The sequence below is a fragment of the Fulvia fulva genome, chromosome 6 (genome assembly GCF_020509005.1).
Source record: "Fulvia fulva chromosome 6, complete sequence".
Lineage (NCBI taxonomy): Eukaryota > Fungi > Ascomycota > Dothideomycetes > Mycosphaerellales > Mycosphaerellaceae > Fulvia > Fulvia fulva.
In genome coordinates, this window is record NC_063017.1 from 1,449,467 (window position 1) to 1,512,152 (window position 62,686).

Consider the following 62,686-nt stretch of genomic DNA (forward strand, 5'->3'; position numbering starts at 1 on the left):
CGCTATACTACTAGTCGTATAGCTAGTAGTAAGCCTCGCTATCCTTAGGGTCGTACTATATTAGGTACTACTTAGCCTATAGTAGTCTCTTATACCGAGTCGCGCGTTTTTTATCGTACGCCGTAATCTCTTATTACGGTTGTTATTAATAATCTACGCTCTTATAGATCCTGTTATAACTCTTCTACGGATATAAAGCCTAGCTAAGTATAACGGTTTATAGTCGTATTAATATAAAGTAGCTAGGTACGTAGGAAAAAAGAGCGCGAGGTACGCCGAGGCTATATATAAGCCGAGGTGCTACGATAGTGCGCGCGGTCACGTGACCTACGTACTAGCGAGACATTCACTAGGCCTAGGGCCGTAACACTTTAATATTAGAGTATAGTCTTATATAAAATCTCGAAAATAGGCTACTCGATTAAGAAATAAAAATCAAGTACGTATCTATATAACCGCGATGTTATAGTCTCCCTATAAAGTATATAGAAGGTAGGGACAGAAGAGCCTTAGAGTACTTAGAAGTCGTTAAGAAGTAAAAGTCTAGCTTAGTATATAAGCGCTAAGAATCATATGCCCCGTAACATTTACTACGGGACCTAGCCCTCTAAGAAGCTAAGCTAGAAGAATGTACTACTCTACTAAACCTTAATAGATTTACTTCGGCTCGTAACTATATGACTTACGGTACTCCCGCGAGTACCCGCGACTACGCTAGACTCTAGAAGAAGCACGTAGAAGACTCGGAACGTAGGGCAGGTTAGAATAAGGTTTTAAGTAAAGCTACTAAGCGCGGCTTCGTACGGGTTAGCCCTATTAATGCGGGGACACGTACTCGCGAGGGTCGCGTATAAATATCTAGCCTTCCCTAGGCCTCTCTTACTTTCTTCGTCTTTCGTTTTATATAGCAATTATACTATACCCTTTTGTATCTACACTTCGTACCTATATTCTCGCTTTTACCCTTATATCTTATAGGCTAGGCTCTCGCCCTAATATCACGAAAGACTAACAAACCGTTAACCACTCGAGTCATCCTTATAGGTGACCACGCCACCGATAGAGGTGTCAACCTCGATAACTAAGACACTCTATTCCACTTTAGTAAGTAGACTAATATCCCCTTCTCGAACGCCGCTACCTTCGGTACCTAGGTAAACGCTAACCCTAATACCGCCTACGCTCTTATTAACCGTACCGTCTCCTCTTTCGGCGAGACCGCCTAGTAGGTCGAGTAAGCAAACAACTAAGTAATATACCTTTAAGGTATTATAAATACCTTCTAGAACCTCGTACCGTACGCCGACGGTAACCGCCGCTAGTACTTCTCTAAGAAGGTTAACGACCTAGACGAGTTCGACGGTAATAAGAGTAAGTTCGAGGCATTTAAGACATAGCTCACTATTAAGCTATTAGCTAATACCGACTACTTTCCGTAAGAGAAGGACAAGGTTACGTACGTCTTCTCCCTCCTTCGGGGAGACGCCGCGGCTTAGGTATAATACTTTATCGATAACGCTACGTAGACTATCGGCTACCCGGACGTCCTTGCCTTAATATAGGACCTCTATACTACCTTTAGTGATCTAGACCGTAGAGCTACCGCCTAGAACGCTATCTATAACCTCCTCTAGAAGAACAAGAGCTTCGCCGAGTACCTCGCGGCCTTTAACCGCGATATCGGGTTTACCGGCTATAACGAAGAGACTAAGAAGAGTACTCTCCGCCGTAGCTTATTAGTAGAGCTTCTTCGAGCCCTCGAGGATAAGGACGTCGGTACTAAAAGCTTCTATAAGCTCGTCGAGACCTACTAGCGCCTCGACTCTAATATAAAATATACCGCCTCTCTCCTCGCTTCCCGTTCTTAAGGTCGTTAGCCTCGTAGTCCCGGAAGCTACTTCGCTACTCTACTAGGCGCCGCCGCTCCTACGGCTCTCCCTCCCGTCTCTATAGGTAATACTATAGATCTTAGCGCTAGTACCGCCGTCCCTCGAGTCTAGGGCCTCGTTAACGGTAAGCTTACTCCCGAAGAGAAGCTTCGCCGTTACTAGGCCGGACTCTATACCTACTACGGCGGTCTAGGCTATATCGTAGCTAACTATCCGTAGCTCGCTACCCGTAACGCCCGTAACCCGGTTCGCGGCGCTATCGGCGCTATCGAGCCTACTCCTACTGCTCCCGCTAAGTAGGAAAAAGCCTAGGTCTTCCTTATCGACGCGGTAAAGACTAAGAATAACGTTTACCGAAAGTAAAGAGAGGAAAGAAGTTAAGGATTAATATAGTATAGCTAGACCTATACGACGAGACGGGTAAGGACTACGCTTATAAACCGTTCGTTACGAATATAAATATCGGCTTAAAGAAACTCTCTTCTTCTAATCTCACTCTTATAGACACTAGCGTACTAGGCGAGTCTTTTATAGACTATAAACTCGCGACCTCTCTTAACCTCGAACCCTAGGAACTAAAGTACCCTCGTACCCTTGAACTCTTTAACGGCACGGAGACTACTACTAGTAAGATTACTTATGTTGTATACACGTTAATTACCCTCGGAGGCAAGCGTATGTCGATCACTAGCTTCCTTACGTCCCTACCGTATTAGAAGTTTATCCTCGGCCTCCCCTAGTTTAGACGATACCGACCTATTATCGACTAGACTTCCCTTACTATTAGCTTCCCTCTAGAAGTTGCTCCGGCACCTCCGCCTTCTCCGCCGCCTTAGCGCGGTCCTAAGTATACTAAGATCTTCTAGGTAAACGCCGCTACCTTTACTACTACTACTAAGTAGCCTAAAGCTTAAGTCTTCGCTCTCTCCGCGATATCGACATCGCCCTCGAGAAGCTCGATAAGAAGCGTATACCTACCGACCCTACTACGAAGGTCCCTCCTTAGGCACACTATATCCTCTACGTATTCGATACTAAAGCCGTAGACGAGCTACCTCCTTATCGCCCTTACGACTATAAGATTAAGCTAGAAGAAGGTGTAGAGATACCGTTCGGACCGCTATATTCTATGTCCCGAGAAGAGCTTATCGTCCTTAAGAGATACCTCGAAGAGAACCTAAAGAAGGGGTTTATTCGAGCGAGCCGTTCTAGCGCTAGTAGTCCTGTTATGTTCGTTAAGAAGCCCGGCGGTAGTCTACGCTTCTACGTAGACTACCGAGGCTTAAACGCTATTATAAAGAAGAACCGCTACCTAATACCGTTGATTTCGGAGACGCTCGAGCGCCTCTCTAAGGCTAAGTACTTTACTAAGCTCGATGTCATCGCTACGTTTAATAAGTTACGAATAGTAGAAGGACACGAGTATCTTATAGCCTTCCGTACTCGCTACGGGCTATTCGAGTCGCTCGTTATACCCTTCGGCGTTTATAACGGGCCTAGTACCTTCTAGAACTTTATTAACGACATCCTTTAGGAGTTCCTCGATCAGTTCTATACTACCTATATCGACGACATCCTAGTCTATAGCGAGACTAAGGAGGAGTACCGCGAGCACGTCTATAAGGTCCTTTAGAAGCTCGTAGACGCCGGCTTATAGCTCGACATCGATAAGTACGAGTTTGAGAAGACCGAAGTCAAGTTCCTTAGTTTAATTATTACCGTAGACGGCATCAAGATAGACTAAGAGAAGATCGACGCTATCGTCGAATAGGATGCTCCTACGAACGTTAAAGAGGTCTAGGGTTTCCTAGGCTTTACCAACTTCTACCGCCGCTTTATCTACGCATTTTCGGGCGTAGTACGCCCTTTAACGAAGCTTACGCGTAAGGGTAAGAAGTTCGCCTAGACCGACGAATGCTAGGAGGCTTTTGACTTGCTTAAAGCGAAGTTTATTAAGAACCCGCTTCTATAGCACTTCGATTTCGAACTAGAGACCCGTATAGAGACCGACGTATCCGACGGCGTAGTAGGCGGTGTCCTACTATAACGCCGCTCGCCTGAATCCCCCTAGTTACCTATCGCCTTCCTCTCTAAGAACATGACCGCTACGGAGTATAACTACGAGATCTACGACAAGGAGCTTCTCGCTATCGTTAAAGCTTTCGAAGAGTAGCGCCCCGAGCTCGAAGGCTCTACTATACCCGTCTAAGTAAGCTCCGACTATAAGAACCTCGTCTACTTTATAAAGAGCAAGCTGCTTAATCGTCGCTAGGCCCGCTAGAGCGAGTTCCTCTCCCGGTTCAACTTCGTGATCTCGTATACGCCCGGTAAGGCTAACTCGATAGCCGACGCCCTTACCCGCCGCCCTAGTAACTCTCTAGTTGATCGAAGAGGGGGCCGGCAAATCGTAGGGTAACAAGTCATTAAAGAGCACAACCTCTCTTCCGAGCTTCGAGAGTACCTATCGAACGGCTAGCCTACGCTCGCCGCTTCCTTTACTACTCTCGTACTCGCTCCTACCTACCTTGACGAGAGTGACGATGAATCCGAGCCTAAAGAATACGCCTCGGACGCTAAGGACTTCAACGACGATAAAGAGGGCTTAGTAACGACCGACGGCTTATCCGAATTAGACTTTAAGGGGTTTAATAATAAGGAGCAGCCCGAAGGCATTATAGCACGAGTACGAATAGCGTACGATGCCGATATAGACGCCTAAGAGTTAGTTTAGGCCCTTAAATCTAGCGCGAGGACATTCCCGGGCTTCTCGCTATCCGAGTACGAGCTCTAGGAAGGTGTCGTCTACTTCCGTAAGAAGCTTTACGTACCGTAGCCCGAAGGCTCTAATATCCGAGCTGAGATTCTTTAAATCATCTACGACTCCGCCTCTAGGGGTCACCTAGGCGTAGCTAAGACCTACAAGCTCCTCGCTAGGTATTACTAGTAGCCGTATTCCTAGAAGGACGTCCGCCGCTACGTACTAAACTACGCTACTTACCGAAGAGCTAAAGCTAACCGCTACCGTCCCTACGGTCTCTTATACCCTCTCCCGGCTCCTAATCGTCCGTAGAAGCACATTACTATAGACTTTATTACCGATCTTCCTTACGGTAAGACCTTTAGCGGCGTAAAAGTAAAGGCCCTTCTAGTGATCGTAGACCGTTACTCTAAGGACCGGTATATAATCCCGTACTAGAGTATGACCGTAAAGGAGACTACTCGCTTGTTCTACGAATTCGTCTAGCGCTTTTAAGGCCTCCCGGATAGTATTACCTCTAACAGAGGCACCTAGTTCATCTCGTACTTCTAGAAGCGTCTATGTACTATCCTAGGCATTAAGTATAACCTCTCGACTAGTTTTTAGCTATAGACCGACGGCTAGACCGAAATTACAAACGCTATCCTCGAGTAGGTCCTTCGTTACTTCGTCGACTACTACTAGAAGGATTGGCCTTAGTATATCCCTACGGTAGAGTTCGCTACTCGTAACTAGGACTCGGAGACTACTAGCTACTCTCCCTTCTATACTACGAGAGGTTACTACTATCGTATAGGTATAGAACTAGAAGAGCCTCTCCCGCCTACTAAAGACGTAAACGAGTAAGTAGTAGACGAGTTCGCTACTATACTCTTATAGATCTATAAAGAAGTCTACGACGAGATAGTATACGTATAAGTAATCTACGAGGATTAAGCTAATCGTTATCGCTAGCTAGCTCCCGACTACTAAGTCGGCGATATAGTCTACCTTAACTCTAAGAATATTAAGACGGACCGCCCCTCTAAAGTGCTAAGCTAGAAGAACCTAGGTCCTTTTAAGATTACCGAGCGTATTAGTTTATACGCCTACCGTCTAGCTCTTCCTACGAACATAAAGATCTATAACGTCTTCTATCCCGTACGCCTTCGGCCGTCGGCTAAGGAACTATTCCCGAACTAAAACTAAGACATACTAGGTCCTCTCGATAAAGTAGAAGTCGACGAGCCGGTTGACCTACCTTCTAACGACTATACCGTCCGTAAGATCCGGGGAATCCGCGTAGAGCCTAACGATATTAAAGGGCTACCGCCGATTAAGTATAAAGTCGAATAGTGTTAAATAGGTACGAGTAGATAGTAGCGGAGTGGAGTAAGAGATCAATCTTCAACTGACTAATAGCACGAGTATATAGCAATATATTAGGAACCAATATATTGATTGTGTTAGATGTCTATCTAAGCTAAAGGGGAGAGAAGGTATCTCCCTATAAGCTGAGTCATCGTAGATGCCTTAGGCTACTAGATCACTTCCTGATTATAGACTCCCTTTAAGATACTACATCTTAACAAATAGTAAGGTTGCCCTAAGTAGGATACCTTATAGGAACCTATCTAATATATTATCTTTAATCGTTAAGCAATCGAAGAATACTACGCCCGCGTAGACGGCCTAGAGGTTAATATCGGTAGGCTTTTCGAATCTAAGCTCTTCGACGGGGCTTACTAATAGTATATCGACTATGACATTAGGCCTAGGCCTAGTACTAAAGCTAAACATCCTCGATATATAGAACTACTACGGCTTCGTAGGAACTTAGCTTTGTTCGGGGAGCTACTATTATAGTCTCCCTATAGAGTATATAGAAGGGAGGGACAGAAGAGCCTTAGAGTGCTTAGAAGTCGTTAAGAAGTAAAAGTCTAGCTTAGTATATAAGCGCTAAGAATCATATGCCCCGTAACATTTACTACGGGACCTAGCCCTCTAAGAAGTTAAGCTAGAAGAATATACTACTCTACTAAACCTTAATAGATTTACTTCGGCTCGTAACTATATAACTTACGGCACTCCCGCGAGTACCCGCGACTACGCTAGACCCTAGAAGAAGCACGTAGAAGACTCGGAACGTAGGGTAGGTTAGAATAAGGTTTTGAGCAAAGCTACTAAGCGCGGCTTCGTACGGGTTAGCCCTGTTAATACGGGGATACGTACTCGCGAGGGTCGCGTATAAGTATCTAGCCTTCCCTAGGCCTCTCTTACTTTCTTCGTCTTTCGTTTTGTATAGTAATTATACTATACCCTTTGTATCTATACTTCGTACCTATATTCTCGCTTTTACTCTTATATCTTATAGGCTAGGCTCTCGCCCTAATACGCGATATAAATTATATTCTATATAACTATTAACGTGCTTTAGTACCGAGCGGGCTATACTACCGAGCGGGCTACTTTTACTAAGAACTATACTACTTCTACTTTAATTACGACGGTATCTTAATATGACGAAATCCTATAGAATTGTTACTAGGAGGACAATTCCTCTTTAAATTCTTCGCTATCTAGTAAGTCTACTTAATAGGTACGTACGTTATACCCCGACTTGCTATATCGCTTATAGCGTCGTAGCCTTAGTACTAGCCGAACACTATCTAGCGACTCTCTACTTACTTCCTACCTTCTAGTATCCTCTAGAGATATTAATTACGACGCCTTATCGAAGGTTAGGGACCCTCTAGACTAAATATACTTGCGCTTTCGTGCTTTCCGCTATATAAGGGCCTCGTTAGACTTACGTAGCTTACTAATCTCGCTTTATATAAGAGCTATCTAATACGCCATCTCTCTACTCCCTCTCTATTACCCTATTAAACGACCTTCCTCTTTCTACTACGCCTTTCTAAACCCGTAACGACGCTCTAAGACGTAATAATACCTATTATAAATCCTAGCTCGTCGAAGTTATAGGTGTCCTAGTTAAGGATGCTATACTTCTCCTTTATATTACGTATAAGTAAGAACTACTTCTCGATAACGTCTAGATCTTCTATTAGGGCTCGCTAACAATCGTATCTACGTATTATACGAACCTTTAACTTACGATACCGCCTAATGAACCTGTCTGTCTAATTAAGACTAGCGGGCTTAAGACTCTTCTCTTATAGTAATAAATCGGCTATTGCTCGTATACTAGCCTTTAATAGCGGGAAACCTCTAAGATCTAGCTCGAGTATATACTTAAGTATCACCCTCTCTTCTAGCTCTATAAGCTTCTTCGAATTAGGCTCGTAGTTACCCTAAGGAGGTCGTCTATTTAATCGATACCCTAGTATAGTTCGAGACGCGTCGTATACCTTTATAGTAAGTCGATTCGTGATTATCGCGTCGCGTTTCGTAGCCTAGATAGCTAAGGTCAGTTTGGCCTTATTTAAAGACAATATACGCTATAATAGTAGTTATATAGCTATATCTATAGAAGTGGTACAGTTCTTAGTAAAAGTGGCCCGCTCGGTAGTATAGCCTGCTCGGTAGTAAAGTACGTTATATATCCTTCTTATATAGATCCCGAAGCTTTTATACTCTTTCGATTTATATATATTACGTTTCGTAGGTTATTTCTTTTTAGTATAGGTATTCGTCGTAATTTATATACTTCGGCGTCGTAGAATTGCTTTTTAGGTATATCGACTTTTATAAGATCCTTAAAATCCAGAAATTAGAATAAAGAGATTCTCGGGATTTAGCGCTTTAGATTCTACTATATATCGATATCGTACGAGGTCGGGTCGTCGATACGTAAAGCCGCGATGTTATGATCGCGGTCAAGTCTTGATTAAGCTTACCAAAAGACGGCCCGTTTGACCTTAGACTCCCTACGCGAATTAAGCTAACCGCCGTCTAATTAGACAGTACCGCCCCACAATCAATTCTCGCAGCGTGTCTGAGAAACTGAGGCAATACCTACCAGCGGTTTCCTCGTCGTGACTGACGGGTTCAACATTCTGTAGCGACTGCACAACGTCCGTCCCACGAAGCACCTTCCCCGACTCATCGATCGCGACCGCCCATACCTTACCAACCGTACGATATCCTCCATCATTGATCCGAAGGACAGTCTCAAAGCTCGTCCTTTCGACCTCACCCAGCACAACATCTTCCTCGCCATCATCCGCCAACTCAAGGAAACGCCAACTCTTGGTCTCCGTGTCGCCGTTCCAGCTTATATAAATGCTCGTCCCGCTCGAGTCATAAAAGGAGGCGATGGCAGGCTCCTCGTTCGGAAGACCTGTCCATCTATAACGATATGCGCGGTAGTTCTGGACTCCTTCGCCGAGCGCGCCAGAGTCCATGTATGCGTGGAAGATGGCTGTGCCGTCGGGGAGGAACTCGGTCACTGCGCCTTCGGATCCCCAGTTGACGAGGACGTTCGTGTTAGGCAATACTTGTGTCGAGCCCTGCGATTTCGACAATAGGCCGTCTGGAGGATAGTATCCGTGCACTAGCTCTGCTGTCCAGCTGGTGGTGTTCAGCTTTAAGATCTTCCCACTACTGGTCTTGGCCGTGCGGACTTCTTTCCCTTTACCGGATTCCGTACCGTGCGCAGAGTTGTCGTACAGGCTGATGATCTCGACATCACCATCTTGTTCCAAGAAGCGAGCATGATGCTGGAAGCAGAACTTCACGCCTTCGCCAAGCTGGAAGTCGCTACGCTTGCCATCAAGACGCCAGATGATGCTGCCGTCTGTGCCGTTGATCTTGTGGATGCTGTAAGCATCTCGTGCTGAGATGAGATAGTTGCCTGCACTATCCTTGTCAACGCTGTTGATGTGAAAGTAGTCCCATGCATCAGAGCTGTTGTAGCCTGGTCCTGCCTGGCCGATACCAGAGTCGATTGGTAGGACGCTTTCTTCTGGCGAGACATGGTCAAGGCTTGACCACTCGAACAGAACCTCTCCCGTGTCGAGGTTCAGCTCCTGGAAAATGGCGTTCACGATCCACCGCTGGCTGGGCCGCTTGGCGTATTTGGACAGATCCCTTGGACCCGGCTGGTAGATCTGGATCAGCCCGGTCTTTCCCCCGATCTCTTGGAACTCATGCTTGTCCATGAGTTTGTGTTTGCCAGCACGAAGCTCCCGTACAGTCTCATAGTGCTCATCGAGAAAGGTAGTGTGACCATGGCCGTGTCCATAGTTGGGGTTGTGATCACCCTCGAAACACGCGAGTACATCTCGGCCATTCCAACTGACTTTCTGAAAGTTTGTTGCCCATATGCTGTAGTAGCTATAGCCAGACCAGATCAGGTCTCCGTTATCACGGGAGATGTATGGTCCTGCTTGGCGAGGTCTGTATTGAGCTGTCGATGTATCTTCCTGGCCCGCGAAAGGAGCGACAAAGAGATAGCCTTGTTCCGTACGGCCTTGTGCTGGGATTGTTATGTTCAGTCGAGGGAGTGCGAGATCTGGACGTGAGCGGAATTGCCAGTCTGCTGCTGCAGTGCTGATCAATGCCGCCAACGATGTGAATTGGTCAAATCTCATGTTGCACACAGATAAAAGCAAAGGACTGACGAAATACAGATAGTTTCAGGCACACTAATTGAAGCCATTGACTTCATACGAACAGTTTCAATGCCGCAACCAGGATGGTAGCATGGCGTGCAGCCAACGACGATGGCGTGCTAGCTCCACACGAGGGGAGCTGCACATCTCACGGTCCAATGGCTCATCTTCAATGCCTGCACCCATATCAATACACCATCACGCAGCAGATACTACATGCGGCGATCCTGCGCTAGCACTACAGCGGAAGTCTGGTGGTGCACCGTGCTTGCCATAATTTTCGACCTCACGCACGTGGCGTGATAGGTACAAGTATTTCCAACACCTAGACTTGACATCGCTGCTGAGACATGAGTACAGTTCACGACGATTCACCATGGCAGAGGAAGATGTCGAACACACTGAGCGGGAAGCGGAACCTACGGAACACTCGCCTTTGCTGAAAGCACCTGAAGAAGCCACTTGGAAACCTCCTCGAGCCTTCTTCTGGATTGAATTGGCTATCTTCACCAACGTCTTCCTCTACGGCTTCGACGGCACGATCACAGCTTCAACATACGCCATCATATCCAGCGACTTCAACGCCGCCAACTCCGCTTCCTGGCTCACAACATCCTACCTCGTAACATCAACCGCTTTGCAACCACTTTACGGCCGCTTCTCTGACATATTCGGAAGACGCATATCCTTCTTCGTATCGACCACGACCTTCGCGCTGGGCTGTCTGGGATGCGGCTTCGCGCAGGATGTTGTCAGTGTGAACTTGAAGAGAGCATTGACGGGTTTTGGAGGAGGCGGTCTGATGACGATGGCAACGATTATCAATTCTGATATGATTCCGTTCCGAACACGGGGCATCTACCAAGCGCTGCAGAACACGGTCTTCGGCGCGGGCGCTATCGCTGGCGCTTCGTTTGGTGGGGCTATTGCGGACAGTGTTGGCTGGCGGTGGTGTTTTCTGCTACAGGTGCCTATATCTGTAATCGCGTTTGGGGTGGGATGGATTGTGGTGCGGAACCCTGAGAGGAGTTATGGGGGTGGCACGATGAAGGAGGTGTGGGAGAAGGTGGACTTTGCTGGGGCGCTGGTCTTGGTGACTGCGTTGTCGATTCAGCTGGTTGGGCTTAGCATTGGTGGTAATGAGTTGCCTTGGAGCCATCCGGTGGTTCTCGCATCGCTGGGGTGCAGCGTTGTGCTGATCGTGCTGTTCTTCTGGATCGAGGCGAGGACGACTGCGATGCCGGTCATTCCGTTGAGGATGTTTAAGAGGAGGTTGTCGCTGTTGATACAGCTTACGAATTTGTGTGCGGGTACTGCTGCGTATTCTGTAAGTCTTCCTTTTGCCCATGTCACATATGTTGCTAACTCATGATCACAGTACCTGTTCATGCTCCCCCTTTTCTTCCAGGTCGTCCTGCTCGACTCTGCCGCTAAAGCGGGCGCCCGCCTGGCGATTCCCTCCCTTGCCACTCCCCTCGGCGGTATCATTGCAGGCTTCGTCATGTCTCGCTACGGCAGACTCATCTGGCTTGTGCGGACCGGAGCTCTGCTCATGGCGTTCGGTAACGCTCTGGTCACTTCGCTCGGCTTCTCGGACGTGTTTTGGAAGTACTATGTTTTCATCTTCTCAGCCAGCCTAGGCCAGGGCATCATGTATCCTGTCACGCTCTTTACGAACCTCGCCACCTTCGAGCATTCGGACCATGCCGTGTCGGCAAGTACAGTGTACCTAGTCAGGTCTGTGGGGAGTGTATGGGGCGTTGCGATCTCGAGTGCGATCGTGCAGACTACGCTTAAGTGGAGGTTGCCTGAAGCGATGGGAAATGTCGACAACAAAGCTGAGGTAAGTTTGCTAGCATGTCGTACTGCAGACTGTGCTAATGAGGCGCGTAGCTCATCGATGGGATCCGACATTCTGTCACTGCGCTTCGACACTTGCCGGAGTCGATTCAGCTACCGGTGCGGCATGTCTATTACAATGGCATACGCTCCGCCTTTGCGGTATCGACTGGTATCATGGTACTGGGGATCCTCTTTGCGCTGCTGGCGAGGCCTAGTGGTCTGCGTAGCACGAAGTGAATGGTCATTACAACTACTTGCCGAGAATGTCGCTTGTTACCAATACTCGCTCCAGTCGGGAATGAAGCACGGGCAACAGAATCTGGCAATCCGTGAACATTCACCTCCCAGGTATTTATGTTTGAGGAGCGCTTCTGGAATCTGCTTTACCTACAAACATCATTGATCATCACCTCGATCTCACACTACCTCAACCAGACCATGTCACTGACGTGGCTTCTCTCGCATCTACGTAGTCTGATGATGCGAGTGGCTGGCACGCCTTCAGCTGGAAGCGCCATGTCGGAGCCGTGCGAGTTTACCATGGCCGCTACGGAGCCTGTGCCTACTACGATGTCGACCGAGGAGCTTGCGCGCGGTCTTCTCGAGCGGCTAGCCGCAGGTGGCAAGCTATCCCATACCACTTCCACGAGTCTGACCACCGCTCTCGCATCTGCGATCTCCTACAGACCCGAGTCCAACACAACAGCAGCCCACGACGTCTTCCACATCCCCGAGCTCCTCGAATCAATCCTCATCAACAACAATCTCACCACCATCACGACCTGCCAGCGCGTCTCACGGCAATTCCAAGCGACCATTGCCAGCTCCGCCAAGCTTCAGTACAAACTCTGGCTTCATCTCAAACCATCCAAGACAAGATGACAGATCCCTAAATGCAGATGTGGAGGGAAGAAAAAGAGCAAGACCTTCAAACCCGAGCTCAACCCCCTCCTCTCAGACCCAACCTTCTGCACCCGCCACGCCATCAACGCCTTCACCTACGAGCTCCGCGAAGACAAAGACTTCCGCCTCCTCATCGACATCACCTTCGGCACCCTCGCCCAGCTCCGCGCCCTGAAACCAGGAGGATGGCAGAAGCTCCTCCTCGTGCAGCCAGCTTCGAAGAGGCTGGATAGGTGGAATTTGAGCTTCACATATGGGGAGGGGAAGTTTACGAGGTCGGTGGGCAGGGGGACGTGGTGGGATGCGGTGACTTTGGGGGAGATGGTGGAGGTGTTGTTGGAGAGGTGGGAGGAGTTGGAGGGCGATCCGTGGATGAGTGTGAGTGAGTGGGATCCGGAGAGGAGGGATGTGGGGAAGGGGAGGGAGCATGGGGGGAGGAAGGTGGTGGCGAAGAGTGAGGAGCAGGGTGGTGCGGAGGGTGTGGATTGAGGGGGTAGTATTGGGTATGCGAGTCGCATGCTGTACCATGCGCTTCGCTCTTGAGTATAACCCCAACTCAGTGAACAGAGTCAAAGCCAGGGCAACGATTGGCGTCAACAAACAATGAATCCGTTGTTGGGCGCCTTCGCCGGACAATGAGAACTAAGCAAGGTAAGAGCAGGACCGTGCCTTACCTTTGCTAACATGGATCATGTAATGCTTTTCTTCGTTGCTTATTTATTTAGCGTAGATCCAAGTCTGCCTGTTGCGCCTTGTGATCTATCCCCTATGCTATGCACACATAATGCTCATAGCATTCCATGCTGCTGGGTATTTCCGACTGTCACAGCAACAGCTCACTTGAACTGCTCATGCACATTCCTCCTCGCTTGCGCCACATCAGAGGCATGCACACTACTCCTCCTGTTCGCCTCTGTAGCGTGCTTCTTCTTGATGCCTACAAGCTCTCCCATCTCCGTCCAGAAGCCGACAGGTGGGTCCAGGAAGGTCTCCTCGTATGCGTCAATAATTGGCTTCTCCCAGACGAGATCAGCCTCGGCGCTCGAGACCCACTTCGTCTTCTTGAAGAACTTCCAGAAGATGAAGAGAGGTGGGATGAAGAGCTGCATGGTGTAGTTGGAGAAGAAGCTGCTGACGTCCCAGGGGAGGTAGCAGGTGTAGCCATAGATGCATGTGACGATGGACATCCAGACCAAAGCGAACCAGGCGCAGTAGGGCTGGAACCAGCCGGTGTAGGGTAGTTTGCTGCGGTCGAGGCCTTGGGCTTTGGCGGCGTAGTAGAATTTCAGGTAGGTTATGCTCATGACGATGTAGTTGATGAGACCTGCACAATGTTAGTATCAGACAGTATTGGTGGGGTCGAAGTGCGTACCTCCGCCAGTAACGAGACTGGCAAACCATGTGATGGCGACCGACGAGCCGCTCGACACAGCTGTGAAGGCGAGCATGGGGAAGATCATGACTACACAGAAGCAGTAGATCGGCACACCCTTGCGCGTGCAGTGTCGGAGGAACTTCGGTGCTCTGCCTTCGAGTGACAGACTGTACAAGTTACGGACTGCACAGTAGGTGTAGGTGTTACCAGCAGAAAAGATGGATGTCAAGATGAGTCTACATGAGGTCAGCGTAAGTTTCACGGGTGATCTCGTCTCAACTTACGCATTGACAATATCCGGGAAGACTGAGATGCCCAAGTTGACCATGGCAATCACATATGGCGAGGACGCAGCAGAGCCGCTGCCATCTCCATTCTCCACGACTCCCTGCAAGATCGGATCGCGAGAGCTTGCCACGATACCGACTGCCAGGGCACCGCCGATGAAGAAGATACCGAATCGCAGATACACCATCTTGAAGGCCGCCTTGATGTAGATGCGAGGTCGCATAGCTTCGGCCGCCACGATCGAAATGTACTCTGGTCCGACAACAGTGAAGACTGCTGAGGTGAGTGCACCAAGAAATCCCTCGAATCGTCCAAGATCGCCAGTCGTAATGTATTCCCGGAAAGCGCCACCATTCGTCCAGTTCCGGAAGCCGTATGCATCGCCTTGGGGATTGCCGCCGACCATGGTAACGAATGTGAAGAAGAACAGCGAGAAGATCAGAATGACTTTTCCACCCGAAAGCCAGAACTCGGCTTCACCAAACGCGCCGACAGCGAGAATGTTGATCGCACTGCATGGATTGTCAGTATTGCAGAACGGAGTATGGACTAGCAGAGCACAACTTACGCGTAGCATATTATGATACCAATGATCATCCCAGCAATGGGACCAGACTCGGCGACGGTTGGCGACCAGAATGTAGCCACAAGGCAGAATGCAGAAATTTCGAAGGGGATCAGCAAGGCCTCGTAAAAGCTGTCGAAGTCAGATTAGCAACTTGCATCTATAGTGGCACACTGATACTCACAAGAAGTTCCAGCCGACCATGAAGCCGAGCGCATCGTCTACCCATTCACCCGCATGTCGAATGAAGCCACCAGAGACAGGGTATGCAGTAGTCATTTCGGCGACACTGTTGTTGACCATGGCGAGTACGCATGACTGGATCGTAAAGGCGAGGAGCAAGTTTGCAGCACCTCCATGGTACAGTCCCGTTCCGATGCTCACGAACAGAGCAGTTCCGATCGAACCTCCGATAGCGATGAGCTGAATCTGTCGGTTTCGTAGATGTCGCTGCAACTGATCTGCATTGTCTGCTGAAAGTCCCTCGGCGAAGTCCGTTGGCCCTCCAGACTGCGAAGGCGACACGTCGCCAGCCGTCTTCTCTTTGTCGCTGCTGAACATGCCCATGATGGTCGGTACTCGAGACGCAACCAGAGTGGTGTGAAAGAAGGACGGAAGAAGGTAAGAGGGTTTAGAAAGGCCCACGCGACATCTGGTCGATCTCAACCGGGGTGCCTCTCATTCGCGAGCTGTGCCACGAGGGTGCACGGTTCGTCAATTCCACAGGCCGTTCACTGCACGGCATGACGTCGAGCCACTCATAGCGGACCAACAGCTGGTGCAAAATCCTTTCAATGCCGATCGCTAGGCGGGGAGTGCGCGCGATGTGGTTGACGAAGTCGAGTGGCTGTAAAAGCGAGAACGTGACTGCTCCCAGATCCTCTTTTATGGAGCCGAAGTTGAAGCAGGAGCGTTCATGGGTCATGGACGTTGGAGATGAAGATGCCCAGACGCCTTAGTGCTATGTCGGGACGACTATGTTGGGTACATGTTCTCTAGCCATGTCCGTAACGCCGCTACAAAAGCAAGCACGCGCAATGCACAGAACTGCACCCATCTATGATCTCGCCGAGTCCGTGACCCAAGAGTCTCCACTGGGCGTATCTCTTGGCAGAGGCCGTGGTAACGTTCAGATGCCACGGGCCACGGCCCAAAGCAGAGTCGGAAGCAGCTATCAATGTGTCATGTTTTCGGCCTTTGCAATTGTGCTTACCTTTGCAATTGCTGTAACAGTCCGGTCGACGACGATGTAGGTACTAACGTACTTCAATCTCGAAACTCTGCAACGTTAGAACTAATGCTGCTGTTTCTCGGTCGTATGCCCCAAGATGTATCAGCTTTGCCACGCCAGCACAAGACCATGTTGCTCTCTCCCCGCACCAATGCTGGAGGTGCTTGATTAGTTGTCAAATGTGCTGAGAGATGCTTCATCTGAACGTGAGGCCGTGATAGGATAGGCATTGCTGTCAACACCAGGAAAGGTGTTACTAACTTACGGTGCGCAATGCGGCAGGCCTCCGTGCGGAAGTTGGTCATGCCGTGCCGTTAAGTGCATGTGGGATGCCATGCAAGACAGGAGGTACTCAGTGACCATGTGATGCGAAGCATGTCGAGGTGAAAGGTGCATGTGAGGTGCTGAAGGGACATGCTCATCAATGCTTGTGAAGAAGGCACTGTTTCAAGATCTTAGTTCTACTGTAGGTAAGCGGGCACCCCCGAGATCTCCGCACAGTGCATTGAGGAGACATTGAAGATAGCATTCCATAGCCATACAATTCAATTGCATACACACACGATGGCCCCTCCATCTTGCACACGCTCGTTTGTAGGCGCAGTCAAACGACTCAAGGTACACATCATGACCATGTTGCGCTCCAATGCACCCGACTAAGAAGCCCTCAGCTCTCACCAGCGACACCAGCCGCACAACATCAGATCCGCCACATACAGAACTCATCGCGAAACGCAGCATCAACCATACAGTCATCTAGCACCGACGGCGATGCCTCGAATATCCGTCTCCCCAAAGCCGTCCAGGCAACCTACCTGGCGCCTCTCAAGCGCGCTCCATCCCAAAATCCCACCAAAGTCGCAGACCTTCAACTTCGATCCTACAGCGTGCGCAATCTCGAAGTCTTCGCCGACTTTGCCATGCGCGCAGCCTACTTTCTGAATCTCCCAGCGGCAGGCCCGACACCACTGCGCAAGATCACAGAGCGATGGACAGTACCACGAAGCAATTTCGTGCACAAAAAGTCCCAGGAGAACTTTGAGCGGATCACAATGCGGCGGTGGATACAAGTGTTCGATGGCCATCCTGACACCGTCGCCGTTTGGTTGGCGTTCTTGAGGAAACATCAGTATTATGGTGTTGGGATGAAGGCGGAGGTGTATGAGCACGGGAGTTTGACAACAGGTGCGAGGTTGGAATCTGAGGCAGAGAAGGTCAGGGTATTGATAGGTAAGGGCGAGACGTTTGCTTCGTTCAGAGGAGGCTTGACGGGCCGTGCAAAGCGTGCGGAACAGAGGCTGTGGGATAGTCCTTTCAAGAGGAGCTGGGGTGCTGATGCTGCGATGGGAGGAACGCCGAGTACAGGGACGAGTAAGGATAGGTTATGGGTTCCGCGGCAAGATCGGCAGACCTGATGAGTATTGCAAACGACGTTGAAGGGATGGTTACCAGCGAACTGATAGCCATCGAGTGATTACTGAACAGGACCGATGCGATCAGTTTCAGAATGAATATTCGTAATCGCGCCCATCAGACAGTATTGCCTCGACATTACCACGAAGCCGGTCCTTCCACGGCTGCTAAGTCACGTTCTGGGAATGCTATGCGAGCGGTACGCGTCTACAAGATAGCAACACCCATCTGCACTTCTGGACGCACGAACCTGTTGTGTCGATTCTTTCCGCGGCTCTCTGCGGCTTCGTCCACGAAGCCGGCATGAGGTTTAGACATGCTTATCAGCTTAGCTGGAGCTTGGACCGGGTGGCGTCACGGTCGTGGGCACCGTGCTGAGTGTTGCGCTGCGCCTGCGAAGAGAGCTTCTGACCCTTGGCCGATGCGCCGAGCACTATCTCTGCCTATCAGCACTATCGACATGGCGAGCTCGCCATCGCATCGTGTGCTACACCTGGGACGTTGAAGATGCCATCGACACCAAGGCGCAATCCAGGCTGCATCGGCGTCCAAGAGTAAGAGTGCAACAAAAAAGCCTTCCCTGATGTGCTGACCAGCAGCACAATACCATGACCGACGCAACCGCGAAGGAGATCGCCTCCATTGTAGCCTCCCCCAGCTCGCCAGAAGCAGAAAACCAACCAACCCTCACCCGCAACGGCAACATCCTGAACGATGGCCTCCAACGAGGCCTCAAGCACCGCCACCTGGTCATGATCAGCTTCGGCGGCGTAGTAGGCGCAAGCATCTAGTACGGTGTCGGCACATCCATCAACTACAGCGGGCCCGTTGGCGGCCTGATCTGCTCCTCATCATCGACGTCGACGTCTTCTTCGTAACGCAATGCCTAGGCGAGATGACCACTCTCTTCCCCGTCAAAGGCGCCTTTCTGGAGCTGGCTGGCCCCTTCGTGGCCGCTTCGTGGACGAGTCGTTGGCGTTTGGCTTGGGGTGGAATTGTCGTCGATGAACTCTGCCCTCTACGTTGCGTCCAGGTCCCTGATATCCCTCGCATCAACAGGGACGAGCCCCGAAGTTCTTTGCCAAGACCACCTCGAACGGCACACCGGTCAATGCTCTGGTCCTATCGAACGTGCTTGCGTTGGTATCGATGCTCAACTACAAAGCTGGTCCAGGCAAGGTCTTCACGTACCTTTTCAATATCAGTGGATCCGCTACGTTCATTGCCTGGGCGGTAATTGGAGTCGTTCACCTGCGGTAAGGCAATGCGTGGAAGGCTCAAGGCAATGCGGTCGAGGCCATACCCTTCAGGGCCATACTCTATCCCTTCGGCACATATTCTGTGACCTTCATGAACAAATTCTTGGTCTTCATTGCTGGCTATGGCGATTTCGTCAGTGGTTTCCAACCGGTGAAGTCCGTGGTCGACTATGTGGTCATTGCTGTGTTCGTGGCGCTGTTCGTGTTCTGGAAGGTGTTCAAGAAGACCGCAGTTGTGCCGCTTGAGCAAGTGGATCTGGTCACAGGGAGCCGTTACGCCCTGTTGCTGACGAGTTGGGCATGCTACCTAACGAGCTCACGATGAAGATCGTTTAGAAAACCATTGAGCACTACAGCAGCATAGCCATGCATGTGAACGTGACAAGCCATTGGCCATACTGTAACCGTACATGTACAGTAGGCGCCACGCATCCTTCCGACGCCGGATGGTTCAGCATGCCGTGATGCGAAAACGATCAATAACAGCAGGCAACTACATCAACGATCGGTCAAGACATAGAGCCGATGCAAGGATGAAACGATGGACCAAAATATGATGCTCTACCTCAACAGCATCCGAGATCTTTGCCGGCAAGTCGACGCAACAAGCATGGCAACATTTCGATCTGCACGAGATGATGAAGACGAAGTCTTGGGACGAGTAATCCACAACGCTTTCAGACTGCACTGGTACGTTGCGCTGTTCCCGTCCATGAAATCTTACTGACAAAGTAGGGGCACCAACTGGGAGCTGAACGTTTCCGAACCGTTACCAGAAATACCGGCGACACAATCTACATCAGAGTGTCTGTCACCCGCATCTGCGACACGTATGTGCGCTTCGATCGTGCTCTCTTCCCTCTGATACGTAAGATCGGCGGCAAGACAGAAGTAGCACTAGCACCAGGAACCGACACTCCAGTCGCAGTATGCTGCTTCCTGCCGCCAAAACTCAGACCGGGGGCATACTTTCTGTTCATGTCTGGATGGCTCTCTGTGCTTCTTGCACAAAGTGTAACGACAACATATCGGTTCCAGCGCGGATACCTGAAAGGCGAGAAGATGTGGCAGAGGCTTGGCGAGCCAGTCGATGATGGGACGTATGTGTTGATCTTGGGGACGGATCCGAGGCATGCTGGGCATGGGTATGCTGGGAAGCTGCTTCAACATGTGCTTGAGCAACATGAGAAGGCGCATCCCGGGGTGCCGGTGTATCTTGAGACTGCCACAGATCATGCGCAGAGGGTTTATGAGCGGCTTGGGTTTCAGGAGATGTGGCGAGAGCAGGAGAAGGTACGTACTAAAAGGTGTCATGCATCGAGCTGTTGTGCAGAATACAGTGGAGTCCTCGAGGCATGCATTTCATGATGCGCGCTCCACCGCTGTGTGCACCGAGATCACAGACACTGCCCAATGATTGTCGAGTACTGCTAACATCCCTTCGTTGGTAGCTTCCTGGTGTCGACGAGCAGGGCTGTAAGTTGGGTTCAGACGTGAAGACGACGGAGGAGCCATACTTTGCGCTGCGGGGTATGAAACTCGGGGCAAGTGAATAAAGTTGCGGCGTCTGTCTTTCAGCCGGATTCGGAATTCGGCGTAGAAATAAATTGAGCTTGTGCTCTTTAGCACGCGACTTCTTCCGTCAAGCCTCTCTTCTTTCTACACGGACTTACAAAAGCTACAACAGCCGATCTCTCTACAAAGACTTCGAGAGTGACCCTGTTCACACAGTCTCCCGCAATACTCGACTTAAGCAGTCCCCGTAAGTAGCGCAAGTATGAGTCTGCTAGAGCACCGACTGACCACCGTATCAGCAGCAGAAAATGGACCAATCACCACTGAACAAGCTCCCAGCAGAGTTGCGCAACCGGATCTACGAGCTGGTGCTGCCACGGCCGGGACCATGTCAAATCAGGAAGACAATCTACAGGAAGTCAATTTACGGAGAGCAGGAAGCAGAGCAGCCAGCGATGACACGCACATGCAGACAGATTCGCCACGAGAGCCTGACGATGTTCTACGCAAGCAGAGACTTCTGCGTCAACATCATTGAGCCGCAAGATTCAACTTGTTACTACACTAACCTCGTAGAGCGTGACTTCCAGCAGAAGATCAGTATCTTCAAGACATGGCTCGAGTGCACACGAACTCATCATAGCGCGATTCAACTCCTGAGTCTTCGCATCGAGATGAATGAGCGCGCATTCAGACAGGTACAAAAAGGCTACAGGAGCGCAACCAACGAGCTTGGACATCTGCTATTGCAATACGGTTTTCAACATCCACGGCTTCGCATCACCATCATCACCGATGCTGAAGACAGTAGCCCGCAAGAGAGGCGCGCGCACCGCCAGGAACTGTTGCAGCACGACTACAAATCACTGCTCGAAGTTCACGAGAAGGCGGTGATCTTCGTCTCACGAGGATATCACCAATGATAATATGCAGGTCCATGCCCATCACTTTCACGGAGCGCGAATACATGGCGGCAGGCGGCCACAGTCACAGACGATCACAGTTCTTTTCGAGATGGTACACGGTTCCGTCGCGTGTAAAGCTTGCCCCAAAAGTTGGATGATCGTGGGGTGATTGGACGAGCAGAACAGGAAACAGAAGTCCAACATGCAGATCGTGGGATAGCGCTGCTACGTCAGTAGCGAACATGACGCGAAGGACTCCACGTCGGTCGCTTACCACACAGGCAGAGGTAAAAAGCTTGGTATAAACAGCCTTCCTTCCTAGTATCTTATCTGATCATCTGTACTGAACATTCACTTACACACAACCTACCGAGTCATCGCCATCAACCCAGTAAGGACAGATACTTTCACCAACGACGAAACAAAGATGCAGTTCTCCATTATCGCCATGCTTGCCATCATTGGCTTTGCTGTCGCCAACCCAGTCGACGTAAGCACCTCTGCTTCGACTACATCACACATGACCGAGCTAATGACCTGACAGATCGTCGCTCGTGATGGTGATGTCCTGATCAAGCGCCAATGCCCACAGAACTGCGCAGCCCAAGGTCTCTGCTGCCGAGTCGGACCAAACAACTTCAACTCTTGCGCCGGCTGCTAGAAGATGAGCGATTGATGGTCGATATAATGGGAAATCCTCAATCAGATACACCCCAAACGGACGCCTCAAGCATCATAGTAGATCTTTTCATACAATCCTCGATGACAGATAGCCGTTGTCGTACCACTCTTAGCTACAGTGCCCCCAGTTGATAAGTGGTGCTGGAGGAAGAAGTATTATCACAAGCGAGGGACTCTTTCTTCGCTACATTATCCACCTGACTACAAATCCAATTCTTACATGGCCCTGCAAATACAATCCACCGATACAAATATAGACCACAAATCCAGCTAGGCTAGCCACACTACAAGAGCGGCCGCAGAAATGCACACCATCAAATTGTGTCTCGGTGTTAGCCCAGCACCACTGCTATACAATGCTCCACTACTAGAAGTCGATGTTGTTACTGTTGTCGGTCTGATCGCAAGTCTCGATGACTCTGATGCCGCTGAAGTCAAGTCTGTCCCAGTCATGGAAGAGCCGACTTCGTACGTCGAAAGAGTACTGGACTGGCCTCCGGGAGCAGGTACCTCTGTCCGAGTGTCTGATGGTAAAGGGGGCAGCGTGGCCTCGATGGACTGACTGGCTGTGAGGGCCGATGTTGACGACTGCCCCGCGTCGAACGATGAAGATGAGGGGATGGAAGATGGTAAGGGACTGGCTCCCATCGAGTCTGTCGTCGCTCGGCTTGAGCTCGGCGGTGCGATCTGAGCTGGTGAACTTGTTGGGCTCTCTATCGGCACTGCGCTGGACAGTGTAGTCGTGCCATCGGCAGGAGATATCGTGCCATCGCTTGGCAACCCTGGCCTGCTGAGCGCAGAGGTGATACTGCCGACGGCATTCGGAGTCGTGGTCATTGATGAGATTGATCCAGTCTCGGTTCCTATAAAAGCGGTAACGGGAAGCGTTGTCGAGCTATCTGGAGATGGCGGCGGTATGCCACTACTTGGAATATTCTCTGGGAGCATGGGCGCAGGTGATGAGTTGTCCATGATATTCGAGCTTGTGGATGCTGATGAAACTGCCGGGTCGAGAATGTCCATGGTGGACGATGCAGAGATCGAAGCTGAAGGGACATCCATCTGCTCAGTCATCGATGGATTAGACGAGCCACCACTATTGCCTGGGGTGCTGGTGCTGGCCACGATATTTGTAGCACTCGAAGCCTGTGAACTTGTAGGCGATAGTGGCAGGCGGAGTGACGGCGAAGATTGGCCAGAAGACGGCGTGAGAACCACACTTTCTCCAGACGGGGGCGTCACTGGTCCTCCTAATGGCGGACAAGCCGTAACCGTTGCACCTGGAAACGAAGACGACGCGGAGGTGCTAGGTCCGATCGCAGTAGAGATTGTAGCTAATGAAGTCGGTGTTTGCGTACTCGCCTCAAGAGGTGGATCCGCAGCAGGCGCTGTCGCTGTAAGAGATGACGCAGTCGAGACCGGTATGCTCAAGCCTGAGGATGAAGACAGATCGGCTGGACTAGTGCTGATTGTCGCGGGAATTGTAGCTGACGATGCAGAAGTTTGCGTGATCGGTTCAGGTGGCTGGTTTACAGCAGTCGTTGTCAGGGTTACCTGGGACGTTGAAGTCCTCGTTGTGGTGTCATCTAAGCTTGTGCCACCCCTCGTTGTTGAGGGCTGTGAAACTGGCAGAGGAGGAGGAATCTCAGCAGTCGCTGTTGTGGTGGCTGAAGATATTGAAGGACTATCGCTGAAGCCACAGCTTCTGCTGCTAGACGTTGTCCGTGGCGGCAACACTATCTGAGTCGAACGGGTGGAGATTGTAGCTGTCAAGGTGATCGAAGACGCCGGAGGCCCAATTGAGGAGCTGGCCCTTCGAGTATTGGGTGTGGGACCCAACACAGGTTCCGGCCGAGTCGGAGCCAGCGAGGTGGTCTCTGTACTGAGAGTCTCAGTCGTGATCGTCAGTGCAGGTATCGCAGGATCAGTGCCGCCGACGCCGAGATTGGTAGAAGTGGCGGATGCTGAGTTGGTAATGAATGTTGGCATCACAGATCCAGTGGTGGTAGTGCACACGGTAGCGAAAATCAAGGACTGCGTTGTATTCCGCCATATTATCGCCCCTGACGGAGAAGTCCTGTTCCAGCTAGGCATTAGCGTACTCGTAAGAGTATAGCATGTGCTTGTGCTGGTCCCGCGCGGCGGCCGTGGAGCCGGCTTGACAATTGCCGTAGGCCTCAATGGCGAGCACTTCGCGACGCCCTTGAGGGCTGTATACGATCCATTGCTTCCGATGCGATCGAGATAGCTCACCAGCGCTGTCGGTAGAGGACCCGGCAACTTTGACATATTCGTTACGGTGAACATGGCCCCAGCAGGCTGCCAAGGATATATCAATGACGCAGGCTCGACCGCACTGGGCAGCGAAAGAGCCGCAGTACTGTAAGCACCACTACAATTCGCGATTCTTCCGCTGGCGTTGCGCAGCTGTGCTCGTTCGAAGCTGGCGTACTGAATGTAGGTCGTGGGAAATGACCTATCCCATTAGAATTAGCAATCGCGCGAGGAACTGGAGTGGGGGGCTGCGTACATGGTCACGCCAAGAGTAGACCAAGTCTTCTCGCGGTCGTCTGTGAACGTTCTCAACGTACTCGCTGCGGACTGGAAGCTTGATAGCTGAGTTGGACTTCGCGTAATGGTCGTGGCCTCACGCGAGCCATTCGGGTGGATGATCACCTGTGGCGCGATTGTAACGGTGAGCGTCGCCACGAACGTGTATGGAAATCTGTGCAGCGTTGCCGTGGCAGCGCCGAACAAGCAGCTTGCACAGTTCAGAGAGCCGGTCTTCGTGGTATTGGCAGAGATCGGGCCGCTTGGTGTAGGTACCGGCAATACCGTGAAGTTTGTCGGTACAATGGGCGAGATTGAGGCGGGTCTCGAGGACGTAGGATAAAAGGTAGTGTTCGATGACGGGTTCGACGTTTGCCTTATTGATGTACCGTATGACGGTGGCTCGTTCGTGGCCGTCTGATTCGCGAAGCCAGAAGAAGCATTCGATGTATGCGGATACTGCATTTTGTACGGAACATGATGCCACGTCAGGGAATTGTGTCCGCTCGTCTGCGCGGCCCCGTAAGCTGTGGGTGGCTGTCCATATGATGGAGGTGTCCTGCTACTGGAGGCTAGCCAAGCGGCTCCTATACAATTGCAAACATCAGTAACCAGACGCTTTGGGGGTTCTATAGCGGGTTGGCTCACCAAAAAGCGCGTAGCCTCTCATCGTGCTTATTCCCTCTAATACGAGCGGCAGTTCGTCGTCTCGACGCATCCTTCAGACGGGGCCCATGGTAGTCTTATGTTCAGACAGAGGCTGAATCGCGTGGAAATGACATCGAAAGCCACCATAATAACAACACTTCCGATCGCTCACAGGCTGAGCCGGGATTCACGCTCCCATGCACGTTGCTTGGCGACCCTACCAACCAATCTCCATGATAGGTCACAGCCTGCACTGGCAGAAGGCAAGGTGACTGGCGGTATGTCGTCGCATCATTGCATCTTGACCGGTTCCTTCGTAGCACCAAATATCACTGTCGACCAGAACAGGACGCGGATCTGCACCAAGGCGCCGCCTCCGTAGTACAATCAAGGAGCTGGACTGAAAGAGTTCAAATACGCCTGATGGTCGAGAACACGGCATTTAGGACTCTTTGTGTCGTGTTGTTCCACCATGCAGCCGCTCCGGCATTGCCTTGGGTGTTGTAAATAGGTGGTCTCGAGGACGAATATACATTTCGCATTCTCGATGGACATGGCTCTCAGCACTCGCTCCATGGAGATCCCTGCGCCTTTTATCGTGGCACCGACCGGGCGATGGGAGGGCAATGATGGCAATTGGTCTACCTTCGCCTTCACTGTTGGCTCGCCGGCACAACACTTTCGAGGGCTTCCATCGTTGATCGGCTTGGAGATATGGGTGCCAATGACACCGGACGCCTGTGTCAACGTGATGGCAGATCAGATCGAGTGTATGTTCTCTCGCGGCGCTGTAGACGGAGGCTTCATGTCGAATACGTCCTCGACGTGGTCACAGATCGACATCTTCCAACTGCCCGACCAAGCATATCTGTACGGCCAGGACAACAACGCGCTGTTCGGCACAGACGATGTCACACTCGCTGGTGTCGATGGCAGTACCTTGAGCTGTACTGCACAGACAGTGGCTGGATTCGCAACGACCGACTTCTGGATGGGCACGTTCGGTCTAGGAGTGAACCATACTGCGTTCGGAGGTTCCGTGCATCCCAGTTTCCTGGCCTTGCTGCGAGATCAGAGCTCGATACCCAGCTTATCGTTTGGCTATACCGCCGGGGCCTCGTATGAAGCTTCGCATGGCAGTCTTGTCCTCGGTGGCTACGACGAAGCATGTTTCGAAGCTACGAATCTCAGCGTACCCATTGTGCGGGATAGCGGTAGCCTGAGGTTGATGGTGCAAAAATGCAGGACAGAGGAAAGAGGAAAGAGCAGCGCCCTTGCGCTTCGTTAGCAGCCGGCAGCCACCCGCTAGATCCCGCCGCTAGTCTTGACGAAGTAATTTAGCCGAGCAGGACTTTCGAGCTCCAATATCTTCGTGCAGCAGAACAATTCTCTGTCTCCAAGCACCGGCACAGCGCAACATAGCATTCTAGCTATCAATCCTTATCGCAAGGACTCAGTGTGTGGCATTCATATCGCAATAGCGGTAGCGCAACTCCTCAGCTGGGACATCACTACCCCTTCACACACCTACACTAGCACATGGTACAAGAGGAGCAAGCAGAGCACCGCAAAGATGTCGAGCACCGATGAGGATCAGATGATCATCAAGCCCGAGGCTGCCACTCCCGCCGTCGACACGAGCAAGTGGCCGCTGCTGCTGAAGAACTGGGACCAGCTGCAGGTCCGCACCGGTCACTTCACACCCATTCCCGCCGGCTGCACACCTCTCCGCCGCGACCTCAAATCATACGTCTCCTCCGGTGTCATCAACCTCGATAAGCCCTCCAATCCATCCTCGCACGAAGTCGTCGCATGGCTGAAGCGCATCCTGCGTGTTGACCGCACTGGTCACTCCGGCACGCTCGATCCCAAGGTGACAGGATGTCTGATTGTGTGCATCGATCGCGCAACCAGACTTGTCAAGAGTCAGCAAGGCGCAGGAAAGGAGTACGTGTGCGTGCTGAGACTGCACAGCAAGCTCCCCGGTGGCGAGGCACAGCTGGCGCGCGCTCTTGAGACTCTCACTGGCGCGCTCTTCCAGCGTCCTCCACTCATCTCCGCCGTCAAGCGCCAACTTCGTGTCCGAACCATCTACGAGAGCAACCTCCTCGAGTTCGACAATGACCGACAGTTGGCCGTCTTCTGGGTTTCTTGCGAGGCTGGTACATATATCCGTACCCTTTGCGTGCATCTCGGTCTTCTCCTTGGCGTTGGTGGTCACATGCAAGAGCTGCGTCGTGTGCGATCAGGAGCCATGAAGGAGGACGACACAATGGTCACTCTCCATGACTGCCTGGACGCCCAATGGCTCTACGACAACCAGCGCGACGAGTCCTACCTCCGCACCGTCATTAAGCCACTCGAGACTCTTCTTACCGGCTACAAGAGAATCGTGGTCAAGGACAGTGCTGTCAACGCCGTCTGCTACGGTGCCAAGCTCATGATTCCTGGTCTGCTTAGATACGAGTCCGGCATCGAGGTGCACGAGGAGGTGGTTCTGATCACCACCAAGGGTGAGGCCATCGCCATCGCAATCGCGCAGATGAGCACAGTCGAGCTCTCCTCATGCGACCACGGCATTGTCGCCAAGGTCAAGCGTTGTATCATGGAGCGCGACCTTTACCCAAGAAGATGGGGCATGGGTCCAGTCGCAACCGAGAAGAAGAAGATGAAGGAGTCCGGCAAGCTCGACAAATACGGCCGCACCAACGAGGCCACCCCAGCACAATGGAGGCAAGAGTACAAAGACTTCAACGACCCCGAAGGCGTCAACGGCACCACACCCGCAAAAGCCGAGCAACAAGCCATCGAGGGCGCTCCTGTCAAGGAGGGCATCCCCGGCAAAGGCAAGGAGATGCCATCCAAGGAAGACGTCGAGATGGCGGAGCCCCATGACCCCGCGACCGGCGAGACCAACGGCGAGAAGAAGGAGAAGAAAGAAAAGAAGCGCAAGCACGAGGGCGAGACCGCGGAAGAGAAGGCCGAGCGCAAGGCCAAGAAGAAGGCCAAGAAGGAGAAGAAGGCGAAGCGCGAGTCGATGGTTACTAACGATAGCGACGATAGTGATTAGTCGTCTAGGCCGCCGCGTCTGTCACTTTTGTCGGATGATTTGCTCGAGCGATTGTATCTGCGCATGCCGACGAAATTGTCGCCGTTGCGGGTGCCGGAGGGTGTTGTTTTCAAGCGATGAAAGAGAAAAAGGTGTTTTGGATGGCTCGACGTATGTCGAGTATGTCATTGTACAGTACGCCTTCATGTCTGGCGTTTGTTTGAAAGGATGGATTGGTGCATGGTGGAGTTCATGGAGTCAGACCATCAATTTCATGGCGAGGATACCTACGTAGTGTATGACAATGTTCTGATTGCTTTGATGCCTCATTATTGTGCTGTCTTGCCACTTGGTATGCCTCTTCATTGCAGGGTTCTAAGATCAGTCTAATGACGAACCCCACGGCGTGCTGTATCATCGTGTCCTCGTCCTCGGCAATCATAGCACTCGTTTCTATCGTATTGCATATCCCTGTCAAATGCAGAACAGCCTCAATCAACGCCATCGTCATCGTTTGCAGCGCCTGGAGCGACAATATCGAGTGAAGCTTGACCAGCGCCTTTACCGTCTCGTACTGTCACCTCAACAATGTCCTCCGATTGCAGCATCAGTGGTGGAATGTCAGCGCGGAACTTCTCTTCCACGACTCTGTCCCCTTCCTCCTCAATGGCGTCCTCCATGGTTCCTGTGCACCACCACGTACCGCGCGGCACCAGACGTATGCCATATTTCCCATCGGACAGACCGTTGAGCAAATTGGCCACGTTGATGTTTTTAACCACAGGCTCACCAGGCATCAGTGTCACCAAACTCTCCTGCTTAGGCCTCTTGTCATGTCCCTGCGTCAATGAGGCTGAAGTAGGCCGCGGGATGTCGCGGACCACGCTGCCACTAGCTAGATCGATGACCTGTACAGCTGAAGGTGCGGCTCGCTCGGATGCTACATCGATGAGTCGAGCTCGGTGGTCCGAGATGTCATCTTGTCCTGGGCGGAAGAAGGGGTCGCTAGGAGTGAGAAAGCGCTGGGGGCCGTGGGTTTGCACTGTGACGGGCTCTTCGCTGGTGTTCAGTGCCGAGATCTCTAATAACACGTGGTCGTTATCGTCGCTCAGCTGGCGGCGTAGACGTGTCTCGATTATTGGTGGCCATGTCAGTGCTGGTGCGGAGGTGAAGGTGGCTTTGCCGGCAGACAATTTCTGGTTGATGAGTTTGGCGGGTGACAAGTCTTGCGATGGCAAATCTGCGGCATCTCCATAGGTCCATGACTGGACGCCCAGTCTTGACTCCTCAGTCGCATGGTGTACGGTCTGCCGTTCTGAAGTCGTGAAGCAAGATCGCTGCCGGGCTTGATCTTGTGCAGGAATGTCGTGAAGGAGTTGCGCCAGTTGTCTGTACGGCTCAATGGGGATGGCAGTGTGACAGTTTCTCCTTCTCCGGCGTCGCTGGTGTCCAAGTCGCTGAGGTCGAGAATGTCTTCACCTGATAACAGAAACACGTTAGCCGATGTCTCTTGACGCGAGTTCGTGCTTCGAGCACAACAACCTCGTCTCAACCAACGACTCGACGCCGTCGCTTCTCAACGTACCTCCTTGATCGTTACGTTCGCACAGCTCGAGCAGACCATTTGCGAGAGCCCACGGCACATCGAATACGGAATTCCTTGTGTTAAGTGTCAAGGGCATTGGATCTGAGTCCGCTGAGGAATGTTGACATAGCCCGAACACAAAGCTGAACGGTAGGCCACCCGACGCATCGAAAACCTGGTATTGACTATGGAGTGTGACGTGAACACGGAGGTGTTCCTCCATAATGGCATGGACCTGCCGGCGGAGAAGAGAGACGGTGTTGCTGCTAAGCAGAGTGAGCTGGGCGATTTCCTTGTTGTCCTGCTGGATGGTATGGACGGCATCAACAGTGTTGGAGATGAACGCGTTGGTGGATTTCATCTCGCCAACAGCTAGCGCGGTCTGTGCTGTCAAGCCCTCAATGGCCTTGGTGAGATCTTTGACAGAGGAACTAAACCCGTCGACAGTGGTGACGAGCGTTTTGATCGACGCGCTAGTCGCTTCGTTGGCTGTGCAGGCTGCTACGGCATCGGCTTTAGCTTTGCTCCACATTGCAGGTATGTCGGTCCAGAGGGAACGATGCCAAACTAACAGCGGGAGAAAGAACTTGGTAGCGCCCGTCGAAGCGAAAGCGGTGACTCGCGGGGCCGAGGATGGGTCGAGCGCGTTGAGATATACTGACATAAAACTAAGTATTGTGCCAGGAGCTGTGAAGAGTAAGACCAGTGCCAGAATCAAGAGCGTCGAAATGGAGATGAGGATCCAGGTCAGGATTGGTGCCTAACCAAGTTCCTGTGCCCAGTCCATGATGGCCATGATGAGAGAGACGATGTGCTTGCGAGAGCTCGGGTAGACTGCAGTGTTGGTAGAGATGACTTCGGGACAACGTGGGATCAGTGCTGATAGATATGCCTGCACGAGTCTTGAGACTTTGTTGAATGTGCAGTGCTGGAGTGAGGCGTCTTCTGAGCCGGGAGGGACGAGATGGAGTATTCTTCTGAGTATCAACCGACTTATGGCGCTGAGAAGCCTGACGATGGCGAGAATGATCCCATGGTAAGTCGTGGTGGTGGGAAGTGATGAGTACAGAATGGTGAAAGGTGAGGTGGGGTGATTCGTTTTGGCGCGCTTCGCGTACATTGCCGTATACGGTACAGTCGTTCACTGCTCCCCGCAACAAAGGCGCACCTGGTCAACGAGCTCAAACCCTAAGCCTTCCCATCCTGTCTCAGGCGATACTTCAGCCTCATCTGCACATCCGGCTTGCGCGCCGTGTGGTTGTTCCAATTGCACTTTGGCACCTTCGTCATAGGCCTGCCGTGTTCGTCCGTCAGTTGGATTTCGTCGAAGTAGGCTAGGAACAGGGCTACGATGAGGTTGTTCTCCAATTTGGCGAAGCGCATGCCGAGGCATGGATGGCGAGCTACACCTGTGGTGGATTTAGTTATTGGAACATGATAGCAGTGACATTGAACTTACCCCAGCCAACCCAGCTGTATGTTTGGTTCTTGTCTTCGCCGCGCTCATATCGAGCAGGGTCCCATTCTTCGGGGTTGCTGTAGATTTCTGGGCTGTAGTGCATATCGCCCACACCAAGGGTGACGTATGCGCCAGCTGGAATGACTTCGCCGGATTTGCCCAGTGGGATGTCTTGATTTGAGATATTCTTCCTGAAAGCCGTGCCGGACATCTGCAGACGGATGGTGTCCTTCAAGCACAAATCGATGCTCGGGAACTCGCCCTCCCATGCCTCGATTGGCACGCGCATGAGGCGGTCTTTCAGTGGGAGGTCTGTATCAGGGCAGTGTCGATCTGCTACACTGTTGACCTCGTCGCGCACGCGCTTCATCCAGTAGTCGTTGCAGGCGAGGTAGCAGAGGATGAAGGATGCGTTGATGCCGCTGTTCAGCTGTCCGGCGAACAGGGAGCCGAGGACGAAGGTGAGGATGTCGGTAATGCTGTCGTCTTGGTCGATGAGGAATTGCAAAGCGTCGTCGTCCTTGATGCCAGTTCTCTTCCGCTCGTCGACCACTTTTTGGAAGATTCTGTAGAGCTGTGCACCTGCGTATAGGCGCTTGAATTTGGCGGGGACTGGCATCCATGGATACATGATGGAAAGTGGAGTGCCGGTGCCTTCGATGGCCTCGAAGTGATGGAGACATTGCTCGATGAGTTCGGGGCTATTCGCCACGTCGTTGCACGCGACTGTGCGCATGGTAACATGGAAGACTAGGCGATAGATACTGTCGAAGGGGTTGGTCACTCCCGAAGGATCGTTGGCGAGTTTGTCAATGTTCGCACGGGCATCCTTTAGTAACTGCGGTAGACCGTTCTTCAGCACCGGTCCCTTGAGCATAGCTGTCAGTCTCTTGGTGAAATAGTGGCTGAACTCGGAGGATCCAGCCGCTGACTCTGCCAATGGGTTGTTGTCCACTTTCACATCTGGACTTCCGCCAAGTAGCGCACCATAGCCCTCGCCGAAAGCCAGGTTCTTGTTCTCGAAGAAGATCTTGCGTGGTTCCTCGCCAGACAAGGCCACCACGGGATAATTGCCTGCGTGGAAGCTGAAGTTGCCAGTCTTGCTACTAGCCACGCCACGTCGGTAAAAGTCCCAGCGGTTGGTGAAGAAGTGCATAGCTCCCAGGAGTGGCCATTTCTCGTTGTAGTATTGTGGAGCGTTCTTGGGAAATGCTGGCTTGGAGAAGAGGTACAGGACTAGACTGGTGAGGGTGGCGAATACGCCGAACGCCACGGCCAGCAGAGCGGTGCCATCGTTGGCCAGGCTCAGCAGCGCCATGTTTACAGTAATGGGCTCAAAGCCAGAAAGTCGATAAGTCGCCGATGAAGTGGTGGAGGCTTATGAGGGCAGCTTTAATGATGACCACACCTGCCTAGAAGTATTGTTGGTAGCGAATCAGCAGGGCAAGTGCAGGGTACATGTAGCTCGGTGCATGGAAGCCCCTCGCGAAGCTGTAGGTGAGGAAGAAACGAGGTGAAGCAGCAGTAAGCTAATCTCAGCCTATCAGAACCCCTGACGCAAGCTCGCTTCGTTGCCCAATGGGAACAAGTCCAGGCTGCCAAAGCGCAGGTGCGTAGCTTCGCGCCCGCTTGCGGTATAGCGTAGAAGCTGAGACCACGTAGGCTGAGTACCTAAGCTTAGTAGTAAGCGATGCGACAGCGACACTCGGGTAGTACTATCCGAGGTTTCGAACTTTCTCTACCTCTACCCTAAGGAGAGGGAGCTAGCTACTTCTAAGTCGAGTTAATACTAGCTATCTACCTCTAAATCTATATATATAGTATTTAATAACTTATAATATATTTATATTAACGTAAAGTACTAGTAAGCTAGGAACACTACTAAGCTAGGAATTTTGTCTTAGTACGACTAACTTCTTAATTATCGTACTATATCTTAATAATATAATATATAATCGTCTAATAAAGAAGGCAGAATTGCTCTTACTCTCTCTACCTATCGTTAGGGCTAATTTCCGAGTCTCCTACGCGTAGCTATAGTATATTACGTACCTTATTCGACGCTAACTAGCCGGTACTATAGAATTACTCCTCGCGTCGATACTCGCCCTATCTAGTATAAACTTACGTTAACTAAAGAATAGATAATTATTCGATATATCCTCGACCTCGATTTACGAGGATTTACGCCTACCCTTAGTAAGGTAGTATATATAGTAGATAAGCTACTTAGTAAACGCGACGCGGATAGGGTAGGTAAGAACTAGGTAGAGAGATTCGTTTTCGCGCTCTACTAAGCTTAAAACGGCCTTTAACCGAGCGAAGGACCGTTAGAGAATACTCTAGGAAGATATTACCGTACCGGCGTATATTTACTTAAACCCGTAGGTACGTACCTAGACCCCGCGCCCGCTAACTAATCCGACTAGCGGCTAAGCGCCCGTATATAACTCTCGCGCCCTCCGCGCCTCTCTTAGATAGAACATCTATTCGACTTATATCTTACCCGACTACGTACTTATACCTACTTATAATACTTCGAATAGATTATTACTAACGTATAGAGAGATACGAGAAGCTATATTCGGGAGATTATAAAGAAACCGCGATAGTATATAGATAGATATTTCATTAAGCTGTTATAGTGCCCTTTGGCCTATATAGCTATGCTATCTTGTTTTCGTATATATAGAGGGGAAACCGTATTAGCGAAAACCCCTCCTCCTTCCCGCCTATCTTTTCCTCCTAGTTATTGTCTTAATTTTCCCTTATTAGGGGTACGCTAGTGTTATAGGCCTGCCCTAATGACTACCCTATCTACCACCCCCTAGCTTCCGCCTCTTGTCTATCTACTCCTCCGTCTCGCTAGCGAGGCTAAACTACTAGAGGTATCCCTACTATAGTATCTACCGAGAGATTCGGCGAATATTGCCTTTGTCCCTAATAATTGACTTATAGTCTCTCCTTCCCGCTTAGTACCTCTAATTTCCCCTACCTCTCGCCCACTACGGGCATCGTAGTAGCATATGTTCTAGGTTTTATAATAGGTAGCTATACTAGTAGGCTAGGCTATAGATGTCTAGTACGCGTCTTCTAAACAGGTAGGCCCTTAACCTAATATATTCGGACCTGATTTGGATCGCTATGCTTGCCTCGGCCCTTGTCAGGTCCCTATATAGCTAGTAATTGTGTCTCTAGAAGGCTCGGAGCGCTATCGGGCCTATTGTCTTAGGGGGCTTCCTTTTCTAGTCCTACTCCTATAGGTAGCTCGCTATCTATTCCGCTAGGCTTTAGGTCTTAGCCTTGCTCCCGCCGGCCTAGCGAGTCCTACGCTCCTCCTCTTTTCGTGCTAGCCATTCGGTACTTGTCTATATAGCCATAAAGGTAGTAAGGTCATCCTCTTTTTAGCTTGTCCTATATCCGGCCCCTCTCCGGTAGTGGCTTTCTATCTTATTCTTTGCCTCCTAGATCGTAGTTTATACTAGGTAACCTGTCGTCCTTACCGCGTATTGAATTCTCATTCCCCGGATATACTAGCCGATTAGTAGTGTTCCTGTCTCTATTTCTACCGTGCTTATTAACGGTGTCTTATATACGCCTAGTATCCTACGTAGGTTGCCTACCTATGTCCTATTTAGGGGTTGCTCTATCCGTTTCGGGATCGGCTTACCTACGCCTCCTGTTCCCTAAATCTGTGCCCCGTATAGTATAGCTAGTCTAACGATCGCCTTATATATTACTCTTACCTTGTCGAATGTTGCTCCCTATATAGATACCGTAAGTCTCTTTATCGAGGCTTCGTTAACTTGTACTCGACTCTAGGCTTTCTTAACCTATACATTCTAGCTTAGCTTCGGGTCGAGCTAGATCCCTAGTACTCGTAGCTCCGCTAATAGCTTTGTCTCGTAGCCTTAGATTCTTACCGCCGCCTTTATATTATAGTATATTCTCGCTTTACTAAAGTGTATAAGTTAGTACTTTTTAGGGGCGAACTGGGCACTATACTTCTTTACCTACTCCTCGTATTTCTTATGCCTATCTTCGAGGAGGCGATAGTTCTCTTCTGTCGAGTCTAACTAGGCTAGGATGTTTATGTCGTCGACGAACCCCGATACTAAGGTTTACGGAGAGGTAAGTAGGGGGATTAGATTAGACATAAATATCAGAAACAGGATAGGGGAGAGAGTAGATCCCTAAGGTATTCTAGCCTCTACCTTTACCGGGTCGGACGTATACCTTCCTAGGACGAGGTATATCGTCCGTTCCTAGAGAAAGGAGTAGACGAACGTCGTTACCTACTAGGGGATGCCTTTCTACTATAGGATATATATTAGCCTTTAGTATAAGATGTTATCGAAGGCTCCTACGATGTCGAGGGATAGTAAGGACGCCGCTCGGTTCCTACCGTAGTACTAGAGGGTCTGAATTTGCTCCGTAATTAGCTCTATTACTATTAGTGTCGATCGCTAGCTTCTTCCCCCTATCTATATTACTAGGAGTACGTAGTTGTCCTCGGCTAGCTACGTAAGTCTCTAGGCTACTATCTTTTCTAGGACCTTCCCTATCGTATTTAGAAGTGCGAATAGTCTATACGACCTAGGCTAAGTATAGTCCTCCTTCTATAGCTTACGTAGTACTACTATTATAGACTCTCTATACGGCTTCGGGTGATACCCTAGCCGTAGGTACGCGGTAAATAGGCTTATAAGGCTCGGCGCGATCTCTTCTCTATACTCTTTTAGTAGTATATTTAGTATCCTATCTAGGCCTAGGGCTTTTCGTCCTTTTAGCTTACTTATAACTCCTATTACTATGTTAGAGCTAACCGCCTAATCTATGTCTAGGGGTTCCGGGTATATACTCGGGTCGATGTCCGTAATGTCTACCTCTACTTACGTCGAAAAGAAATAGTCGGCTAATACTCTTGCCTTACCCCGGGGCGTAGCCTAGGCAATCCCTTCGCGGTCTACGATTAGGGGGAAGTAAGGGGTTTGTTACTCTTTAGGTAGTCGTGCCTATTTAGTAAGTCTCTATATCTATTCCGGGGTTTCTATAACGAGCCCGATCGTCGCTCTCTAGTCCTATAGCTTATCGCGTCTTATCTATACCTTCTCCTCTTATATCGCGCGACAGTATTACTCCTACGTCTCTTAGGTATGCTCCTTCGTCTACTATCGCCTTGCCCTTCTAGCCTCCCTTACCTTCGTAGAGTATTTAGGGGTCTAGAAGGCCTTCTACTACGTTAAGGGCCGGAGTAACGGCGTATATTGTTCCGCTACTTACTATATAACCGAGGTAATCTGTTCCGCTACTTAGTTAAGCTAAGCTATCGTCTCGAGTTCCCTATACTACGGTAGGTTTACTATTAGGAAGTCTCTTATATCGTCCTAGTATACCTTCTTCTAGTTACGGCGTAGTTCGCTTATTAGCTCCTCTATCGCCTTTACCCCTAGCGTCGTTTAAATAGGGATATAGTCTAAGGAGGCCTCTAGCGCGTAGTTCGGTCGGTATTAGACTAGTCTCTCTTTAAGTTCTTATAATAGAAAGTATAGGTCGATTATACTTATACTTATACGGGCCTTCTACGTCTCTATTCCCTTTAGGGTTACTAAGGCCATTCCGTAGCGTACGGTTATATCTAGTAGCTTTCCCCCTAAAACCGCGTACGGGGGGGTAAAGTCGAATCCCTACTATAGGTAGTAGAGGTTAAAGTCGCCGAGGAGTACTTACTTCGTGTCTTAGCTTAGGGTCCGCTCTAGGTAGGCGAGGGTTCCTAGTTCCCTACTTGTCCGACGCCGCGGTAGCGGGTTATAAACGTTATAGATCTAGATAGAGCCTTATGCCGTATCGATCTAGATTAATATTATGTCTCCTAGGTTGCCCTATTACGATAGTATAACCTTCTACGACTTAAGGTCTATAGTCTTACTTATATATATATATGTCCTCGGGATAACGCCTCGTTAGCCCGCGATTACGGTATAGTATCTCCGGTCATTATAAGTAGCTAGGAGTCCTACGTAGGGGTTGATCTATAGTTTCTATACCGTAATAACGTAGTGCCGTAGCGGGTCTAGCTCTTATAGAAAGTGGCGCTAGACCTTGTCCCTACTTTTGTTTACGTTATACTATACGATAGTAATATCGTCGTATAGTATTATTCGTTATCCGTAAGCTCTATTTCCGTACTAGCCTACTATATCTCCTAAGCCTATATCCCGCTATTCGGCTAGCCCTAGGGCCGCTAGGGCGCCCTAAAGATTCGTATTTAGCCTAGTTCGTTAGTAGCCCGGTTAAGGTGTCGAGGCCTACCGGGAGGTAGATACGTTTAGAGTTAGGTTCCCTTATTCGTCTCTTCTAACCTCTTCCTCTTACTCGGCTCGAAGCCTATATATACGGTAGGTCCCTCCTACTATCGTTAGGGGTAGCTAGCTAGTATAGAGATCCTTACTTATCTCGCTCGTTCTTATACTACTATTCTAGCTAGGTATTAGTTTAAGTACGCTAGGTGCCTTCTACCGTAGTATATATACCTACTCTCCTTTTTTAGGCATTCCCTTCCCTAGTATAGGCCTACGTAGTAAGGACACCTAAGGGTCTTCTCCCCGTATTTTAGAGCTATATAACCGTACTATTAGTATTAGAAGTACTATAGTACCCTATAGCTACTCTAATAGATCTCCGTATCTATTCTCTCGTAGTTCTAGAATAGCCTATTATCTAGTATCTAGTTAGCTTATTCCGCTGTCTCTACCTAGATAATAAGCGATAAATACGTCTTCTCTCGGTCAACTGTCTTATATAACTATGCCGCCTTCGTTAGTCGTACTCCTAGGGATATGTTCTAGTTCTATACTTAGCGTTAGGGAAGGTCTTCGACCTTAAATATCCTAGGGACCCCGTAGGCGATAACGGTATACTATTAGTAGGAGACTCGCGCCGAATTCGCGACTTTAGTAGTCTACTCCTTATAGGTCTCTAGTTTTTATCTATTAGACTCTTATACGGTAAAGAGTCTTACTATGCCTATTGCCTCTACCTTCGCTCCGACTACCTCCTTTTAGCCGATTCTATCGATAATCTCCTTACTTATTAGGGCTACGATTTCTTATTTCTCCGCCGGATTAGTAATATATAGGCGTACCGTATTACTTACCTTTATAGGGGGTAATTCTTACCTACTACTACTATTACCTATATAGTTAGTCTCTAGGCTACCTTCTGTGTTACTTATTAGATTGTCTTTATGATTTAGTATAATAGCGCTTCTAGCGCTCCTAGTAGCTATACTATAGTATTCTTCTATACCCGGGCTAGGTGTTCGTTATCCCCTAGTAAGTTTTCCGCCTCCGTATATAGGGTCGTCTACGCTATATTGTTTATCGTTAGCCTCTACTTTCTATATAGTAGGCCTTAGCTTATATGTTAGGGCGAGAGCCTAGCCTATAAGATGTAAGAGTAAAAGTGAGAATATAGGTACAAAGTGTAGATATAAAGGGTATAGTATAATTGCTATACAAAACGAAAGACGAAGAAAGTAAGAGAGGCCTAGGGAAGGCTAGATACTTATACGCGACCCTCGCGAGTATATATCCCCGTATTAATAGGGCTAACCCGTACGAAGCCGCGCTTAGTAGCTTAACTTAAAACCTTATTCTAACCTGCCCTACGTTCCGAGTCTTCTACGTGCTTCTTCTAGGGTCTAGCGTAGTCGCGGGTGCTCGCGGGAGTGCCGTAAGTTATATAGTCACGAGCCGAAGTGAATCTATTAAGGGTTAGTAGAGTAGTAAATTTAGAGGGCTAGGTCCTATAGTAAATATTACGGGGCATATAATTCTTAGCGCTTATATACTAAGCTAGGCTTTCACTTCTTGACGACTTCTAAGTACTCTAAGGCTCTTCTATCCCTACCTTCTATACACTCTATAAGGAGACTATAACATTATGTCCTAGGTTTTTTCTTAGTTTGTTCCCCGGTTTGACTCTTAGTATAGAATATTCGTAAGGCTATAGCTCTCGTTAGTTACTATCCTTCGCTACTATTCGGGGTCGCGCTTCCTAATTAGGTAGTTGTCCTCCGTAACTTCGTAACTCTAGGGTCTACCTTTAGGGGAACGGAACCTTAGTTTTAGGGTTCTTTATACTACGATTACGCCGCCGCTAGCGTAGGCGGGTCGCTACTACTTGAGTAGATTACTCGTCTTAATAAGGGCTGTCGAATAAATAGTCCTCGTCGATATTCCGCTCTTAATTCTCTAGTATATATAATATAATTAGGACTTAACTAGACTATTAGGTTACTATATAGTAGTAGCTATCTAAGATCTAGGAGAGGTCGATCGTGCCTTAGAGTCTCCCTCTCTTCTAGGTACCTAGGTCCTTTAGGGTATTAAGGGCAATTACGTTACTTACTATTAAGTCGAGTACTTCGTTAGCTATAGGGTACGGCTTTATAAGGCTTTCCTAGAAAGGGTAGTATATATTAAAGTCTCCTACTACGATATAGTACCCTTGTCTCTTAAGTGTACTATCTAGGTGTCTATAGACCCTAAGGTCGCGGCTAGACCTCGAGGCTAGCGGTTATATATATAAGTTATATATCTAAGTACTACCTACGTAGAGGGAGGTAATATCTCCCCTGCCTTCTTTATCTACGTAGTATACTACCTCCTAGTCGGATTCTAGTATATCCTTACTAATATAGAAGTACGTACGGGGTCTACCGTCGCCTCGTAGGTATGTCGTATAGCCTAGTAACTTATAGGTCGTTAGTATAAGGGCGCGCTTACTATAGAGTCCGAATAAGAGAGTTGTTATTCTACGAAGCTATAAAAGAGGAGCGCGAGGCGCGGCGAAGTTATAAAGTAAAGCTAAGCCGCGCTAACCCGATACGGAAGGTCCGCGGTTCACCCGGGCCGACGTAGCTATAGTAAGGGGTCGCGGGCTACCCGTAATAGTACCCCCCCTCTTAAAATACGTCTTAGTCCTCTAAGCGTTATCTATCTTATACGGCTACTTGCCCGTACTACTCTATAACCGTACGAAAGTCTAATTATCCTCTAATACCTTATTATCGTCTAGTAATATATCTATATCCTATCTATCTATAACTAGCCTATCCGCGACCGGCTCCCTTCGAGAAATATACTACCTAGTTAGCTAGTTTACTCTAGACCTAAGTCTGTCTTCGGCTAGTACTCGCGTATAATCCTTATAGCTAAGGTTAGGTATTATTATAGGCTCTATAGGTTTTACTCGAGTATCGGTATAACTGCCGGTACTATCGTAGAGCTAAGGGTAGTAGGTAACACCGGAGTCCTTAGTTAAGATAGTAGGCTTTCCCGTAACCTAGCTAGTATAGCGGTACGTAGTAAATATATACTAAGTAGATTCTATTAGAGGTATAGCTCGAGACAACTTATTCGTAACGGTATTACTATTAACCCTAATCGTATTAAGCCCGAGGACCTTATTACTTAGGAGGACCTAATTAGATAGAGCTACGAAGCCTATAGGCGTAGATAACTCCGGCCGGTTATAGTAAAAGTCTATAATAGCGGTGGCCGCGTATTTAAACATATTCTTAGCCGGTTACTAGGTCTTACTATCCTCCTTATTCTAATATCTAAGCTATTTCACCTTATACTAAGTGTCTACTTTACGCTTCTACCCCTTCTTCACTTTGCCTACTTACTTATAGGTATATATATCTAAGATCTTCTCTACCTTATATATATATATATAGGTATTACGACTATATTAGCGACTATATCGGCTTCTATAGTATCGGGCTCGATAGTTATCGGCGGTAGTAGTACTAGATACTAGCCTTCGAGTAGTAGGAAGTCGGGATGATCGGCTCGCTAAAGTAACGAAGTATAAAAGTAGTTATCGAGTCCTACTATAGCGTCCGACAATCTCAGCTTATATAAGAGCTTAGCTAGTATAACTTCTATAATCTAGTACGGGCTAGCGTATCTTCTATCGAGCTTCTTAGATAGTCGAGTCGTACGGATATTCTTAGTGCTTAGGTATACCTAGTCGCCTACTTTATAGTCTAGCGGGATGCTTTAGTAGCGGTTTACTACTTTAGCTTAGAGAGCTTATAACATCTGTATATTTTCTTAAAGGTGCTTATAAGGGTCGTAAATCCGGCGTATAAAGGCTTAAGCCGATCGCGTATCTAGTCGCTAGAGAGTGTTTAGTCCTCCCTATTTTCTAGCGCTTAGGTCTACGCGCTCTATACACTTAGGGTTATAGCCTAAAGTAGCATAAAATAGCGATATACTAGTAATTTTAGAAAGGTAGTTATTGATTACGAACTAAGCTAGACAAAGCTATTCTACCTAGTTATCTTATACCTCGTTAGTAAATATACGGAGATACTATTCTATTACTTAGTTAGTACGTTCTGACTGTCTATTAGTTTCTAGGTAGTATAAAGAACTTAGCTTACGACTTATACAAAGTATCTAATAAAGTTTCTTCTAGAAGGTAGCAACCTATTACTTACCGCGGTCTGAAGTAATAGTATTAGGGAATCCGCGTCGGGAGAATATATACTTAAGGAAAAGTCTTGCCGTATTCTATATAGTTATCGCTCCGATCGGAATTAGCTCGACTTCCTTCGTTAGCCTATCTATTATAGTTATAATATTGTTATAGGTCATACTATCGAGGGTGCTATTAGGAAGTCCGACTACGAAGTCTACCGCGATATACCTCTAAGGTCGGTCCGGTACTAAAAGTAGGTATAATAATCTAGGTGGCTAGGAGTATAGAGATTTCGTCGTACGGTATATACGGCAATTTACGGTATATCTACGTACTGATCTTACTAAGCTAGGCCAATAGAATTCTCGTGCTACGAGTTTATAGGTTCGAGCTCGTCCTAGATATCCTACTACTAGAGCGTTATAATTCATTCTAATAAGCCGAGTCCGTAGGGCCTCGTTATCGGGTACCTATAGACTCTAACTATCGTACTAGTTTCGTATATATAATATAGTACTATTCACCTTATAGTACGTAGGGTATATCTTCGCCTTCTATAATAGTAGAGGGATAGTACTATCTTTCCGTAGTATCTTAATTACCGCCTTAAGTTCTTAGTCTAGGGCGTAAGTAGTCGTTATACGGTACTCGAGTTTAGCTTCGACTTCGGCTTTATTCGTAGTCTATACTTCCTAAGCTAGTACTAGCTATGTTTATAGTACCTATTCTAGTTCTAGAATGAACTCGATTGCTTTAGGATTCAGGGGAGTTGTCTCTTCTTCTTCGGGTATATCTTCGATAGTAGCTCGTATAGAGTCGATCTTAAGGAATCGCTCTAGCGGAAGCAATGTCTAATACTAGTACTGATTTCTCGGATCGTCCACCCCTACGGAAGGTCCTAGCTACGTCTCGTCAGGCTGTCTAGCTTCGTTCCTTATATACCTAGGCGGTATATAATCTAGAAGTTAAATTGTAATAGAAATTCTACCTATCGCGCTAATCGGCGATTTAGCTACTTCGTAGTTATAAAATATTCGAGGTTCTTATAGTCTATAAACACTTTGACTAGATCGCCGTCCTTATCTACTTCGTAAGTAAGCTCCGGGCGCTACTCTTTAAATGCTTTAATAATCGCGAGGAGTTCCTTATCGTAGATCTCGTAATTATACTCCTAGGGGCTTAGCTTCTTCGAATAGAAAGCTATAGGATGTAACACTCCCTACTCGTCGTATTGTAAGAGTACACCTATATTAATAAAGTCTAAGGAGTTAGTCTTAACGACGGTCTACCTACCCGGTATATAGTATACTAGTATACTCGCCTTACTAAACGCTACTTTTATCGCCTCGAATGCCCTCTAGCAATTATCAGTCTAGTTGATTCTACGGTTCTTATGATTGCTAGGCCTATCTAACTTCGTTAGGTTAGTTAATAGGGATGTAATACGAGAGAAGGCCTCGATAAACCTACGGTAGAAGTTCGCGAATCCTAGAAAGGCTTAGACATCCTTAAGATTAGTTAGTACTTCCTAGGTCTATATACATTCCAATTTCTCCGGGTCTATCTCGATGCCCTAGGGTATAATAATAAGGCCTAGATATTTAATACGTTCCTAGTAGAACTCGGACTTATCGATATTAATAGTAAGCACGGTATCTCGTAGCTTAATTAATACCTTTCGTACGTGTTCGACGTGTTCCTCTAGAGTATCGCTAAAGATGAGGACGTTATCTAGATATACTAATACAAAGTCATCTAGATGTTCCTATAGAACCTTATTAATATATAACTAAAGGGTTACGGGTCCGTTATAGAGGCCGAACGGTAATACGAGGTATTCGTATATACCGTAGCGTATTACGAAAGCTATTAGCTACTCGTGCCCTTCCGCGATACGTAACTTATTAAAGGCTACTATAATATCTAGTTTCGTAAAGTACTTCTTTCCGTATATACGGGTAAGCGTTTCCTATATTAATAGAATAGGATAGCGATTCTTAATAGTAATAGCGTTTAGCCTACGGTAGTTAATATATACTCGTAGCCCTCCTCTAGGCTTTCTTACTACTAATACTAGTACCGGTGACTAGCTTGTTTTCTAACCGGCCTTACGTACCTTACCTTCTAAAGTCTATTCGAGTAACTATTTCTTAACGGCTTTATTCTCCTTCTCGGCTAGTCCGTATAGCTTTCGATATAGCGGTTCTTAAGGTCTACCGGGTTTGATATAAATCTCGTAGCCGATACCTAGTCGGTAAGGTAGGAGTCCCTCGTAGTCCTTTACTAAGAAAGTATCTATAATATCGTAGTATATAGGCGGGAGCTTCTCTTTAGGATTGTAGTTAAACTGCTTATTCAAGAACTGATCTAGGTTATTAGCTACTATCGCGCTTGGTTTAAGGCTATTATTGTTATTATCGTTATCCTCGCGCCCCGTAGGTATAATATAGAAGTACTCGGCCCTAGGCCGGTACGCGTATATCTCCTATACGCGCTACGAGACTTCCTAGTAATCCACCTCTTTATCTACCTCTAGAGCGGATATATTCAGCTCCGCCCCTCCGGCTATAAACCCTACTAATTTACTAGTAAAGGGCTTTAGTCTATATTTCGTTTACTAGGTTCTACCGATATAGTTTAGAGATTGTACTATTGTTAATGTCTTATTATATAGATAGTGACCGAAGTAGTAGTTAGATCTAAACGCCACCTCGCTAGTTTCCTAGAAGATGTTCGGGATATACGCGGAGAGCTACGGTAGTCTAAAGACGATATCGTATTCGAGGTCGGTAATATAGTATAGTATTTGCTCGTAATAACCGCTAATAACCACGTCTATAAGAACTATATATATAATCTAACGCGCTGTAGCCGATCTATCTCCTAGTGTTAATAGTCTGTCCTTTGTTAAAGGGATTAAGGGGGTTATATATTTATATATAAATTTCTAATTAAGAAAGAGAGAGGTAGAGGTAGAATCTATAAGGCCGCGAGCCTTTTTATATTATATTATTACGGGTAATACTATATAAGGGTGTATAGTTAGTTATTATTTATCTAGTATATATACCGATATCTTAAGCTCCTTACTTTAGTCCGTCTCTTATATTCTATATCTCTTAATCTTATACTCTTTCTGTCTTAGAAAGTTCGGTTACTAACCGCTATCTACTACGCTTAGGTAGCGGTCGTACTATTTCCCTATTGCTATAGGTCGGTAGTAAGGGAGCTAAGGTTCGCGTTTACGTTCGCGTTATTTCGTAGGCGTAGAGGGCGGTAGTCGCCGTCGTAACTATATATCGGGCATTCGGGGTTCGTTAATACGTACGAGCCTATATAGTAGCGGTAGTACTTACCCTACTTCTTAAGGTCCTCCCGCTACTTACGGTTTAATAAAGGTAGGTTCTATAAGTGAACTAGTAGGTCCTCCTTCTTCGTACCTACGTATTATAGTAGTCGCTAGACGATTATAGCGGTCGTACTAGTAGCTACGGCGCCTACGGTATTACTACCGCCCTATACGCCGTTATTGTTCGAATTAGGGTTGCTACGTAGGCGGTCCTTTAATAGATATAGTCGGTCGGTCTCGTAGAAGGTCTTATCTAATACCGTACATTCCTTAATTATATCCTATATATCGTATAAGCGTCTATCTACTTTCCTATTACCGAAAGTCTTAATAAAGTACTTACGGTTTAGGCGGTTACGAAATAGTATTAGCTTAGTCTCGTCGGTCTACTCTATCTAAGTACGTAGCTTCGAGTAGCGAGCGTAGAAGGTAATAAAGGTCTCGCCCTACTCCTACTTATAGGTAGCGATATTAAATATAGCCTTAGTTCCTTCGTTACGGGTACCGTACTAGCGCGTTATCTAATCTAGTAGTTCTTTACTAGTCTTAAACTCGTTCAATAATTATTATCTAGGTATAGGGATCCTCGGCTTAATACTTCTCTAAGGGTCACCCTATGTCTATCTATATATAAAGCGTAGGCCGTCTACCTCGGAGCGGAAAGTAGTTATAGTTAGCTTAAGAAGTACGCTACTATACTAACTATCGAAGTTAGGGTCGTTATTGTTCTTAAAGTACTTCGGGTTAGGCACGCCCTTACTAACCTCGATACCGCGTATTAAAGTACGGTTAATAGTAAATAGGCGTTCTAAAAGTTCGGTTAGGGGAGTCTATATATAGGTGTTACGCGCTCGAGAGTCGCGACCGCTATTATTACTAGGTCGTAGACGGTTTCTATTACGTCCTCGGTCGTTATTACTATTACCGTTATTATCGTTACTACCGCCTCCGCCGCCGCCTCTACTAGTAGCTTTACGATACTTACGTATTAGCTACTCGAGTAAAGTCTCGCGCGGAGGTAAGTAGGAGGGTCGGCGACTAGAGCGGCCCCTACCTCTATTCTATATAGTGTCTTTAGTAGCTTAGAGTCGAGTCTTTAGATCGTCAACCTCCTTCTATAGAGCCTAGTTCTTAGCTTCGGCATCCTATACCTTCTTCTTCTCCTTTTCGTAAATCTCGCTAAATTACTTATATAGATTATTAGCCTCCCTATACTTCTTCTCTACCTCTTATAACTTTGTTAGGTTATAATCCTTCTTACTCTTTAGGTCTACGGCCATCTTCTATATTATAGCCTCCTCGCTTCGTAGTATCTTATAGATACGGTTATACTCGGTATATAGCGTAGTATACTAGGTGTTCTAGAGGTTATTAGCTCGCTCTATTATATCGAGTTGTCTATCTTTAGTAATCGCTATATTTACTACCTATAGTACGAAGTCGTAGGTAGTCTTTAGGTACTAGGATACGAGGGTCGTAAGTTTGTCTAGTATAATATTCTAGTATTCGGATACGAGAATGTGCTCTACCTCGTCGAGTAATAGATAGATAGATAGATTTGTCATTCCCCTGTTCTAGGACCCTATCCGGCCTATATAGGTATATATCTATTGTTATATACAAAGGGAAACCCGAATAGGTGAAAACCCTTCCCGCCCCCGACTACTCCTTATCTAGTTTAGCTTTCCCTCTAAACGTACGTAGTCTATGTCACTACCCCGTTAGCCCCCGCTCCTAGCCGGTCTCGTCGCGCTACGTCGTGTCCTCTCTTCCTATACTGTTCCTACTAGGCGGTACTATTCTAGCCAGCCCTTCTCTAGTATCTAGTTCGTAATACGCCGTAGGTCCTTAGCGTTATTAAGAAGTGCCCTAATCGTCCGGTTCCTCGCCTTTACTATCTACTCCCCCCTTCCTAGCGACCACCTCGGATAGACGAGGAGTACGTACCGTACGTTCTAGGAGCGATAGCCGTAGAGGTAGCTAGTATTCGTGTATTCTAGAACTATCCTCTATAATAGGTACCCCTAGAGGCCGATGTGTTCGCTTCGTAGTTAGGTTGCTATACTACTCTATGCCCTCGTAAGGCGGTAGTAGATAAGCTTCGGGGGGTGCTTAACCGCGGATTTTGTAGCTAACTATTCCTTAGGTTGTCCCGCTAGCTAAGGGCGTCTACTATACCCTACAACCTAGTTATTCTACCTCTCTTTCTATAGTTGCTCTATAAACGATTTCTTACCTTCCTATTATATTACTAGCTATTCGTCCCTTACCCGGTAGTTCGGCTCGTTTCCGGGTCGAATGCCCCTATACGCTAGTACTAATTCGCGGGCCCTTACGACTGTACTAGCGATAACCTTCTATACTAGTGTTACGGTTCGATTCGTGGGAACCCCACAGCCATTCACTACGCGATGAGAGCAAGGAAACCTGTGGGACAGAGAGCAAGAGATCAAGAGGACAAGAGATTAAGAGAGCAGGACAGATCACGCCAAGACATGGCACTATATAGACGACGCTTCTTTACGAGTAGATAGGAGCCTCGTGCTCAACTCATTTTAAGTATACACCATATACTGTTTGGGACCACTACCTTCTCAACGAGTCAGAGACATCACTGCAAAGATCCAAGCCCGGTTGGGATAACGTACAGCGGTTCCTAACAACTTTGAGCACCACCACCAGGGCCCTTTGCACATGTCTGGGAGAGACGCTACCCGGAGTCCGTCACGACAACAGCCACAGTCAACTGGCATCACGGAACGAATGAGCGAAATGTCGATTACTGGAAGCGGAAAACGATCAACACCCTCTGCAAGCTCGAACAGCATGCACGAGTACACCAAGGCACCTAAGGTGTCACCACCGGAGACGTTCGATGGGACACAAGGGAAGCTGGAGGCTTTTCAGCTGCAGGTTCAGCTGTACCTCTACTTCAACGCCCAACAGTTTAATGGCGAGGCCTCTAAGGTCTTGTACGCCGCATCCTTCCTAAGGGGCAGGGCAGCCCGGGGGTTCAGACCATACCTCAAAGACTGGCTCAACAACCAGGACGAAGGAGACAACCCGAAGACAGAAACCCGGAAGATATTTGCCGACTACGATGAGTTCGAGATCAAACTGAATGATCTCTACGGGATACCTAATGAAGAGGTTCATGCCGACCGACATATCCGACAACTCCGACAGAACACCTCAGTTGCCGTCTATGCTTCTGAATTCCAGGGATATGCCGCCGACCTCGAATGGAACGACGCAGCGTTTCGTTCCCAGTTCTACCTAGGCTTGAAGGACAACGTCAAAGCCGAATTATCTCGAAACTCCAGTCTCACCAGCTTGGCCGCGATGGTCAAGGCTGCAAAGGAAATCGACGAGAGACTCCAGGAGTTGAAGTACGACCGATTCGTACAGCCTGGATTCCAGAGACCCGCGAGAAGCGGAAGAGGGGGCTTCAAGGCCAGAAGTCATGACCCTGATTATGGAGAGCCGATGGAGCTCGACGCCACGGAAAGGCGCGGACGAAGCAAGCAGTTAACAAGAGATCTAACTTGCTATGCATGTGGAAGGAAAGGCCACTATGCTAGAGACTGTCCGAAGAAGAATATTGTTAGCCGCGAGTTCAACGCTATGGATCGGGCAACGACGACGTACGGGGAATGCGAGAACTTCTTCTCGAAATCTGCCTAGCAGAAACAACCTGACGACAACGGCCTCACACCGCGGACTCTTGGTGTGAAGGTTCGGGAGAAAAGAGACCCTTTAACGGATCGTCGAGAGGGACACCCGTTATCGTACTCCAGTGGTCCAGAGGCATTTCGAGAATGCCATGAAAGAAAGATTGATCCGGTACCTCTACGCCGGAAGGAACAGAGAAAGGGAGAACGGACTCGGGAGCGGGATCCTCGGACTCCAGTTCCTCGAGTGCCAAGGCAGTGGCGCCGTCAACGCGGTTCTCGGCGAGACGCAGTTGTTTCCTGAGACGAATCTTTTTCATTCTCCTCTCGGATAACGCCTGCTGGTCGCGAGACAGGCGTTGCAGGATTTCCACCTCTTCCTCCTCCAACGATTCAATATCACGACGCAGCGCCTCCCTCGCGCTCCGAAGTTTCTCCCACTGGGAGAAGGCCAGAGAGACGTCGCAGGATTTCCGGTTGTGCTTGATGCACTCGGAGCACTTCGACGAGCGAGGACCAACAATGCAGCGAGGACGAACTTCGCCGGGTGCGACTACGACGGACTTGCAGGAAGAACAGGGCGCCATTTCAGTACCGTTTGTTTCGATATCGGTATAGAGATCCAGACGACGGAGAGTGGACGAAACCTTTGGTTTGCGACGGTGTGCGGGTGATGGTAAGGAAGACGACATCTTTTGCCGCTGAAGAAGATGCACACCCGAACGACTATAAGCTTCGGGACGAAGCTAAGCTAGAAGGGGGATGGTGTTACGGTTCGATTCGTGGGAACCCCACAGCCATTCACTACGCGATGAGAGCAAGGAAACCTGTGGGACAGAGAGCAAGAGATCAAGAGGACAAGAGATTAAGAGAGCAGGACAGATCACGCCAAGACATGGCACTATATAGACGACGCTTCTTTACGAGTAGATAGGAGCCTCGTGCTCAACTCATTTTAAGTATACACCATATACTGTTTGGGACCACTACCTTCTCAACGAGTCAGAGACATCACTGCAAAGATCCAAGCCCGGTTGGGATAACGTACAGCGGTTCCTAACAACTAGGTACTATGCCGACTTGCCTAAGTAGGAGGTCCGTAGTCCCTAGATATATAGGTCGATCGGCGGTATAGCGGTCTCGTACTTAAGCATCCTCGTTAGTATCGACTTATATACCCCGGTGACCTTCCTTAGGCATTAGTTTTAGATCTTCGCTAGCGGCGCGACGAGTCCCTTCGATAGGTAGGCCCTCTCGCCTAAGGACTATACTTGGCTACTATAGGTAAGGACTGGCCGTATAATAGCCGTATATAGAAGTCGTGACTACCGGAAGTCCGCCCCCTATATAGACGTAGTAAGCCTCTAGTATAATGCTATATTCTGTTTAGCTTTCCGTAATATTGCCTATACGTACTTCCTCTACCGTAGCGCCGGGTCTACCTATAGTCCGAGGATCCTAAGCTGATTTGCCGGGTTAGCCGTATACCCCTATATCTAGATAGAAGCTTATATATTATAGAACCGTAGCCGGCGCGTAAAGTGTATTAGATTGTACTTTTCTAGGGTAAACCGAGCCCCGTACCTCCTAGCCTAGTCCTCGTAGATCTTGTGCTTCTCTTCTAGTAGCCTATAGTTCTCCTTAGTCGAGGAAGACTACGCTAGGATGTTTATGTCGTCTACGAAGCCGCTCGTAGCGGTGTTCTAGGATTCTAGGGCTAGGAGTAGCGTCGCTATAAAGAAGAGGAATAGAATAGGTACTAGCGTTAAGCCTTACGAGTTTCTAGTATAGACTGCTTAAAATAGGCTTCTTTACTAGCCGACTAGGATCGACGTACTACGGTTTTAGAGGTAGGACCGTACGAAGTTGACAAGCTACTAGGGAGTCCTTTCGACCTTAGGATATAGAGTAGCCGCGGGTATAACACGTAGTCGAAGGCTCCCGATATGTCTAGGCTAAGTAAGGAAGCCACCTTGTCCCTATTCTTATACTAGATAGCCTTTACCTAAGAGGTAATAAGTTCTATCGCGGATAGCGTCGATCGCTATAGGCGCGTACCTATCTAGGTGTCCGGGAGTAGGGAGTGTTCCTCTACCGCCTCGGATAGTCTCGTTATAACCAGCTTCTTAAGCGCCTTCCTAAGAGTATTAAGGAGCGTAATTAGGCGGTACGACTTTACCTACGTATAGTCTTCCTTCTACGGCTTACGTAGGACTACTATCGTCGATTGTTTAAAAGCTATCGGGTAGTACCCGGTCTGTAGGCAGGCGTTAAAGATCGCTATAACTACTAGGGCTAGTTAATCTCTATACTTCTTTAGTAGCTCGTTTAGGATCCTATCCGGCCCCGGGGCTTTCTTCGCCGGCAACTTCCTTAGTATAGCGGTAACTTCTCCCTCGGACACCTCCTATTAGACCGCGATACTAGGGGCTAGGAGAGTAGAGCTATTTATGTCGCTTAGATTAGCCTCGACTAGGGGCGGGAAGAACTTGCTAGCTAGTAGACGCGCCTTAGCCTCGGGGTCGCTAACCGGGCTACTAGGCGATTATAGCGCTAGGATAGAGAAGGAGGGGCCCTATATAGGGTCCTATCGGGCCTATTTTGCTAGCTTCTATATCCTCGCTAGCTTGCCGGCGATTTCTTCTACTATAGCCCTCTAGCCGACTACTTTCTCCCTTCGTATTATAGCTTTCTTCTGTTAGTATACCTCCCTATATACGTTCTAGGCCTCCTCGCTATAGCTGCTCGTCTATACCCGGCGGGCTCTCCTTGCTTCTCTTACTACCGTAGTGTACTCCGGCGTCTAGTATAGTTTAGACTATGTCGTTAGTTAGGTAAGCGGAACGTAAAGTAAGGTCGCTTTTCTTATTTCGTCTATTAACCCCTAGACTGCTTCGTCTATCTCGTCTTTACTATTATATTACTACTACGCGATCTAGACTAGCCTCTTAGAGTTATCGAGGTACGCCTAGATATTAGCCTAGTAGGCCTTTCCCTAGTTTAGCTTAGGGGTTCCCGCTAGTATACGTTATATCTATATCGTAATAGAGGTCCTAACTAGTATATAGTCTGACGACGCCTCGAGTTTATATTCGATCCTATAGTAGGTTACCGTATAGTAGTAGCTATCTAAGATCTAGGAGAGGTCGATCGTGCCTTAGAGTCCCCCTCTCTTCTAGGTGCCTAGGTCCTTCGGGGTATTAAGGGCAATTACGTTACTCGCTATTAAGTCGAGTACTTCGTCGGCTATAGGGTACGGCTATATAAGGCGTTCCTAGGAAGGGTAGTATATATTGAAGTCTCCTACTACGATGTGGCACCCTTGTCTCTTAAGCGCACTGTCTAGGTGTCTACAGACCCCTAGGTCGCGGCTAGACCTCGAGGCTAGCGGTTGTATATATAGGTTGTGTATCTAGGTGCTACCTACGTAGAGGGAGGTAATATCGCCCCCGCCTTCTTCGTCTACGTAGTACACTACCTCCTAGTCGGATTCTAGTATGTCCTTGCTAATATAGAAGTACGTGCGGGGTCTGCCGTCGCCTCGTAGGTATATCGTATAGCCTAGTAACTTATAGGTCGTTAGTCTCTTATAGTACGGGTTAATCTATAGCTCCTAGATTATAAGGACGTAGTAGACGCGCGGGTCCGCCTCGTATAGGAAATGGTTCTAGACTATATCCTTACTATAGTTGACGTTATACTAGATAATACTAAGCGTGTCGAGGCTAGTTATCGGTATCGATAATCATTTCCTCTATATCGTCCTATGTCCTACTACCCTATACGTCCTAGTCTACGCCTATCGGCTATATACTAAAGGGGAGCCGGGCCTAGTTAGATTCCCTCGCCGTAGCTATTAGAGTACGTAGCCTCCCGTACGCCCTAGGTTACGTATCCTTTATATCGTTCTCGGCCCTAGGGCGCTTATACCCGACCGCCGCTAGTTAGTTCCGGTATAGGCTAGCCTTACGGTCGCCGTAGAATCTTAGGGCGACGGTTCTGTTTGTGATTGCCTTGTTTTTCGCTAGTTTCCGCTATAGGCATTCCGTACTATACGACAGGTAGTGCCCCGGATAGTTCGCGTACCGTCTCGTAGTCGATGTATAGTCCCTAGATATATAGTCTCCTATATAGTTCGAGTAGGCCTACTTGTTTATATACGTGTAGGTTTGGTGTCTATACTGTTAGCATTTGAAGCATTAGAGGACACGAAAGGATAAGGAGTACTTTTCTACTGTCTTAAGGCTATATTACTAGACTAGGCCTCATTCTATCGCTAGATCCGCCGCTTTCGCGTCTTATAGCTATACTATTAGCGCCGAGGCCTTCTTGCCTTCTAGCCATTTCCTATAGAGCCAAGTCGCCTTCTAGATTAGAGAGTTAAGAGTGACCGGGTTGTCCTCTTAGAGAGCGCGTAGGTAACCCTAGATAGTTAGGTCAAACTCCTTAGGTATATCGTGGACTAGGATCGTGAATTGGTTCGTTAAGACCTTCGCTAATACCGCAACCTTAGATGCCTACTATAGCTATGCCTCTAGGTGCCTCCTAGTAGTAGTAGAGCTAGTATAGATCTATAGAGTGCCGTTAGACTATTAGTTCACTACGACCACCCCTAGTTAGTTAATTCGTTAGGCGAGCTCCTTGTTCGATAGCTTCGTAACTTCGGCCTAGTCTTCCTTTACTATAATGCGGATCGTAACTACATCGTACGTTAGGCGGGGGCCTAGTATCGATGCCGCGACCGATACCTAGCTATAGGGGTGTTAATTCCGGGTGGCCTTACTAATCGCCTAGGACGTCGTCCTTATTTCTTATTGCCCTCGGTAATACGACAGTACAAGCGCCGTACGTAGCTAAGTGATCATTACCTATAGAGACCGGTAAAGGAGCTAATCGTTAGTTTCTATACTTTTTGCGTCCTCTATAAGTTGCTACTAGTTGTCTTAGGGGGGCTTCGCCTATAGGGCCGTAGGCGCCGTTAGTACCGTAGCCTAGGCTACTATTGCCTAGGAGTTGCCTAATGTAGCTAGGCACCTCCGCGGCGTTTAGAGCTAAAGAAACAGGGTGAAGAGAGCTTTAAGCTATCTAGATTAAATAAGGTAGAACTCCCTTAGTCCTAGGGGCAGTGGCCTGCTTTTTATATCGTTAGAATAGCCTTGATAAGAGCTTTCGAATGTGTCTTGTTTTGGCGTAGAGATCGATGAACCCGATTCTAGGGATATATATCCTCGTCGAGTAATAGGTATACCTCGTCTAGGTCGCCGCCTAGGTTCTCTTCGAGCTTAAACTCGAACAGTTCTATAAAGTCAATCTTACTACCTTCTTCTCGCTCGAAGGCTTTCTAGTAAGCTTTATCAATTTCCTTTTATAGCGCGACACCGGTATCTACTATAACCCGCCGGTTATCGTCCTATGTCTAACTCTAAGGAAAAGAGGAGAGGTCGGGGAAAAGAGATATACGCTACTTACCTTTACCCTTAGGCTTTAGTAGCGGTAGTATACCGCCGTTTGTCTATAAAGTCATATTGTCTAGATTCGGGGGAGGCGTAACGATGCCTATTTCCTAACTGTCTACGAGCGCGCGACTTCCTACTAATAATGTCGCCGCGTTACGTTCTCTAGGCATTTACGCGCTATACGCCTTACCGTGTTCTATATTCTAATACGACGCTACGCGTTCTTCGAGTTCTATAGTTCTGTCTATTCCTATTATTACGCGTCCCTTACCTAGATCCGCGATCTAGGTAGGGTAGTAGAACAAACTATAAGGGCGCGCGTACTATAGGGTCCGAATAAGAGAGTTATTATTCTACGAAGCTACGAAAGAGGAGCGCGAGGCGCGGTAAAGTTATAAAGTAAAGCTAAGCCGCGCTAACCCGATATAGAAGGTCTAAGGCTTACCCGGGCCGACGTAGCTATAGTAAGGGGTCGCGGGCTACCCGTAATATTAGTCTCTTATAGTACGGGTTAATCTAAAGCTCCTAGATTACTAGGACGTAGTAGACGTACGGGTCCGCCTCGTATAGGAAATGATTCTAGACTATATCCTTACTATAGTTAACGTTATACTAGATAATACTAAGCGTATTAAGGCTAGTTATTGTTATTAATAATTATTTTCTCTATAATGTCCTATGTCCTACTACCTAGTACGTCCTAGTTTACGCCTATCGGCTATATACTAAAGGGGAGCCGGGCCTAGTTAGAGTCCCTCGCCGTAGCTAGTAGAGTACGTAGCCTCCCGTACGCCCTAGGTTACGTATCCTTTATATTATTCTCGGCCCTAGTGCGCTTATACCCGACCGCCGCTAGCTATTTCCGGTATAGACTAGCCTTACGGTCGCTATAGAATCTTAGGGCGACGGTTCTGTTTATAATTACCTTGTTTTTCGCTAGTTTCCGCTATAGGCATTTAGCGCTATACGATAGGTAGTACCCCGGATAGTTCGCGTACCGCCTCGTAGCTAATATATAGTCCCTAGATATATAGTCTCCTATATAGTTCGAGTAGGCCTACTTATTTATATACGTATAGGTTTAGTATCTATACTATTAGTATTTAAAGTATTATAGGACACGAAAGGATAAGAAGTAGTTTTCTACTATCTTAAGACTATATTACTAGATTAGGCCTTGTTCTATTACTAGATCCGCCGCTTTTACGTCTTATAGCTATACTATTAGCGCCGAGGCCTTCTTACCTTCTAGCCATTTCCTATAGAGCTAGGTCGCCTTCTAGATTAGAGAGTTAAGAGTGACCGGGTTGTCCTCTTAGAGAGTATATAGGTGACCTTAGTTAGTAAGGTCGAACTCCTTAGGTATATCGTAGACTAGGATCGTAAATTACTTCGTTAAGACCTTCGCTAATACCGTAACCTTAGATACCTACTATAGCTATACCTCTAGGTGCCTCCTAGTAGTAGTAGAGCTAGTATAGATCTATAGAGTGCCGTTAGACTATTGGTTCACTACGACCACCCCTAGTTAGTTAATTCGTTAGGCGAGCTCCTTGTTCGATAGCTTCGTAACTTCGGCCTAGTCTTCCTTTGCTATAATGCGGATCGTAACTACATCGTACGTTAGGCGGGGGCCTAGTATCGATGCCGCGACCGATACCTAGCTATAGGGGTGTTGATTCCGGGTGGCCTTACTAATCGCCTAGGACGTCGTCCTCATTTCTTATTGCCCTCGGTAATACGATAGTATAAGCGCCGTACGTAGCTAAGTGATCATTACCTATAGAGACCGGTAAGGGAGCTGATCGTTAGTTTCTATACTTTTTGCGTCCTCTATAAGTTGCTACTAGTTGTCTTAGGGGGGCTCCGCCTATAGGGCCGTAGGCGCCGTTAGTGCCGTAGCCTAGGCTACTATTGCCTAGGAGTTGCCTAATATAGCTAGGCACCTCCGCGGCGTTTAGAGCTAAAGAAACAGGGTGAAGAGAGCTTTAAGCTATCCAGATTAAATAAGGTAGAACTCCCTTAGTCCTAGGGGCAGTGGCCTGCTTTTTATATCGTTAGAATAGCCTTGATAAGAGCTTTCGAATGTGTCTTGTTTTAATCTTTATATATAGGAACAAGGTATAGGACCCGAAGGCCAAGCTACCGCCCGAATATTACGACCTAGCCGACGTCTTTAGGTATAAGAGCGAGTTTAAGCTACCTAAGTATAGCCCGTCCGACTATATAATTAACTTGAAACTAGGATTAGAACCGTAGCGACCCTATAAGGAGGCCTTTAGTATAAACCTAGATTAGCTAGTAGTCGTTAAGAAATTCATTAATAATAGTATAGCTAACGGCACGGTCGAACTATCTAAATTAGACATGTCGTCTCCCGTATTAATTATTAAAAAGCTAGGAGGCGGACTCCCCGTCTACGTCGACTACCGCGCCCTAAATACTATTATAGTTAAGGACTAATACCTAATACCTCTATTAAGGGAGACACTTAAGCGAGTTTCTAAGGCTAAGTAGTTTACTAAGCTTAATATCGTTACCGTATTTAATAATATACGTATCCGTAAGGGGGACGAATAGATAACCGCCTTTATGACTAGGTATAGATTATACTAGTTTAAGGTCCTTCCGTTCGGCCTCTATAATAGCCCTAGTAGTTAGTAGCGTAAGATTAACGACATCCTCCGAGAATTCCTAGACGACTTCGCTATAGTATACCTCGATAACGGCCTAATTTATACGGACGGCTCCTTAGATAATTATAGAGCTTACGTATAAAAGGTCCTATATAGACTACGGGATATAGGGCTACTAGTAGACATCGAGAAGTATAAATTCTACGTCAAACGGATTAAATACCTAGGCCTTATTATTATAACGGAGGGTGTTAAGACAGACCCTATAAAGATTAAAGCTATTATAAACTAGGAGGTACCTCGTAACGTTAAGGACGTTCTTACGTTCCTTAGCTTTACTAGATTCTATAGGAAGTTTATCTACGCCTTCTCTAAAGTAATCGCGTGCCTTATAGACCTTACGAAGATAGGTAAAAAGAGTAAAGTCGACGGTAAGGTAGTTAAGAAGCTACCCTTCGTATAGACCTAATAGTACGATATAGCCTTTAAGGAACTTAAGTAGCGCTTTAGCTAAGTAGGTATACTAGCCTATTATTAACTAGGCGAGTAGATTTAGGTAGAAATAGGCTCTAGTAACTAGGTTAATATAGGGGTACTATTATAGATAATTAACGGCGTCCTTAGACCCGTAGTATTCTACTCGAAGAAGCTTAGTCCGTAAGAATATAACTACGACATTTACGATAAAGAGCTACTAGCTATCGTTAAGGCGTTCGAGGAATAGTAACCGGAACTTATCGGCGCTATAGACAATAAACTAGTTCGGGTACTTACCTATTACCGTAATCTTAAGTACTTTATAACTACTAAGTAGCTTAACCGGCGCTAGGTACGCTAGGCTAAGTTCCTGTCCTAGTTTAACTTTAAGATTACCTATCGCCCGGGCGCCTAAGGAACGAAACTAGATAGTCTTACCCGGCGCTCTTAGGACATACCGGCGGGGATAGATAATACTAGAACGTAGTATTAATAATAGACTATTCTAAAATCCTATAGCCTAGACATCGTTACTTAGTTCGCTATATAAGTATAGGACGACCTACTAATAAACTATTAAGTACTATTAATTTACGACTCGGACGATAAAGAAGAAGAGTACTATACTAGTAATATCGCTACCCCCCGGCGATTAACCCGCCTCGCCTAGCGAGACGTAATATAGCCGTTACTCGAACTAAACGATACCGAAGTACGTAGTCACGTCGACTCGGAACTAGATAGTAGAGTCCTAGTCGAAGAGATGCCTAGTAATGAGCAACCTATCGAAGGAAGTATAGAGCCGTTAGACGAACCTCCGCTACTAGAGGAACGGGAGTAAACGGAGTTATATAAAGAAGAACTATATATAGAAGTATATAATAGCCGGTCTATAACGACACGTATACTTAAACTAAAGTCCGATCTCTAGTAGGGGATCGCTAACGTATAGCTATAATAATAGAAAATCGCCGTATTAGATTACGAAATTATCGCGGATCGACTATACGTCGATAAAGCCTTATATATCATAGCCTTTCAGAACCTCCGTACCCGGATAGTACGTAAATACTATAATAGTAGAGTAGCTAGCTACTAAGGTATAGTAAGGACTTTTAATCTACTATAGAGACAAAACCTCTTCTAGCCTAGTATACTAAGTAACGTCGTAAGATACGTACGATACTACCTAATATATAGGCGCTCGACTCTATCGAGACTAATAAAGTAAGGCACCCTATCCCTATACTATACGCCCGGTGACGAATAGAAGTATATCGCCGTAGACTTTATCGTCGACCTACCCGCTAGTAAAGATTCCGATACTAGACTAATCTATAAATATATTATAATAGTTACCAATATACTAACTAAACGCGTACGGCTACTACCTACTAATGACTTAAACGCTAAACACGCCGCTACCTTGTTCTATAAGTATATATTCCCCGTATACGGCCTACTAGAGGTAGTCGTAAGTAATAGAGGTACGTAATTTGTTAGTACGCTCTTCCGTAGACTCTACGTAAGGCTTAGTATCTACTAAATCTTTCTATAGCCTTCTATCTAGAAACGGATAGGCAATTAGAACGTATAAACAAAGTACTCGAATAGTATATCCGCGCCTATACTAACTATTAACAAGATAACTAGGTCGAGTTACTACCCGACGCCGAGTTTGCCCTTAATAATTACGAGTCTATAAGTACCGGAATGACTCTATTCTTTACCTACTCTAGCCGCTACCCGCGGATAGAGTTTAGTAGCCTAGCTAAACTATAAGTTATAGCTCGGGAAGTACCTAACGTCGAGGCCGCTAACGCGTTAGTTAATAATATATAAGATACTTAAGAATAAATACCGTAGGTACTCGAGTCTATACGCCGCGACCGGCTAGACGAGCTACGCGACGTATATACTTTTACGTAAGTACGAACGGCCGAAGCTATAAATACTCGGCGAGCGCTAGCGCCTACCTACTAGCCTAATAATATAGTTCTACTAGATGCCCGTAATATAAGACTATACGCCTAAGTAAGAAACTCGATTATAAGTTCCTTAGACCGTTTCGAGTCGTTAGGGCCGTAGGTAGACGCTTATATAAACTCGAACTTAGCGATAGGATATAAATCTATAACGTGTTCTATACGAGTAAGTTACGCCGCGTAGTACCCGAAGGGATACCTAGATAACGTAAACTACTACTAGCGCCCGTAATCGTCGAACGCGAAGGCTAGGTATCGGAGGAACACGAAGTAGAGGATCTAGTAGATTCTAAGATTAGGTATAACGATATATAGTATATAGTTATTTAGAAGGATCGTACGCGGAGCTAGGCTAAGTAGTTAACCGTACTACCTAGATATAAAGAACTTGTAATCGCGTTCTACTAACGATACCTAGATAAACCTAAGCCTACCTTCGACGGACTCGATTAGCCGGTAACTTAATACGGGCTAGCGCTAATCCTCGGACCGTATATATAAACGCGGTATAACTATAGCTTCCTCGATAAAGCTCTCGAAACTAGTACCGGTATTAGTACTAGCGATAGCCCTCTATCCGCTCCGAGTATTAAACGTAGAAACGTCGTAGGAGCTCCTTATTCGAGGAGGGGGGGTACTATTACGAGACAGCCCTTTTTACGAACTACCTCGTAATATAGTATCGTCGGCCGTACGCCCGCGCGCTAGCGGCCGCTAGTACCCGCTAGCTCGCTTTACGCGACTTTATCTTCTCGCGCTTCTCGCGCTCTCTTAGATAGCTCGCGTAACTATATATATCTTTACTATAGTAGACGCCCTTAGCTAGCGGGACAACCTAAGGAATAGTTAGCTACGAAATCCGCGGTTAAGTACCCCCCGAAGCTTATCTACTACCGCCTTACGAGGGTATAGAGTAGTATAGTAACCTAACTACGAAGCGAATATATCGGCCTCTAGGGGTACCTATTATAGAGGATAGTTCTAGAATACACGAATACTAGCTACCTCTACGGCTATTACTCCTAGAATATACGGTACGTACTCCTCGTCTACCCGAGGTAGTCGCTAGGAAGGGGGGAGTAGATAGTAAAGGCGAGGAACCGGACGATTAGGGTACTTCTTAATAACGTTAAGGGCCTACGGCGCATTACGAACTAGATACTAGAGAAGGGCTAGCTAGAACAGTACCACCTAGTAGGAGTAGTATAGGAAGAGAGGATACGGTATAGCGTAACGAGACCGGCTAGGAGCGGGGGCTAACGGGGTAGTGATATAGACTACGTACGTTTAGAGGGAAAGCTAATCTAGATAAGGAGAAGTCGGAGGCGGGAAGGGTTTTCACCTATTCGGGTTTCCCTTTATATATAACAATAGATATATACCTATATAGGCCGAGTAGGGTCCTAGAATAGGGGAATAACAAATCTATCTATCTATCTATCTATCTATATATATATCTTTACCCGACCCTATTATAGTACCCTCTCCCGTAATAATACGAGACTACTTATCTAGGTATTATAATCACAAATGAGGGCATTAAGATAGACCTAGCTAAGATTAAATGCGTTAAGAATTAGCCTATACGCGCGAATATTACCGACATCTTATCAATTATAGGGTTTACTAACTTCTACCGTAGGTTTATTAAGAATTTTAGTAAGACCTACTTACCTATAACGAAGCTTATAAGGAAGAATAGCCTATAGAACTAGTCTCTAGTATATTAATAGGCGTTTAAGGCATTAAAGTAAGTATTTATCGATACGCCTACCTTAAAGCACTTCTACCTAGGGCGAGAGACTATTCTAGAAATAGATGCCTTAGATTACGTAATAGTAGTAGTACTCTTATAACGTAATAAGTAAGGAGTGTTATATCCTATCGCTTATATATCTAAGAAGATAGATCTCTAGTAATATAACTACGATATCTACGATAAGGAGCTCCTAGCTATTATATAAGCTTTTAAGGAATAGCGACCGGAGCTACCTCTAAAGTAAAGAAGACTAGAAAAGGTTTTTCCGCCTAAGAGTCACGTGACTTATACAGCTCATCCCTAGAGACAATGTCTGATAATAATAAGTATAATGAAGTGGCCTACTTAACTATAGAAGTCTAAGGCAAGTTCCCCTCGTTAGAGTAGTTACTTAACTCCTATACTTTACCCTATATAACTGACTAAAGCTACCTCTTTAGATCTATAACTCCCTTGACAAGGAAGAAATAGATCAAAGTAGGAGGTGGGTTTTTTTAGCCACTTATATTAGGAATGTAGAGATGAGTAGGAGAGCTAGTAGAAAAGTTGTTTTAGAAGATGTCCTACTTATACCTAAGCTTAGAGTAAACCTAGTTTTATAGAACTAGTTTAGTAAGCAGTTTGGTGTTCAACCTCTATTATTTTCTCTTATTTCCCCCTCTAGTAAGACTGTTATCTAGACAAAGCTCCTTAGGGGGGTTCTATTCATTAATAAGATTTCTCCTCTCCTATAAGAACGGGCACATTACTCATTATATGTACTACTAATAGAGAATGCCTTTGTAACTGCTTAATTAGAGACCGACCTGAAGTAGTAGGAGCTCTAGTATAGAAGATTTGCAGACTTTAGGAAGAATTTACTCTAGAATCTTTATAAGTAATAGACTTAAAAGAACCTATTCCTATCCCTAAGGATAGCTTTTACTACTCTATAAGGGCAATGCTTAAAGAGGCCAAAATGCCGGTTAAATTTTAGCCTAAAGCACTAGAGGCCTAAACTTATATAAGGAACAAACTACTAAATGGCCTAGATTACGATAGGTTCAAGGTTTTACTAGATAAGGCTTTTGATAGTATCAAACCGACTATTAACCATTTAAAAGTTTGGAGATATAAAGCTATTGTCTATATAGACATAAGATCCTAACCTTAATAGGCAAGAAGTGACAAGCTAATAAATAGGGGTAAAGAAGTAGTGTTTATTAGGTATATTAAAAACATAGCTAAAGCCTAGCTCTTTTAGGAACTAGACATAAGAGCTATTAAATAACACATATATATAGACTTCTTTAAGGACTAGCCTAGAGGTGATATAGGTCTTAATATTCTAATATTGAATCTACTAAGTAGTGTACTAGCTAGGAAGCCCTTAGGAAGGCCGAGGAAGAA

The 62,686-nt window shown here is 47.5% G+C and overlaps 14 protein-coding genes across 14 annotated transcripts; 9 read left to right on the plus strand and 5 right to left on the minus strand.

Moving 5' to 3' along the window:
• Nucleotides 1–8,525: 8,525 nt before the first annotated feature.
• On the minus strand, nt 8,526–10,181 carry CLAFUR5_06845 (uncharacterized protein; the record flags this gene model as incomplete). The annotated part of the gene is made up of 1 exon (XM_047905993.1): nt 8,526–10,181. The coding sequence occupies one exon, from the start codon at nt 10,179–10,181 to the stop codon at nt 8,526–8,528; it is 1,656 nt and encodes a 551-aa protein (XP_047763382.1).
• A 397-nt stretch (nt 10,182–10,578) lies between these two features.
• CLAFUR5_06846 (uncharacterized protein) lies at nt 10,579–12,281 on the plus strand (the record flags this gene model as incomplete). The annotated part of the gene is made up of 3 exons (XM_047905994.1): nt 10,579–11,529; nt 11,581–12,045; nt 12,096–12,281. The coding sequence occupies 3 exons, from the start codon at nt 10,579–10,581 to the stop codon at nt 12,279–12,281; spliced, it is 1,602 nt and encodes a 533-aa protein (XP_047763383.1).
• A 279-nt stretch (nt 12,282–12,560) lies between these two features.
• Nucleotides 12,561–13,436, plus strand: CLAFUR5_06847 (uncharacterized protein; the record flags this gene model as incomplete). The annotated part of the gene is made up of 2 exons (XM_047905995.1): nt 12,561–12,883; nt 12,944–13,436. 2 exons carry the CDS (start codon nt 12,561–12,563, stop codon nt 13,434–13,436), a joined length of 816 nt encoding a protein of 271 aa, XP_047763384.1.
• Nucleotides 13,437–13,783: 347 nt separating this feature from the next.
• Nucleotides 13,784–15,742, minus strand: CLAFUR5_06848 (General amino acid permease AGP2; the record flags this gene model as incomplete). Its single annotated transcript, XM_047905996.1, has 5 exons — nt 13,784–14,271; nt 14,320–14,558; nt 14,607–15,122; nt 15,179–15,307; nt 15,360–15,742. The coding sequence occupies 5 exons, from the start codon at nt 15,740–15,742 to the stop codon at nt 13,784–13,786; spliced, it is 1,755 nt and encodes a 584-aa protein (XP_047763375.1).
• Nucleotides 15,743–16,830: 1,088 nt separating this feature from the next.
• CLAFUR5_06849 (37S ribosomal protein S10, mitochondrial) lies at nt 16,831–17,821 on the plus strand (the record flags this gene model as incomplete). Its single annotated transcript, XM_047905997.1, has 3 exons — nt 16,831–16,872; nt 16,929–17,024; nt 17,078–17,821. The coding sequence occupies 3 exons, from the start codon at nt 16,831–16,833 to the stop codon at nt 17,819–17,821; spliced, it is 882 nt and encodes a 293-aa protein (XP_047763376.1).
• A 606-nt stretch (nt 17,822–18,427) lies between these two features.
• On the plus strand, nt 18,428–19,403 carry CLAFUR5_06850 (General amino acid permease AGP3; the record flags this gene model as incomplete). Its single annotated transcript, XM_047905998.1, has 4 exons — nt 18,428–18,592; nt 18,640–18,852; nt 18,879–19,052; nt 19,095–19,403. 4 exons carry the CDS (start codon nt 18,428–18,430, stop codon nt 19,401–19,403), a joined length of 861 nt encoding a protein of 286 aa, XP_047762808.1.
• Nucleotides 19,404–19,688: 285 nt separating this feature from the next.
• CLAFUR5_06851 (uncharacterized protein) lies at nt 19,689–21,516 on the plus strand (the record flags this gene model as incomplete). The annotated part of the gene is made up of 3 exons (XM_047905999.1): nt 19,689–19,739; nt 19,814–20,371; nt 20,893–21,516. 3 exons carry the CDS (start codon nt 19,689–19,691, stop codon nt 21,514–21,516), a joined length of 1,233 nt encoding a protein of 410 aa, XP_047762807.1.
• Nucleotides 21,517–21,925: 409 nt separating this feature from the next.
• On the plus strand, nt 21,926–22,159 carry CLAFUR5_06852 (uncharacterized protein; the record flags this gene model as incomplete). Its single annotated transcript, XM_047906000.1, has 2 exons — nt 21,926–21,988; nt 22,043–22,159. 2 exons carry the CDS (start codon nt 21,926–21,928, stop codon nt 22,157–22,159), a joined length of 180 nt encoding a protein of 59 aa, XP_047762806.1.
• A 324-nt stretch (nt 22,160–22,483) lies between these two features.
• On the plus strand, nt 22,484–23,923 carry CLAFUR5_06853 (uncharacterized protein; the record flags this gene model as incomplete). Its single annotated transcript, XM_047906001.1, has 3 exons — nt 22,484–22,647; nt 22,753–22,808; nt 22,920–23,923. 3 exons carry the CDS (start codon nt 22,484–22,486, stop codon nt 23,921–23,923), a joined length of 1,224 nt encoding a protein of 407 aa, XP_047762805.1.
• Nucleotides 23,924–24,265: 342 nt separating this feature from the next.
• CLAFUR5_06854 (uncharacterized protein) lies at nt 24,266–25,447 on the minus strand (the record flags this gene model as incomplete). Its single annotated transcript, XM_047906002.1, has 4 exons — nt 24,266–24,498; nt 24,561–24,655; nt 24,710–25,316; nt 25,378–25,447. The coding sequence occupies 4 exons, from the start codon at nt 25,445–25,447 to the stop codon at nt 24,266–24,268; spliced, it is 1,005 nt and encodes a 334-aa protein (XP_047762804.1).
• Nucleotides 25,448–25,924: 477 nt separating this feature from the next.
• On the plus strand, nt 25,925–26,665 carry CLAFUR5_06855 (uncharacterized protein; the record flags this gene model as incomplete). The annotated part of the gene is made up of 1 exon (XM_047906003.1): nt 25,925–26,665. The coding sequence occupies one exon, from the start codon at nt 25,925–25,927 to the stop codon at nt 26,663–26,665; it is 741 nt and encodes a 246-aa protein (XP_047762803.1).
• A 285-nt stretch (nt 26,666–26,950) lies between these two features.
• CLAFUR5_06856 (H/ACA ribonucleoprotein complex subunit cbf5) lies at nt 26,951–28,447 on the plus strand (the record flags this gene model as incomplete). Its single annotated transcript, XM_047906004.1, has 1 exon — nt 26,951–28,447. One exon carries the CDS (start codon nt 26,951–26,953, stop codon nt 28,445–28,447), a length of 1,497 nt encoding a protein of 498 aa, XP_047762802.1.
• Nucleotides 28,448–28,917: 470 nt separating this feature from the next.
• CLAFUR5_06857 (uncharacterized protein) lies at nt 28,918–30,675 on the minus strand (the record flags this gene model as incomplete). The annotated part of the gene is made up of 3 exons (XM_047906005.1): nt 28,918–29,666; nt 29,693–29,905; nt 30,012–30,675. 3 exons carry the CDS (start codon nt 30,673–30,675, stop codon nt 28,918–28,920), a joined length of 1,626 nt encoding a protein of 541 aa, XP_047762801.1.
• Nucleotides 30,676–31,199: 524 nt separating this feature from the next.
• Nucleotides 31,200–32,788, minus strand: CLAFUR5_06858 (Cytochrome P450 monooxygenase claM; the record flags this gene model as incomplete). The annotated part of the gene is made up of 2 exons (XM_047906006.1): nt 31,200–31,420; nt 31,471–32,788. 2 exons carry the CDS (start codon nt 32,786–32,788, stop codon nt 31,200–31,202), a joined length of 1,539 nt encoding a protein of 512 aa, XP_047762800.1.
• Between the last annotated feature and the right edge of the window lie 29,898 nt (nt 32,789–62,686).